General features: G+C 46.5%; 1 long non-coding RNA gene across 1 annotated transcript; it reads left to right on the top strand.

The window, feature by feature from the left end:
- Positions 1 to 33,485: 33,485 nt before the first annotated feature.
- LOC139262050 (uncharacterized) lies at positions 33,486 to 53,153 on the top strand. The gene is made up of 4 exons (XR_011592870.1): positions 33,486 to 33,588; positions 50,600 to 50,744; positions 52,327 to 52,488; positions 52,603 to 53,153. It is a non-coding gene; the product is annotated as an uncharacterized lncRNA (long non-coding RNA).
- The last annotated feature ends 18,936 nt before the right edge of the window (positions 53,154 to 72,089 follow it).

Below are 72,089 nucleotides of genomic sequence, written 5' to 3'. Positions count from 1 at the left end.
AACTGAATGAGGAACAAACTCGACTGAATAGAAGAAACAGAGGATACCCAGGCGGGGCAGAGATCAAACACTGAGAAAATCGAATGCTGGACTCAATGTGCAAGTGCATCCGTGGATACAGATAGTGTCACATGTACTGGTTGTAGTGCAAGGGAACATACTGGTCATCTTGCTAGTCTTAACCTGTAAAAAGTGTAACCGACGTAAGAGGCAGGCGATAGCCCGAACAAAGTTAAAACATTGAATAAAGGGAATATAGACAGTCCGGCATAAAGGACTTATCTAGTATAACCTTGATGGGAAAGCCAACAGGTAGATCCTGCAGCTCGGCAAGTAGTGCTACCCAAGCGAAAGGACAACCCTGGAAGCTCACCCATGAGGAAGTAATTGGGAAATGGCCTACCTTGGGCATATAGCCAAGGGCCATTAGTGGGGATTGTAAGGGGGATAAAGTACATTTGAGTAAGAAGCATAAGGGAATTAGGAGGTTGTGAGGAATCAGGAGTTCTTCTGCCTTACGGTATGGATTGTAATATTGACCGGTTATGTATAACCCGCTTATGTATATAAAGCACGCTTACACACTCGCTTACATTGGGCTAGTAAGAGGGGAATAGCGAAACCTGATGGGTAATGAACCGTGGTGTGAACTTTAGTATAAGATTTACATTTTGAATATGTAAATCCACCAAGGGCAACAGTCTGGAACATAAGGCTAGTTTTTCCACTTTTGTGCTTGTCATCCAAAAATGGGCGTTATTTCTGGCATGGGCGGTAAAAACGTTTTCAGATTGTCGACTTCTCACCCATTCTCAAAGCACCTAGTCTCCATTTTTTTAAATGGCCGTTACCGCAAGCGATATGAAATGGGTGGTAGCGCTAAATCTCGCTGACCTGCCGTAAAGTGTCGCCGTCCTTAGCAACGACATGGCAACGCTCTATTCCCGCGATTCAGGAGCTCAAGGGTCATCATGACATGCGCAGAAGAGGAGACAGAGAAAGAAGGAGCTCAGTGGAACTGAAGGCGTGTGTGGCTGTGGTGTGTGCGTGTTTGGCTGTTGTGAGAGGCACGAGGGAGGTTCACCAGCAGCAAAATGCCTACTAAGCACCAAGAACATAATTGGCACCGAGTCTTTGTCCAACAAAGAAGATATAACATGGAAGGGATGGGTAGAGGCCCTGGAGCCGTTAGCCAAGATCACTGGTGGCAGAGGGCTTCCATTGGTCCTGGAGCGAGGCACTGCACCCCAAGGTGCCTCACCCCCATTGCCAACCACACGAGAGCCAGGAGCAACATCTTGGCTCTGGCTCGGAGCACGTTCCCACCTCGGGACCGTCCTCTCCCGTATCAGTCCAAGCAGCGTTTTGAACATCATCCCCCGCGCCCCCCCCCCCACCCCCCAATGAAGCATCGCCTGAGGAGCTCCTCGGCCAGGCGGCTTGGAGTCGGGAGGGGAAGGGGAAGGGGTAGATGTGGGGAGGAGAAGCCGCGGGGGGGGGGAGGGGGGGGGGGCGTGGGGAAGGATTGGTTTTTTTTACAGAAATACTGATGATTTCAGACAAATGTTCGGTTTAAATGTTTTTTATTTAACAAAACCTTGTAGCGCATTAGTTCAGATAGCAGCACCGTTGCACGCTTATGATTCCTTATCAAAGGACATAATGACACTTAACTTCAATCATGGTGCTGCCCACCATTGATGTATCATCTGCACACCCAGCAGTGTTTCAGCCTTGTAAATAACACTAACGTTCTTTCAGGCAAAGCGATCATTGATGAGCTCCTGATGTAAGGCTCTTGCAGCTATCATGCCACCACAGGCCCTTTCATGTGATATACAGGGGCGTGGGGGCATGGCTTCAGCATCAGCCTGATTGGGCCAATGTCAGCGTCTGCCTCCTCATCCTCTCTGTGGTGAGGTGGACTGTCAGACTCATCAGGCAATTCTTGTCCCCTCCTGATAGCCAAGTTGTGCAGCATGGAGCGCACCACCACGAATTGAGCTACCTGCTCAGGATGGTATTGAAGCTCGCTTCCTGAGTGGTCCAGGCATCTAAAGCGCTACTTCAGCACTCCAATGGTTTTTTCCATGATATTGCGAGTTGCTCTGAAGCTCTTGTCGTATCACCTCTCGGCTTCGGTGTGGGTGTCATGCAGGGGTGCCAGGTGGCGAGGCCATATCCTTTGTCACCAAGCATCCAGCGTTGACCTTGTGGCTCATTGTTAAACAAGTCAGATACTGTGCTCTCACACAGGATGTGAGCATCATGGATACTGCCTGCAAATTTAGCATTCACTGCCAGTATAATTTGCTGGTGGTCGACAATGAGTTGGACATTCAGGGAGTGGAATCCTTTGTGGTTCCTGAAAACCTCTGCATCCTGAAAAGGTGCCTGCATTGCAATGTGCATACAGTCTATTGCTCTCTGCACCTTGGGGAAGTTGGCAATTCTGGAGAATCCTTGAGCCCTCTCACTCTGTGCCTCCCTGGTCATAGGGAAGCTGATCAAGTCCCTCCTGCATGCGTACAGGGCTTCAGTGACCTGTCTAATGCAGCAATGTGTGGCATGCTGAGAAAGTCCGCAAATGTCGCCAGCTGTGGCCTGAAAAGAACCCGAGGTGTAGAATGACAGTGCCGCGGTGACTTTGACCTCGACAGACAGTGCAGTACTGATGGTGCTGGCAGGCTGCAGATCTCCCCTATGAGCTGGCAAACCTCAGTGAAAACCTTTGTGGAAGCGCAGTCTCCGAAGGCAGGTGGTATCGGGCAAATCGAGGTAAGATTACTTCTCCCTGTACTTGTGGGGGGTGTAACGTCTGGTCCTTCTCCTCAGTCTGTCACATCTTACATTGGGCACATAATGCTGTAAGAGCTTACCTTCAGCGATCTCGAGTCTGCTGCATGTAATTGGTCATCAAGAGAGAGTGAGAAAGATCAGGCCCCCATTGCAGTAGCTCTCTGTTTACCACCGATTGGTCAGAAAGAATGAATGTCCCGATGAAGATACCTATTAAATTCCAATCGGTCACAGTATGGTCAAGATGTTTGTGGAGATGTTCACTTCAACTCCAACGGCCTCCAGAGAACATCCGAACTCCCCGGAGGTTGAAGCACAGCAGCCTTTTAAAGGATGCAGAACATGGCGTCCATAATGCTGTGATTAGTACCGGTTAGTTCCACTTTTTCTGGGTGTTTTTTGGGAGGAGCGATATTGTGGGCGATATGTGTGCGAGGTGGTGAAAGTGACGCCGAGCGATCTCTTGGCCGCTAGTTTCGGTAAATATGCTCTTTACAAGAAAAAAAAGTGGTCAGGCAGTATTATTGAATCTCGACGTTAAATCAATGCGGAAATTAACACTGTGATATTATGGGCGTTGATTTCGGCCATTCTGATGATTCCGCCCAAAAAAAGTGGGCAGGCGGTATTATTTTTTCCCGCCGTTAAGCACATGGGGAAAGTAATGCTCGGCAATAAGTTTCTGAAAAATGCCTGTCAGTTTCCATTTTGTGGCTAAATGGGCGATATCCGGGCATTATACGTCATTTCAACGGTAAAATAGGCGTTAAGTGGGCATTAGCATGCAAAAAAAAGTGGAGGTTCTAGCCCATAGACTGTAAACAGCATGTGACTCTCATGAAAAACTGTATTAGACTAATTTGGGACTCTCAGGAAGAGATAAGGAAGTCAGTATTTTGGAACAAATTTACTTCACACGTCATTAGGGACTATGGCAAAGTTCACATCACTGAATAGCATGATTGACATGTGATGAGAGATGGACAGGTGGGAAAGAACCACTCAGAGCTAGTCTGATAACAGTCAACAAATCAATGTTACTTCGCTGATAGCAGTAGACCAATCGATGGTTTTGTAGGAGGGTAGCACCCCTCGAAAAACTGTATAACTGTAATTGAAACCTCTTGTACTTTGAAGGTTCCACGTTTGAACTTTCCCTTGCATATGCTCGAAATAAACTAGTTGTTCCGAAGGTTTCATTTGACTGATTGCGTGGTCGTTATCAGGAGGACGAGGGCAGGTGTCGACTCCTTATATCAGGGAGTTCACCTCGAGGAAGAGAAGTCTTCCTTCAACCCAAACAATACCATTTAGTTTATATTGCTTCTCATCATTCTTCCTACCAAAATGAATCACTTCACATTTCTCTGCATTAAGTTTCATCTGCCATGTGTCTGTCCATTTCACCAGTCTGTCTATGTCCTCCTGAAGTCTGTTACTATCCTCCTCATTTCTTAGAATGGGCCGAAAATGGCGGTCGGAGACTTCCCGTGGGCAGATGTCTCCGACCGAAAAATATTTTACGAAAGTACCTGGTGGTACCGGAGGAACAAATACTTCCGGTCCAAAGCTTAGATGCGGAGCCCAGCGCAAAGGCCCACACATCCCAGGAATGTAAGCGCAACCTGGGATCATGTGGGTCTGGACCACCAATGAACATGGATTTTTCTCATTGATAATAATGGTGAGTTCCATTTGTATGAGATCCCAATGAGTATACCCCCCCAAAAAAACAACACAATAAATAAATAAAATACCTCACATATTTAAAATTAATTGAAATTGAATTAAATTAAATGTTTTATTTTTTTGAAAATCCTTTGCAACTGTTTCAATAGGGTTAAAAATAAACTTACCTTAATGGACAGGGTTTTTAACAAAGAAATGAATGATAAAATTAAATTTTTCTATCTTTTAAAACTCTTACGCTGATAAAAGCACGCCTTACGCCCGCTTTTACCAGGCGTAAGAGTTTTAAGGACATTCACTGGGCAAATAGTCCAAATCTCCACCCGCGAAGGCTCTTCTCTTGGATAGTTCTTGGTTTAGGCTGGATAGCTCCTGATCGGCTGGCGCGGACTAGTGGGCCAAAATGGCCTCCTTCCGTGCTGTAAAGTTCTATAATTCTATGATTCTATGAAAATAAATTTTGACAGTTCGCAAGTGCCGAATTTCGGCAAATGCACTTTGCACGCCTAAACCCAGAACCTGTGCGGGCTCTTCGGGCACGTGTACACATCGTACGAGGCTGCAATTTCAGGGCCTATGGGCCCAAGTTTCCCTAAAGAAAAATAATGGCGCTCACTTACATAAGAGCATAAGAACATAAGAAATAGGAACAGAAGTAGGGCATACGGCCCCTCGAGCATGCTCCGCCATTTAATACGATCATGGCTGATCCGATTATGGACTCAGGTCCACTTCCCTGCCCGCTGTCCATAAACCCTTATTCCCTTATCGTTTAAGAAACTGTCTATTTCTGTCTTAAATTTATTCAATGCCCCAGCTTCCACAGCTCTTTGAGGCAGCAAATTCCACAGATTTATAATCCTCCGAGGAAATTTCTCCTCATCTCAGTTTTAAAGGGACGCCCCTTATTCTATGATTATGCCCTCTAGTTCTAGTCTCCCCTACCAGTAGAAACATCCTCTCTGTATCCACCCCGTCAAGCCCCCTCATAACCTTATATGTTTCAATAAGATCACCTCTCATTCTTCTGAATTCCAATGAGTAGAGGCCCAACCTACTCAACCTTTCCTCAAAAGTCAACCCTCTCACCTCCAGAATCAACCATGTGAACCTTCACTGAACTGCCTCAAAAACAACTATATCCTTTCGTAAATATGGAAACCAAAACTGCATGCAGTATTCCAGGTGTAGCCTCACCAATACCCTGCTTTTATACTCTATCCACTTTGCAATAAAGGCCAAGATTCCATTGGCCTTCCTGATCACTTGCTGTACCTGCATACTAACCTTTTGTGTTTCATGCACAAGTACCCCCAGGTTCCGCTGTACTGCAGCACATTGCAATCTTTCTCCATTTAAATAATAACTTGCTCTTTGATTTTTTTTTCTGCCAAAGTGCATGACCTCACACTTTCCAACATTATACTCTATCTGCCAATTTTTTGCCCACTCACTTCAACTATGTTCTTTTGCAGATTTTTTGTGTCCTCCTCACACATTGCTTTTCCTCCCATCTTTGTATCATCAGCAAACTTGGCTACGTCACGCTCAGTCCCTTCCTCCAAGTCGTTAATATAGATTGTAACTAGTTGGGGTCACAGCACTGATCCCTGCGGCACCCCACTGGCTACTGATTGCCAATCCGAGAATGAACTATTTATCCTGACTCTCTATTTTCTGTTCGTTAGCCAATCCTCTATCCATGCTACCTATTACCCCCAACCCCATGAACTTTTATCTTGTGCAGTAACCTTTTATGTAGCACCTTGTCAAATGCCTTCTGGAAGTCCAAATATACCACATCCACTGGTTCCCCTTTATCCATCCTGTTTGTTATATCCTCAAAGAATTCTAGCAAACTTGTCATACATGACTTCACCTTCATAAATCCATGCTGACTCTGCCTGACCGAATTTTGCTTTTCCAAATGTCCTGCTACTGCTTCTTTAGCGCCCACCCAAATATGATAAAAACTTTATCACGGATGCCCGTTTTCTTTCAGCCCCTCAGCGCTGAAAATAAAAATGCAGAGTTTTCTCACCAAATGCACACCCTCTGGCACCAGCACTACCCGATCTGAACTCACAGGGCAGAGCCTCCAAAGTGCGCCTAAATCCATACAGCACATGCACTGGAAAAAAAAACGGGCATCAAATCACGCATGCACTGTAAGAATTCAGCGAAAACACTTTTTGGTCATTACTTCTATATTCACTGTACAGCAGAAGAGCTGGCTGGGGCAGGTCTAAACATGTTTAACTTAAATACACATCAGCTGGGTGGGAATGAGAATGGCTGAAAGTAGGAACATCATGGTTGATAGGTGTAAGGGGGTAAAAAGTACACTTGAGTAAGAACCATAAGGGAATTAGGAGGTTCTGAGGAATCGGGAGTTCCTCTGTCTTACGGTGTGGATTGTAATATTGACCGATTATGTAAAACTCGCTTATACACTCGCTTACATTGGGTTAAGAAGAGGGAGGCAGCAATGCATGATGGTTAAGGAACCATCATAAGTAGCCAACACTGCATTGACCCTTAGCATAGAAAATAGATGATGAAAACATACACTCAGTACTGAATAACAAGGGCAGTGGAGAATCAACAGCCTAGAAAGATAACATACCCTGGGAAGCAAGGTCAATCAACACGTCATGAGAAACAGGCAAAGTTGAACACATTCCAGAAGGGTGACACCATGGGAGATGGACAAGTGGGGGAGAAGCACTCAATGCCAGTCTGAGCAGTAGGCCAATCAGTGGTTTTGTAGGAGGGTCACACAAATCGAAAAATCGTATAACTGTGCTTTTAGAACTCTTGTACTTTGAAGTGTTCATCGGAACATGTCCCGAGCATGTTCGAATAAACTGGTTAACCGAGGTTACGTCTGCGTGATTCCGTGGTCGCTATACAATACGGGCAGGAGTCGAGTCCTTATTTCAGGGAGTCCACCTTGAGGAAGAGAAGCCTTCTTTATACCCCAACAATTGGTGCAGCGAGCGGGGTACAGACCCTCCAACCCGGATGATGTGGCAGCTAGCAATGGCAGTGTGTGTGTTTATCACCTGCAGAGCTGTAGCATTGACTGGGAAGGAGGTAATCTGTATAAAGAACTAGAAGAAGGTGTAAGGGGGGGAAAAGTACACTTGAGTAAGAAGCATAAGGGAATTAGGAGGTTCTGAGGAATCAGGAGTTCTTCTGTCTTACGGTATGGATTGTAATTGACCGGTTATGTATAACCCGCTTACATATGTAAAGCACATTTATACACTCGCTTACATTGGGCTAATAAGAAGGGAATAGCGAAGCATGATGGGTAATGAACCATCTGAAATAGCCAACACTGCACTGACCTTTAGCACAGAAAATAAAAAATGAGAACACTCATTCAGTACAGAGAACAAGGACACAAAGGTTTGGGAACATTAGACTAGTTCTTTCGGGAAGCGACAAGGAAGCCAATGTTTTGGAACAAGAATTATTTCACACATCATAGGGACTATGGCAAAGTTCACATCACTAAACAACATGATTGACATGTGATTAGAGATAGACAGGTGGGAAAGAACCACTCAGAGCTAGTCTGATAACAGTCAACAAATCAATGTAACTTCGTTGAGAGCAGTAGACCAATCGATGGTTTTGTAGGAGGGTAGCACCCTTTGAAAAACTGTATAACTGTAATTGAAACCTCTTGTACTTTGAAGGTTCCACGTTTGAACTTTCCCTTGCATATGCTCAAAATAAACTAGTTGTACCGAAGGTTTCATTTGACTGATTCCGTGGTCATTATCAGGAGGGCGAGGGTGAGGTGTCGACTCCTTATATCAGGGAGTCCACCTTGAAGAGAAGTCTTCCTTCTACCCCAACAATTGGTGCTGCGAGCAGGGTGTAGACCCTCTGACCTGGATGATGTGGCAGCTAGCAATGGCAGCGAGAATGTTTTTTGTACCACCTGCAGCTGTAGCATTGACGGGGAAGGAGGGTTATCTGTATAAAGAACTAGAAGGGGGTAGAACAAAGTTACAGTGAACCACGGAAGGATGAAAACCAAGGTATGGGAAAGGTGTATTGCCTGAATAAGAAGGAATACAACCTAAAGGGGTCTAGAAAAATGACCACGGGATAGGTGTAGTGCCTGAACAAGAAGGAATACAACCTAAAAGGGGAGTGGGACCCCAGGATGTTTAGGAAAAACTGGCCAGTGGGATAAAATGAAGACCAAGGGGGGGGTCTCTGAGATATGGACCAAAAGGGTCCCGGGTATAAATGATAGCAGGAAAGATCAAGAAATTAGGGAGGCAAGCAGTATTGTTAGTCCGGCCGGACATTTTAGGGGTCCAAGGGAAACAGTACATGGAATCTGGTATGGGGGTAAACGTACCCAGGCGAGAAATGGCATGCATTAAGTTGCTGAAAAAACATAGGGTAAGCTGTATTGATTGAAAATTTGGTGTGAATGTCTGTTTTTAAGTAAAAGTGTTCGCGTGGAAGCTTTCTTGACTGTTGAATGAGTTGCTGGACAAAACATAGTATAAGCTGTATTAAATTCACAAAGGACAGCTTGTTTATCAAGAGATAAAACTTGCAACCTTGAAGCTAGAAAGGAACCATTGAACGTTTAATTGGGGAAAAAGTGTTTGCAATTTCTTATGTAGTTTAAATTAACAAATTCATGGAGACACAAGCCCCCTGTGTAAAATGTTTGTTAGATACAAAAACTAATTTGAAGAAAGGAGATTTAAATAGAAAAAGATGTAACTTACTGGATGCTAGTTGATATCGGCTGTGAAAAAGATATTGGTTTAATTGGAGGGTAATTAACCAATGAAAACCGAACTTTCTTTATAGCCAAAGTGAAATTTCAGTTTTGTTTCAAAGTGTGAATATTGTAAAAGAGATAAAAGACATTATGTTGATAATGATTTTAAATTAAGAGAAAGTTTCACTGTAGTAAAGGAGATTTAAATTTCAGGTTTGAAAACCTTTTTAAAATGGATGCCGTTTTCGGATATCGGGAAAGGTTTAAAAAAAAAGAATTACGCAAAGTCACGTAATGACACAGGCATTCTTACAAACCTGCAAAGGAGTTAAACCTTTCCACTGACAGTTGCTTTATTTAGCTCATCAAACAACTTTAGTATCGCTGCATGGAATTTAAAAAATACTGGACATTATTAATTTGGGTTTCTTTAATAAAAGAAATGAAAAGGCAAGGATGGCAGGCAGAAGACTCACCTGACAGACAGAGGAAACGGTGGGATAGTCAGAAGAAGAATCAAACGGAGCAAGCCAAAGCAATAATACTTGCCTGCTACAGAGGACAGATAAAAGAAATAGATGCTCAAACAAAACAAATTCAAGAGTCAGAAGCTAAGATAAATAAGCTGGAAGAGATAAAAGACAGGACCGGACAGATAGTGCAGTGTGCAGCCGTAACAGGATCACCTACGGCACCAGCAATAGAGCCGCTGTACCCCTCGGTGAGTAAGTGTAGTCCACAAACCCAACCTAACAGTAAACCAGACCGGGATAAATTGACCGATGACGAGTGCAGGGTAGATTGGCCCCTGGCACATGATAATGGCTACCTAAGCGACGCCTATACGCACCACTGCGATTCCCACCAACGGACGCAGACCAACCCAAATTACCATACAGGAGGTACCCCTCAACCCACAGGAGATACAAATATTATTGAATGAATTACCAACCCCTAAAGCAAACAGTAGGAATACCGAATTCTGACAAAAGGTGGAAGAGATGCTAGATGCCCATAACCTAACCTTAGCAGACATTCACAATCTGGTAAAAGCCAAAACGGGTCCGATAAATTGGCACAAAACGACATAAGAGGTACAAAATGGGAAATGGCACAATAGGGGAAGAGCTGATCTGCAAAAAATGCAAAAATTCCTCAAGCACGGGATGGAAGGGTGTTGGGGACCAATTACAACAAATTGGAGTAGGATACTGAATGTGACTCAAAAGGTAGGGGAATATGGGGAATGAAAGTGGGTTGAATGCAAAGACCACTCCAGGGTGAAAGACCCCGACAAAAATAATTAAGTTAGGATTTAAGGTAGGGAATGACTACGATGAAACTTTGGAATGGGCAGAACATGTAGAAGAGTTAAAGTTAGAAACAAAGGGAGGAGATAGCAAAAATAGCAGCAGCGACGGTAGCAGCAGAGATGAAGGGGGAGGAGACACACCCCCGCGCAGCTCCCCTGATAATGTTTTAGCTGCAATCAGGAAAGCCACTTCAGTAGGGATTGCCCGCAGAAGAGGAAAGATTACAGAAATTCTAGAGGGAAATTTTACAATTGTGGTAAACCTGGACACTTGTCCAAAGATTGCTGGAATAAGGGAGGAGGCGCAGGAAGGCGAGGTCCCCAACAAGCAAAGAAGGAAGAACCCTTTTGCAGTATGTGGATGATATCCTTATTGCCTCCAGTACAGAACAACAACACGTACTAGCTTTAACTACAGTGCTAGGAGTTCCAGAGCGCAGGATTAAAAATCAATCCAAGGAAGGTGCAGGTGGGAAGGAGTGAAGTAACATATCTAGGATACATAATATCACAAGGGGAGAGACAGATGCCTGAGGACAGAAAGGAAGCAATCCGATCAATGCCCAGGCCAGCAATCGTGAAATGGTGCAGGTACAACTACTGCAGAAATTTTATGCCGAGATGGCCCAACCTATACAGAACATGGACAAAGGGGGGAAACCCTCCCAAGAGCCTATAAACTGGGGTCCTGTTCAGGAAATAAGATTGTACGGTTAAAATAAGCTCTCACAAGTGCTCCAACCCTGGGATTACCCGACCAAAATAGGCCCTTCCACTTCTATATCCACCACAGTAATGATCATTACATGGGGACAGGCATAGGCCAGTGGCATAGTAATGTCAGGACACATACTCAGCATACCTTAGTAGAATTGCTTAACACAGGAAGGCTAAAACTGGTATACAATGCGCGAAGGGCTAGGTGGGAAGCAATGCTCTTACCCCTCAATGGGACGGTAACAATAAAAGACAACTGTAACGACCCTGCAGGATGGATCATTGCGCAGGGAAAGGAGCATCAGTGTAGCCCGACAGGAGAAGACGAGGGAAGTAGTCAGGCTTGAGGAGGCAGACATGGATCTATATGTAGACGGGTCTCGGCGCTATATCAACAGGACACCACGGACGGGATAGGCCGGAGTAGATAGCAGCGGACAGGTTAAAGCAAAGGACAGTTAGAAGGGGGCTCATCAGCTCGAGTGGTTGAATTGGTGGCTCTCACCGAGGCTCTGAGGATGGCAAAGGGAAAAAGAGTAAACATCTATACAGACAGTCGGTATGATTTTGGAGTAGTGTATGATTATATGATAGCCTGGAGTAGACGGGGATACATGACTTCAGGAGGAGGGACAATAAAACATGAGGATATTGTTAAGAAATTAGTGGAAGCCTCCCTCCTACCCCAAGAGTGTGCGATGGGCAGACGAGGCAGCCAAGCGAGTGGCAGAGACAGGTACACTGGCTGGGGAGACCCAGATCAGAGCATGTACAATCGGGCCTGAGGAAGTAAACATGCTTAAGATACAGGGAGAAGCCACTGCACAGGAAAAGGGGAGGTAGAAGCAAAGAGGAGCCCAACAAGGGACTGACAGGGTATGGAGGAAAGATGGGAATTTATACCACGGGTATGCCCTTACAGGTAGAACCAACATGATAAGCTCAATGTCCAGATGCTGGTGGTGAAAGGGAATGGGTAGAGATATAGAGAACCAATGTAGCTGTTGCCTGACATGCACAAAATACAACCCGGGGGAGAAAGTAAAGGTCAGAATGAGACACCAGCCCCGGCAGGAAGGGCCCTGGGAAAACTTAGATAGATTTTACTGGACGGTTACCCAGCAACTAGGGGAAGATATACTGTCTAGTTATACCCCAATGGGGAATGTCACTACAGCTGGACTCAGATCAAGGTCCACACTTCACAGGGAAGACATGAAACAGGCCTGCGCTTTATTTGAGATCAGGCAAAAATGAACAGAACCCAAAAAGCAGCCCTAGCTAAGGCAATGAGACTGCCAGAAGTTTTGGTTTCAGGAAGCGAGGACCTAGGACCATATAAAGACAGGATATGGAGGTTTGTGATGGAACTCTGTAAGCAGTTACATGATTTAAAGACACAGGCTAGAGATCAGCAAGTAATCAAGGACTTCAAGAATGACACTAAAGAACAGAAGGTCCAAATACCCCAAAGGGACCAATCAGGTAATGATAAGTGATATGTCCTTACGATATAAATTCACACGAGGCCCATACTTGAGAGAAGGTCACTCTGTGAACAGTAACCTTTATTACCAAGACCTCAAGTGATGAAGGTGGGTGGAGCTTCCCATTTTATACCTGAAAGTCCAGGTTAGGAGTGTCTCCCACAAGTTCACCCCCTTGTGGTCAATGTTCTCAAGGTGTACAACTTAGGTCAGCTTATACATGGGTTACAATGACAGTTGAATACATGACATCACCTCCCCGCCAAAGTCTTATTGGGATCACAGGTTAAGTCTCTCTGGTGGTTTATACTCCCTTGTAGAGCGCCTGAGTTGGGGTTCCGGTTGTTGGGCGCTGGCCTGAGTGTCTGTTGTTTGCGGTGCCTCAGGCCTGTCCAGACTGCTCACACTGACTAGGCTCTCCTCCACTTGGTTCCAGTGTTCGGTCACCTGTGGTGGAGCAAACTCTACGTCGTATTCTTCCTCTGCTTCTTCTATGGGGTTGCTGAACCTCCTTTTAGTTTGATCGACGTGTTTGCGGCAGATTTGTCCATTGGTAAGTTTAACTACCAAAACCCTATTCCCCTCTTTGGCAATCACAGTGCCTGCAAGCCATTTGGGCCCTGCAGCGTAATTAAGGACAAAAACAGGGTCATTGACATCAATACATCGAGCCCTCGCATTCCTGTCATAGTAGTCGCCTGCTCTCAACAATTTATTTCATAGTCGGATGTATAAGGGATAACCTGGATTTGAGAGTTCTTTTAATTAGCAGCTCTGCGGCAGGAACCCGTGACCGAGTGTGGTCGGGATCTACTGGCCAACAGGAGGCATGATAAGCGGCTTTGTAGGGAACCCACTTGGATTCTGAGCAGCCCCTGTTTGATTATCTGCACTGCTCGTTCCGCCTGGCCATTTGAGGCCGGCTTGAACGGTGCCGTTATGACATGGTTGAGTCCATTGCCATGAAGTCCTGGAATTCAGTGCATGTGAAGGACAGGCCATTATCACTGATCAAGACATCCGGTAAGACCATGGGCGGCGAACATTGCCCGTAGACTTTCTACCGTGGCAGAGGATGTGCTTGAATTTCAAAATGGCACACTCAATCCATTTGGAGTAGGCATCTACTACAACCAAAAACATTTTTCCCATGAAAGGACCTGCATAGTCCACATGGATGTGTGACCATGGCTTGGCGGGCCAGGACCAGGGGCTAAGGGGGGCTTCCCTGGATGCGTTGCCCAGCTGAGCACACGTGTTGCACCTGTGAACACAAAATTCCAGGTCTGCATCTATCCCTGGCCATGAAACCTGTGACCTGGCAATTGCCTTCATCATGACAATGCCCGGGTGCTCATTGTGAAGTTCTCTGATAAACACCTCTCTGCCCCTCTGGGGCATGACTACTCGGTTTCCCCACAGTAGGCAATCGGCCTGAATCGAGAGTTCATCCTTGCGCCTGTGAAAAGGTTTAAATTTCTCAGGGCATGCCACGTACGTGGCTGCCCAGTCCCCATTCAGGACAGATTTCTTAACTAAAGACAGTAGCGGGTCTTTATTTGTCCAGACGTTAATCTGACGGGCTGTCACAGGTGAGCCTTCGCTTTCGAAAGCTTCAACAGCCATGACCATCTCAGCATCGTGCTCAGTTGCCCCCTCAGTGGTTTCTAGTGGGAGCCTGCTGAGTGCATCGGTGCAGTTTTCAGTGCCCGGTCTGTGCCGAATTGTGTAGTCATAGGTGGCTAACATAAGTGCCCACCTCTGTATGCAGGCCAATGCTTTCGCATTTATGGCCTTGTTGTCAGCCAAAAGGGACGTCAGGGGTTTGTGATCTGTCTCCAGCTCAAATTTCCTGCCAAACAGGTACTGGTGTATTTTTTTTAAACTGCATGTACACATGCTAGCTCTTCCTTTTCTACCATCCCGTAGCCCCTTTCTGCCTGTGACAGACTTCTGGAGGCATAAGCTACCGGCTGTAACTGACCATTGGCATTCACATGCTGCAACACACACCCGACCCCCCATAGGATGACACATCGCACGTTAGAACAAGTTTCTTACACGGGTCATATAACATTAACAGTTTGTTGGAGCATAACAAGTTGCGTGCTCTATCAAAAGCCCTTTCCAGGCTGTCCCCACAGACCCAATCGCGACCTTTGCGTAGGAGCACGTGTAGCGGCTCTAATAGCGTGCTCAATTTGTGAAGAAAGTTACCAAAATAGTTCAGGAGCCCTAGGAACGAACGCAACTCCGTCGTGTTACGTGGTTTGGGTGCTCTCTGGATCACTTCCATTTTGGACGCAGTGGGTCTGATCCCATCTGCTGCTACCCTCCTCCCCAGGAATTCTACCTCTGGAGCTAAGAAGACACACTTCACCTTTTTCAGTCGCAGCCCTACCTGGTCCAGTCTGCGTAGCACCTCCTCCAGGTTGTGGAGGTGTTCTTAAGTATCGCGACCCGTGATGAGGATGTCATCTTGAAAAACTACTGTCCTTGGAATTGACTTGAGGAGGCTTTCCATATTTCGCTGAAAGATCGCGGCGGCCGAACGAATCCTGCTACACAAACAACCCCTTGTGTGTCGTGATGGTGGTCAGCTTCTTCGACTCACTCGCCAGCTCCTGGGTCATGTAAGCTGAGGTCAAGTCCAATTTTGAAAAAAGTTTGCCACCGGATAGCATCGCAAAGAGGTCCTCCACTCTCGGTAGCGGGTATTGGTCTTGGAGTGACACCCGATTGATGGTGGCCTTGTAATCGCCACATATCCTGACCGACCCATCCGCCTTGAGCACCGGCATGATCGGGCTTGCCCAGTCACTGAATTCTACTGGCGAGATGATGCCTTCCCTCAGCAGGCGGTCCAATTCGCATTCTATCTTTTCCCGCATCACGTACGGCACCGCTCTGGCCTTGTGGTGTACTGGCCTAGCGTCCGGGTTTATGTGAATCACTACCTTGGTCCCCATGAAAGTGCCGATGCCGGGTTGAAATAATGAGTCAAATTTGTCCAGGACCTGTGAGCATGATACTCGCTCCACAGAAGAAATTGCATTGACATCACCCCATTTCCAGTTCATGACGGCAAGCCAATTCCTCCCCAGTAGTGCTGGACCATCCCCTGGGACAATCCAGAGTGACAACCTGTTCTCCGAATCTTTGTGGGTCACGACTACTGTGGTGCTGCCTAACACCGGAATGATCTCCTTTGTATATGTCCGTAGCTGTGCGTCAATCGGCAATAATTTTGGCCTCCTGGTCTTGGACACCCACAACTTTTCGAACTGTTTGATACTCATCAGGGACTGGGTGGCCCCCGTATCTAGCTCCATTAATACTGGGATGCCATTGAGGAGCACTTTCATCATTATCGGTGGCGTACTGGTATATGAACTGTATTTGTGCTCCACATGAACTCGATGAACATCAGCTTCCAGAGATTTCCCCCAGTATTCATTTGGCCTCATCAGGCTTACATCGGGCCTGTCCTCCTCGTACATCAACCTGGCTGCAAGCTTCCTGCACATACACGCCAAGTGACCGCTGACGTTGCAGTTTCTGCAGGTATATTGCTGATACCTGCAAGCTCTGGCTGGGTGTTTGCCTCCACACCTCCAGCATGAGCTGGAGGCCCCGTTGTTGGAAACAAAAGATCCATTACCAGTCAATTGTCTCTGACTGTCTCTGTAACTGTACTTAAGCGCACCATTAACAGGTGTTGATGGCCCCATTACTGGCCGCATTGTCCATTGCGATGGCATGAATCGCCGTTCAGCTAGCCATTGTCTCTGTTGAATTCCCCCTTTGGGTTCGACTACATGCTGGGGCATATCCGATTGCCCTTGTCTGCCTAGAGAACTGTGTGCCGCGTTAACAATGTTGACTCCCCTGGTCATTTGCCGCATTTGAGCCAAGATTTTTGTCATACATCATTCTGGTCTCTTCCTCCCCTGAGATAAACATCTGGGCTATCAGAGCCGCCGCGTCAAAGGTCAAGTCTTTGGTCTCAATCAGTTTCCTGAAAACCCCAGTGTGCCCGATGCCCTCAATAAAAAAGTCTCGCAGCATCTCCGCTCTGCATGCATCTGGGAACTTACATCGGCTTGCCAGTTGCCGGAGATCTGCCAGGAAGTCAGGAATGCTTTTCCCTTCTTGCCGCCGGTGCGTGTAAAACCAGTGTCTCGCCATGTGCATGCTGCTCGCCGGCTTAAGGTGTTCCCCGATCAACTTACTGAGCTCTTCTAACGTCTTGTTCGCCGGCTTCTCTGGCGCTAGAAGGTCCTTCATCAGGGAGTACATTCTGGATCCACAAACCGTCAGGAGATGAGCTCTGTGTTTGTCGGCCGAATCCTGTCCCAACCATTCCTTAGTGACAAAACTTTTCTGTAGTCTCTCAATAAAGTCGTCCCAATCATCACCAACACAGTACATCTCTTCTGTGCTGCTAGTGGTCTTGCTTGCGTGGTTTAACTCCCAGTTTCTCATCGCCAATGATATGTCCTTACTATACAGTATAAATGCACACGAGGCCCATACTTAAGAGAAAGTCACACTGTGACCAGTTACCTTTATTACCAAGAACTCAAGAGACAGATGGTGGGTGGAGCTTCCCCTTTTATACCTGAAAGTCCAGGTTAGAAGTGTCTCCCACAAGTTCACCCCCTTGTGGTCAATGTTCTCAAGGTGTACAACTTAGGTCAGCTTATACATGGGTAACAATGATAGTTGAATACATGACAATGAGGATGGTAAGGGACATGTGCGCCTGCGTAGTTATAAGGGGTATTGGCAAGTGGAAACACTGGACCCAGTTAATAAAGCATGGTCACTAACTAACCGGTGACGACTGGGAAATATCATTTTTTGCATGACTCTGGTACTCGTGGGAACAACGGGGGGTTATTCAGCCTCTTATCAAGGACAACAGGCTGAGGGAAGGCAAGGCATGTATTACAGGGACTCGGGCGACATTAGTTGTGATAAAGAATCAAAGACGCTGATGGAGACGGACAGAGCAACAGTAGACTTAAATAACAGGCATACAACAACGTAATGAGGAAACGAAACATTGGGGATGGGCCAGTAATACGGAACCAATAATTAGTATGAATAAGACTGCGGTGTGTTTTATAACCAGGAGGGGGGGGACAAAGATGGTAATGGAGGGTTATTTCCCAAGATAGACCCACCAACACAGCCCCACCCACTACTTTAGCAACAGTGAGCATTACCAGGGCTTCAACCACCACAACCCCAGCGCCACCAATGTGTCCAACTATGAACGCTGGGGCAAAAGGGGGATTGATAAGGCAGACCAAGGATAAGATACACTTTGAGGTACGTCTGCGATTAATTACTGTATTCCTAAATTTAACAGACTTAACCATCCCCAGCCATAATCTTATTGAATGGTGGTGCAGGCTCGAAGGGCCGAATGGCCTACTCCTGCACTTATTTTCTATGTTTCTTTGTTTCCTGCAGGTCAAACTATAAGCCTGTATTAAAAACATGACCCTGCGAGCACTTGAAGGCCCTCAATCAAAAACCATGAAGTTTAATATGGAAAGAGGGTTAGGTAAAAAGCAGGACCGGGGAAAAAGAGGGATACTAGAAATGGTAGCCGCGGGATACACGACGGGATACGGGATGGGAGTTGCGACGGTAAACACTATAGACGTGCACACGATAGGTGATCGAGTCGACGCCCTAACATAAACCTTATGCATCCAGGAGTCTGTCTAAGAGAGAACCTACAGCATGATTGAAAAAGAAGCGTTGGCGTGTGTCTATGAGGTAAAGAAAATGCAGCAATATCTGTTTGGGCTATAATTCGAATTGGAAACTATCATGTATTTTACATTATTATATATAACTGTATCCTAACATTCTATACATGACTGTAATAAGATATGACCTGTAACCACCAGCATACCTTACCACCAGGGGTGCACTTGCAAGAGACAGGTATATAAGGAGAGGTCTCAGGCAAGTGCAGCATTCCAGAGCTGTGAAATAAAGGTGCAGGTCCAGAGTGACCTTGACTTCACTACATGCCTCGTGTGAATCTGTACTGAGGGGACAGGACTTTACACTTACAGGGATTGTTGGAGAGGAATGAGGATAATGAGAAGGTACAGGCACAACTGCGGAATGGCGCGGAAAGGGAATTATTACAAGTGGCCCACACATTGCAAGACCACGCCAGAACTATAAATTTGATAAATAGAGCAGAAAGAAACTTGAGCAGAATCATACAGACAGAAATAGTATACGCAGAATATGGAGCTTGGTTACTCATTGCTATACATCATAACACCTAGAACAACTTCAAAATGGAAAGGTGCCGGATTGGATAACCTTGATGTAGTTAGCAACTGGACCTTGGACAAAAAGATGACTCATGCCTGTGAGGTGCAGAGAAACAGTCACGCTTGGGTCCCAAAGGTCAGATGTGTAAACGGACATTTGAATATTATAGGTTTTGTATTATCTATACCACAGTATAATGTGACAAAGGGAGATCCCCCTATACCAAACAAATAATATAGAGGATATAAGAAATCAAACCCACGTGCGGTACCATGACCTATTCAGATGTAAGTAAGGGGAAAAACAGTACTAAGAGTCTCAGCATAACTGATTGTTATAAAAATAAACAAGTTGTTTTATGTCGAGATCCACTATGGATGATCAAAGATAACTGTGGATATGACCAGGTGGACAGGGGCATCGTGAGTATCACCTCCCAGTACGGGACTACGAAAATACCGTGCTCCACGAGGAAATGGGGAATGGTGTGTGAGCACCATGGCGACTGAGATGACGGTGACAAATACCTCATGCGCCATCATGAATACTGACTTCTGCTTTACCCCGCTTGACGAGACAAACATAAATGGATATGTTATGAACTCTGAACTAAAAGAAGAAACCATCAATGGGACAATGATAGACACGATCTAAGAATGGAATGAGAAGGCCATCGGGACGCAAGGAAATCCAATACTCGAATTGAATGAGGAATAAACTCGACTGAATAGAAGAAACAGAGGATACCCCAGGTGGAGCAGATTTCGAAGACTGAGAAAATGGAATGCTGGACTCAATGTGCAAGTGCATCCGTGGATACGGATAGTGTCATTTGTACTGGTTGTAGTGCAAGGGAACATACTGGTCATCTTGCTAGTATTAACCTGTAAAAAGTATAACCGACATAAGAGGCAGGCAATAGCCCGAACAATGCTTAAAACATTGAATAAAGGGAATATAGACAGTCTGACAGAAAGGATTTATCTAGTATAACCTTGATGGGAAAGCCAACAGGTGGGTCCTGCAGTTCGGGAAGTAATGCTACCCAAGCGAAAGGACAACCCTGGAAGCTCATCCATGAAGTAATTGGGAAATGGCCTACCTTGGGCATATAGCCAAGGGCCATTAGTGGGGATTGTAAGGGGGATAAAAGTACATTTGAGTAAGAAGCATAAGGGAATTAGGAGGTTCTGAGGAATCAGGAGTTCTTCTGTCTTACAGTATGGATTGTAATTGACCGGTTATGTATAACCCACTTACATATGTAAAGCACACTTATACACTCGCTTACATTGGGCTGGTAAGAAAGGAAAAGTAAAGCCTGATGGGTAAAGAATCATCTGAAATAGCCAACACTGCATTGACCCTTAGCACAGAAAATAAAAGATGAGAACACTCATTCAGTACAAAGAACAAGGGCACAAAGGTTTGGGAACATTACACTAGTTCTTTCAGAAAGAGATAAGGAAGCCAGTGTTTTGGAACAAGAGTTACTTCACACGTCATAAGGACTATGGCAAAGTTCACATCACTGAACAACATGATTGACATGTGATTAGAGATGGACAGGTGGGAAAGAACCACTCCGCTGATAAGAGTCAACAAATCAATGTAACTTCGCTGATAGCAGTAGACCAATCGATGGTTTGTAGGAGGGTAGCACCCCTCGAAAAACTGTATTACTGTAATTGAAATGGTTATATATGTGGACTTCAATTTACTCTGTCACAGCCACCAGAGGGGCTCATTCCCCGGAGTCCCAAGGATCCCATAATCCCTTGGGAGCACAGGTATTTAAGAAGTCTTCACAGGTTGAAGAGGCACTCTGGAGGCCTGCAATAAAAGACTACGGTCGCACTTTACTTTGAGCTCATAGTGTTCAGTCTGACTCATTCTCCATACACTACAACTGGCGAAGAGATACAGATAGCGAACCCAAAGATGCAGAGAACAGTGGGCATCCTGGAGAAATTTTCGGGAGAGATGTGATTGGGAAACTTTTGTGGAGTGACTCGACCAATACTTCGTGGCAAATGAGCTAGATGGGGAAGAGAGAGCTGCCAAACGAATGGCGATCATCCTCACCATCTGTGGGGCACCAACGTATGGCCTCATCAAGAATCTGCTCACTCCAGCGAAACCCATGGAGAAATCATACGATGATTTGTGTACACTGGTCCGAGAGCATTTGAACCCGAAGGAAAGCGCTCTGATGGCGAGGTACCAGTTCTACACCTACAAAAGCTCTGAAGGCCAGGAAGTGGCGAGTTATGTCGCCGAGCTAAGATGCCTTGCAGGACATTGTGAATTTGAAAGACATTTGGACCACATGCTCAGAGACTTTTTCGTACTTGGCATTGGCCACGAAATCATACTTCGCAAACTTTTGACTGTAGAGACCCCAACTTTGGGTAAGACCATAACGATAGCCCAGGTGTTCATTGCCACCAGTGACAATACGAAGCAAATCTCTCAGCACACAAGTCCTGCTACAAGTACTGTGAACAAAGTGATGTTTTTTAGAATCGTAACGTACAGGGCAGGTCATACATACCTACAGCTACACGTCCGCAGATGTCTCAGAGTCCACCATCAAAGGAGATGAATGCAAGGCCATTAACACCTTGTTGGCACTGCGGGGGGTAATCATCATTTCCATTCATGCCGATTCAAAGGATACATTTGCAAGGGCTGTGGAACAATGAGACACCTCCAACAAGTGTGCAGGTGAGCTGCTAAGCCTGTTAAACTTGCAAACCACCAGGTTGCAGAGGAGGATCATGGCGAAACAGAACCTCAGATACAGGGGGCAGAGGTACATGGGATACACACATTCACCACGAATTGTCCCCCGATAACGATTTGTGTACACTGGTCCGAGAGCATTTGAACCCGAAGGAAAGCGTTCTGATGGCGAAGTACCAGTTCTACACCTACAAAAGCTCTGAAGGCCAGGAAGTGGCGAGTTATGTCGCCGAGCTAAGACGCCTTGCAGGACATTGCGAATTTGAAGGACATTTGGAGCACATGCTCAGAGACTTTTTCGTACTTGACATTGACCACGAAACCATACTTCGCAAACTTTTGACTGTAGAGACCCCAACCTTGAGTAAGGCCATAACGACAGCACAGGTGTCTCCCGGTGTCAATGGAGCTGGACATGGGCGCAAGCCAGTCCATCGTGGGCAAAATGACTTTCGAAAGGTTGTGGTGCAACAAGGCCTCAAGGCCAGTCTTAACTCCAGTTCGCACAAAACTAAGAACTTGCACAAAAGAACTGATTCCTGTAATTGGCAGTGCCACCGTAAAAGTCTCCTACGATGGAATGGTGCACAAGCTACCACTCTGGGTAGTACCAGGCGATGGTCCCACGCTGCTCGGCAGGAGCTGGCTGGGAAAGATACACTGGAACTGGGACGACATCCGAGCGCTATTGTCTACTGACAACACTTCATGTGCCCAGGTCTTAAACAAATTTCCTTCGCTCTTCGAACCAGGCATCGGGAAATTCCAAGGAGCAAAAGTGCAGATCCACCTAATTCCGGGGGCGCGACCCATCCATCACAAGGCGAGAGCAGTACCGTACATGATGAGAGAAAGGGTAGAGATCGAGCTAGACCGGCTACAAAAAGAGGGCATCATCTCATCGATCGAGTTCAGCGAGTGGGCCAGTCCTCAAGGGAGATAGCACGGTCGAAATCTGTGGCGATTACAAAATAACTATCAATCGTTTCTCCCTGCAGGGCCAATACCCACTACCAAAAGCCAACAACCTCTTTACAATGCTGGCGGGAGGAAAGATGTTCATGAAGCTTGATCTGACTTAAGCCCACATGACGCAGGAACTGGAGGAATCATCGAAAGTCCTCACCTGCATCAACACGCACAAAGAGGACTTTTTGTTTATAACAGATGTCTGTTTCGAATCCGATCAGCAGCGCCGATATTCCAGAGAAACATGGAAAGTTTACTGAAGTTGGTTCCGCACACCGTTGTCTTCCAGGACGACATCGGAACACAGTCGAGCATCTGCAGAACCTGGAGGAGGTTCTTAGTCGACTCAACCGTGTGGGGCTCAGGTTAAAACGCTCGAAGTGCGTTTTCCTGGTGCCTGAAGTGCAGTTCCTGAGAAGGAGGATTGCGGCGGACAGCACCAGGCCCACAAACGCAAAGACGGAGGTAATCGAGAATGCACCGAGGCCACAGAACATGACGGAGCTGCGGTCGTTTCTGAGACTCTTGAACTACTTTGGTAACTTCTTACAGGGTCTCAGCACCCTGCTAAAACCACTACATGTCTTACTCCGAAAAGGGGGCGAATGGGTTTCGGGCAAAAGCCAAGAAAATGCCTTTGTAAAAGCGAGAAATTTGTTTTGCTCAAACAAATTGCTTGTGTTGTATGATCCATGTAAGCGTTTGGAACGAGCATGTGATGCGTCGTCATATGGTGTCGGGTGTGCAATAAGCTAATGATTTTGGGAAACTGCAACCGGTTGCTTATGAATCCAGGAGTCTGTCTAAGGCTGAGAGAACCTACAGCATGATTGAAAAAGAAGCGTTAGCGTGTGTCTATGGAGTAAAGAAAATGCAGCAATACCTGTTTGGGCTATAATTCGAATTGGAAACTGACCATAAGCCACATTTATCCCTGTTTTCCGAGAGTAAAGGGATAAATACCAACGCATCGGCCCGCATCCAGAGATAGGCGCTCACGTTGTCTGCATACAACTATGCCATCCGCCACAGGCCAGGCACAGAAAACTGCGCTGATGCTCTCAGCAGGCTGCCATTGCCCACCACGGGGGTGGAAATGGCGCAGCCCGCAGATCTAGCCATGGTTATGGAAGCATTTGAGAGTGAGCAATCACCCATCACTGCCCGGCAGATCAAAACCTGGACAAGCCAGGACCCCTTATTATCTCTAGTCAAAAGCTGTGTGTTTCACGGGAGCTGGTCAAGTGTCCCAGTGGAAATGCAGGAAGAGATAGCCGTTCCAGCGGCGCAATGTGAAATGTCCATTCAGGCAGACTGCCTTCTGTGGGGCAATCAAGTAGTGGTCCCCAAGAAGGGCAGAAACACCTTCATCAATGACCTCCACAGTACCTACCCAGGCATCGTAATGATGAAAGTGATAGCCAGATCCCATGTGTGGTGGTCCGGTATCGATGCGTACTTAGAGTCCTGCATTCACAGATGTAATATATGTTCGCAGTTGAGCAATGTACCCAGGGAGGCGCCACTAAGTTTATGGTCTTGGCCCTCAAAACCGTGGTCTAGGGTACACATCGACTATGCAGGCCTGTTCTTGGGTAAAATGTTCCTTGTGGTTGTAGACGCGAACTCCAAGTGGATTGAATGTGAGATAATGTCGGCTAGCACGTCCGCTGCCACTACTGAAAACCTGCGGGTCATGTTTGCCACACACGGCTTACCCGATGTCCTGGTGAGTGACAACAGGCCATGTTTTACCAGTGCTGAGTTCAAAGACTTCATGACCCGTAACGGGATCAAACATGCCACATCTGCCCCGTTTAAACCAGCGTCCCATGGTCAGGCAGAGAGAGCAGTGCAAACCATCAAGCAAGGCTTGAAGAGGGCAACTGAAGGCTCATTGCAGACTCGCCTATCCCGAGTCCTGCTTAGCTACCGCACAAGACCCAACTCACTCACTGGGATCCCACCTGCTGAACTGCACTTAAGACAAGGCTCTCGTTAGTTCACCCTGATCTGCATGAACAGGTAGAGAGAAGGCGGCTTCAACAAAGTGCATACCATGATAGCGCAAATGTGTCACACAAGATTGAAATCAATGATACTGTATTTGTATTAAATTATGGACAAGGTCCCAAGTGGTTTCCCGGCACTGTCGTGGCCAAAGAGGGGAGCAGGGTGTTTCGGGTCAAACTTTCAAATGGACTCATTCACCAGAAACGCTTGGACCAAATCAAACTCAGATTCACAGACTATCCTGAGCAACCCACCTTGGACCCTACCGTTTTGATCCCCCAACATACACACCAGTGGCAACCGACACCACGGTTGACCACGAAGCAGAACCCATCATCCACAGCAGCCCAGCAGGACCCAACACACCAGGCAGCCCAGCAAGACCAGCTGCCCAGCGAGGGCCCAACAAATGATTCAACAACACCAGCTTTCACACCAAGACGATAAACCAGGGCAAGAAGGGCCCCAGATCGACTCACATTGTAAATAGTTACCCTATTGACTTTTGGGGGGAATGTTGTCATATGTGGACTTGTATTTACTCTGTACAGCCACCAAAGGGCACATTCCCCGGAGTCCCAAGGGATGCCATAATCCCTTGGGAGCACAGGTATTTAAGAAGGCTTCACAGGTTGGAGAGGCACTCTGGAGACCTGCAATAAAAGACTAAGGTCACACTTTACTTTGAGCTCACTGTGTTCAGTCTGACTCTTTCCCCATACACTACAGAAACCTCTTGTACTTTGAAGGTTCCACGTTTCAACTTTCCCTTGCATGTGCTTGAAATAAACTAGTTGTACTGAAGGTTTCGTTTGACTGATTCCATGGTCGTTATTAGGAGGGCGAGGGCGAGGTGTCGACTCCTTAAATCAGGGAGTCCACCTCGAGAGAGAAGTCTTCCTTCTACCCCAACAGGGGTAATCTGTATGACTAAGTTATAGCGAACCATGGAAGAACGAAAACCGAGGTAGTGGGGGTGGGACCCCAGGATGTTTAGAAGAAACTGGCCAGTGGGATGAAATGAAGACCAAGGGAGGGGGGATCTCTGAGCTATGGACCAAAAGGATCCTGGGTATAAATATGCTAGCAGGAAAGACGAAAAATAAAACCGACACTTAAGTTGCGGAGGAACCAGATTAGGGAGGCAAGCAGTATTGTTAGTCCGGCCGGACGTTAGAGGGCTTGGAAACAGTACATGGAATCTGGTAGAGGGATAAACGTACTCTGATGAGAAATGGCATGCAAGGATAAATTGCTGAAAAAACATAAGATAAACTGTATTGAATGAAAGGTTGGTGTGAATGTCTGTCTTTAAGTGAAAGTGTTTGTGTGGAAGCTACAGTGCTAAAAGAAAAGCAAATGCTCAAAGGACGGGTTGCTTATCAAAAAATAAAACTGCAACTTTAGAAGCTACAGCTGCTAAAAGAAAAACAAATTTGACGTTTAATTGGAAAAAAAGTGTTTGCGATTGTTTTATGTAGTTTAAATTAACAATTTCTCGGAGACACAAACCCTCTGTGTAAAATGTTTGTTAGATACAAAAACTAATTTGAAGGAGAAAATGGAAAATGACGTAACTTACTGGATGTGATATTGGCTGTGAAAAAGATATTGATTTAATTGGAGGGTAATTAACCAATGAAAGCCGGACTTTCATTGTGGCCACAGTAAAATTCCGGTTTTGTTTCAAAGTGTGAATATTGGAAAAGAGATAAAAGACACTCTATGTTGATAATGATTTTAAATTACGAGAAAGTTTCATTGCAGTAAGGAGATTTAAATTTCGGGTTTGAAAACCTTTTTAAAATGTTGCCGTATTCGGATATCGGGAAAGGTTTAAAAAAAGAATTACGCGAAGTCACGTAGTGACGTCAGGCCTTCTTGCAAACCTGCAAAGGAGTTAACCCTTTCCACTGACAGCTGTTTATTTAGCTCACCAAACAACTTTAGCATCGCTGTGTGAAATTAAAAAAATACTGGACATTATTCATTTGAGTTTCTTAATTGGAAGTGAATATTTTCCCACGTGCCAGAAGAAATATAAAATTGTAACGGTTATAAAGAATTTTTTTTAAATGTGTAAGCTTTAATATGGAAAGAGTGAAGTAACATATCGAGAATACATAATAACACAAGGGAAGAGACAGATGCCTGAGGAGAGAAAGGAAGCAATCCGATGAATGCCCAGGCCAGGAACTGTGAAAGGGGTCAGGCAGGTACTAGGGCAGGGAGTGCAGAAATTTTATGCCGAGATGGCCCAACCTATACAGAACCTGGTCAAAGGGGGGAAACCCTCCCAAGAGCCTGTAAACTGGGGTCCTGGTCAGGAAATTACAGTTGTAAGGTTAAAATAAGCTCTCAAGTGCTCCAGCCCTGGGATTACCCGACCAGAATTTATACCTACTGTAAGGTCCTTACTCTACAGCCTGAAACCACACAAGGCACATTCTGGGGACAAGGTCACTCTGTGACCTGCTCTCTTTATTTACAGGACTCCAAAAACAATGACCCTGCGTGGGACCTCCCTTTTCATACCTGTGTGACCAGATAAGGAGTGTCTCCCACAAGTTCACCCCTTGTGGTCAAGGTGTGCATCAAGGTTGAGTGTATACAGTAATACAGTGGTGTTACATTGTGGTTACATACATGACATCACCTTCCCCTCCCCCCCCCCCCCAAAATCTTATTGGGATCATAGGTTTAGTCTTTCAGGTGGTCTACACTCCCTCATGGAGCGCCGCAGTTGGAGCTCTGGTTGTTGGATACTGACGTGAGTATCCGTCACCTGTGGTGATTCCGGCCTGTCCAGGCTGACCACAGGGACTGTGCATTCTTCTGATTGCTCTTGTTGCTCGTTCATTGGTGGTGCTGTGAAATCCATCTCACGGTCTTCTTCAGGTTCCTCCGTGTCGGTGCTGAATCGTTTTTTTACTTGGTCCAGATGCTTACAGCATATCTGATCATTGTTGAGTTTTACCATGATGACCCTATTCCCCACTTTGTCAATCACAGTGCCCTCAAGCCATTTGGGCTCCATGGCGTGATTGAGGACGAATACAGGATCATTTATTTCTATACATCTCCCTCTCGAATTACGGTCATGGTACTCATTTTGTGACTTGCGCTTGCCCTCAACTATGTCGGTCAGGACTGGGTGAATGAGGGACAACCGAGTTTTGAGTGTCCGTTTCATTAGTAGCTCTGCAGGCGGGGCCCCCGTGAGCGAGTGTAGTCGGGATCTATAGGCCAGCAGGAGGTGCGACAGGCGGCATTGTAGGGAGGGTCCTTGGATCCTGAGCAATGATTTGGACCGCATGTTCCGCCTGGCCATTGGAGGCCAGCTTGAACAGTGCAGTCCTGATGTGGTTGATGCCATTGCCCAACATAAACTCTTGGAATTCATAGCTTGTGAAACATGGGCCGTTATCACTAACCAGGATGTCCGGCAAGCCAAGGTTTGCAAAGATCGTACATAGGCTTTCCACAGTGGTGGATGACGTGCATGAATTCAGAATGATGCACTTGATTCATTTCGAGTACGCATCTACCACAATAAGGACATCTTACCCATGAACGGGCCCGCGTAGTCAACATGAATGCGTGCACCTGCGAACACAATGTTCCAGGTCTGAATCAATTCCAGGCCACCAAACCTGTGACCAGGCAATGGCCTTCATCAGCACAATGCCTGGGTGCTCGCTGTGGAGCTCCCTGATGAATGCCTCCCTGCCCTTCTGAGGCATAACTACCCGGCTGCCCTATAGTAGGCAGTCAGCTTGGATGGAGAGCTCATCCATCCGTCTGTGGAATGGTCTGACCTCCTCAGGGCATGCTCCGTGTGCGGGCGCCCAATCCCCAGTCAGGACACATTTCTTAATCAAGGATAGGAGGGGATCTCTGTTTGTCCAGATTTTGATCTGGTGGGCTGTGATGGGGGAGCCTGCGCTGTCAAAGACATCGACAGCCATGACCATCTCAGCACTTTGCTCCATTGCCCCCTCAGTGGTGGCCAGTGGAAGCCTGCTGAGCCCGTCAGCGCAATTTTCAGTGCCAGGCCGGTGCCGGATGGAGTAGTCATAAGCAGCCAGCATGAGAGCCCATCGCTGTATGCGAGCTGATGCATTGGCATTGATAGCCTTGCTGTCTGACAACAGGGATGTTAGTGGCTTGTGGTCCGTTTCTAATTCAAACTTCCTACCAAAGAGGTACTGATGCATTTTCTTTACACCATAGACACATGCAAGCGCTTCTTTCTCGATCATCCCATGATTGATGGACATTTCGTGGTGAAGGTGCATACCCCGTACACTTCTGCCTCCTTGGTTTGAGCCTCTAGTTCAGTTTGATCCGCCATGGATCGGTCTTCCTCTACAACGTGGTGGTTTGCAGCTCGTCTGCACATTCGCTGGAGGTGTCCCATTGTTCCACAGCCTTTGCACGCATAGTGTTTGAAGCGGCATTGATGGGCTCGATGATCACCTCCGCAGCGCCAACAAGGTGTTAACTGCCTTGCATTAATGCTTGATGGCGGACTCCATCATCTGAGGTCGTGCAGCTGCAGGCGTGTACGTTCTGCCATTTGCATTCCTGCCTGAAAATGACTTTACTTTCTGTACAGTGCTTGCCGAAACATCTTTGTGCTGCGAAATTTGTTTGGTGTTATCGCTGGCAGACATAAATGCCTGGGCTATCATAATGGCTTTGCTCAGGTTCGGTGTTTCAATAGTCAATAGTTTGCAAAGGATAACCTCATGGCCAATGCCAAGTACAAAAAGGTCTCTTAGCATTTGCTCCATGAATCCATCAAATTCGCAATGTTCTGCAAGGCGCCTTAGTTTGGCGACATAGCTCGCCACTTCCTGGCCTTCAGACCGTTGACATGTGTAAAATCGATACCTTGCCATCAGAATGCTCTCCTTCGGATTTAGGTGCTCCCGGACCAGCGTACACAGTTCTTCATACGATTTGGTTGTTGGTTTCACCGGAGCAAGAAGATTCTTCATGAGGCCATAGTTGTTGCCTCACAGACAGTGAGGAGAATCGCCCTTCATTTGGCAGCATTCACACTCCCTTCCAGCTCGTTGGCCATGAAGTATTGGTCGAGTCGCTCCACGAAGGCCTCCCAATCGTCCCCTTCTGAGAATTTCTCCAGGATACCAACAGTTCCCTGCATTTTCGCATGATGGTTCGTTATCTCGTCGCCAGTTGTTATATCCAGAATGAAGTAATGTGATTGAGCACTGTAGACGTGAGTAAGTGTGACCTTAGTCTCTTTATTCCAACTCCAGAGTGTTGGTACAACATTGGAGGCCTGCTTATATACAGTGCTCCCAAGGGATGCTGGGATCCCTTGGGACTCCAACAGATATACCCTCTGGTGGCAGTAGAATGCTGGTTACATAGGGTTGCATACATAACAGGAACAATGGACCCAGTTGGAAAACATAGCCACTAACTAACAGGGAAATATTATTATTTTTTTTTTTTAAAACAGGATTCTGGTGCCCTTGGGAACAATGTTGGGTAACTCGGACCAAGGACAACAGGCTGAGGGACTCGGGCGACATTAGCTGTGATAAAGAACCAAAAATGCTGACAGTGATGGACGGAGCAATAGTGGACTTAAATTGTGGCGTCGGAATAACGGGCATAAAACAACGTAACGAGGAAGCGAAACGACATTGGGGATGGGCCAGTAATACGGGACCAATAATTAGTGTGAATAAGACCACAGTGTATTTTATAACCAGGAGGGGGGGACAAAGATACTGCATCCGGGGGAAGGGACTGCAGATTTCACTCAACATCTATGAATGGTGGTGGAGGGTTACCTCCCGAGATAGACCCACCACAACACGGCCCCACCCACTACTTTAGCAACAGTGAGCACTACCAGGGCCCCGACCACCACACCCCCAGTGCCACAAACGTGTCCAAATGGAACGCTGGGGCAAAAGGGGGATTGGTAATAAGGCAGACCAAGGATAAGATACACTTCGGGGTACGTCAGCGAATAATTACTGTATTCCTAAATTTAACAGACTTAATCATCCCCAGCTTCTGCAGGTCAAACACCGTAAGCAGGTAGAAAAACCTGACCCTGCGAGCACTTGAAGGCCCTAAATCAAAAACCATGAAGTTTAATGTGGAAAGAGGGTCAGGTAAAAAGCGGGACCGGGGAAAAAGAGGGATACTAGAAATGGTAGGCGTGGGATACGCGGCGGGATACACGGCGGGAGTTGTGATGGTAAACACTATAGATCCGCACACAATAGATGATTGAGTCGATGCCCTAACACGAACCTTACAGGGATTGTTGGAGAGAGATGAGGATAATGAGAAGGTACAGGCACAACTGTGGAATGGCGCGGAAAGGGAATTATTACAAGTGGCCCACACGTTGCGAGACCACGCCAGAACTATAAATTCGATAAATAGAGCGGAAAGAAACTTGAGTAGAATCATCCGTCAGAAATAGTATGCGCAGGATACGGAGCTTGGTTACTCATTGCTATACAACATAACCTAGAACAACTTCAAAATGGAAAAGTGCCAGATTGGATAACACTTTGATGTATTTACCAACTGGACCTTGGACAAGAACATGACTCATGCCTGTGAGGTGCGGATAAACAGTCATGCTTGGGTCCCAAAGGTCAGATGTGTAACCAGACATTTAAATATAATAGGTTTTCTACTATCTATACCACAGTATGATGTGACAAAAGGAGATCCCCTATACCAAACAAATAATATAGAGTATGACAATCCAGAATTGTAATTGAAGAGAACAACAGTACTAAGAGTCTCTGCATAGATGATTGTTATAAAAATAACCAAATTGTTTTATGATGAGATCCACTACGAATGATCAAAGGTGACTGTGGAGATGACCAAGTGGACGGGTGCACCATGAGTATCACCCCCGAGTATGGGACTATGAAACTACCACTGCTCCATGAGAAAATGGGGAATGGTGTGTGAGCACCACGGCGACTGAGATGACAGTCACAAATACCTCATGCGCTATCATGAATACTGACTTCTGCTTTACCCCGCTTGACGAGACACACATAAATGGATACGTTATAAGCTCTGAACTGAAAGAAGAAACCATCAATGGGACAATGATAGACACTATCTGAGAAAGGCATGAGAAGGCCATCGGGCCGCAAGGAAAACGCGACTGAATTGGACACGATGAAATAGATTATTCGAAGCAACATAGAGAAGACCCCAGGTGGAGGAAAGATAGAAGAAACAGAGGATACCCAAGGCGGGGCAGAGTTCAAACACTGAGAAAATGGAATGCTGGACTCAATGTGCAAGTGCATCAGTGGATACGGATGGTGTCACATGTACTGGTTGTAGTGCAAGGGAACATACTGGTCATCTTGCTAGTATTAGCCTATTAAAAATGTAACCGAAGAAAGAGACAGGCAATAGCCTGAAATATAGTTAAAACATTGAATAAAGGGAATATAGACAGTCCGGCAAAAAGGATTTATCTAGTATAACCTTGATGGGAAAGCCAACAGGTGGGTCCTGCAGTTCGGGAAGTAATGCTATCCAAACAAAAGGACAACCCTGGAAGGTCACCCATGAGGAATTCATTGGGAAATGGCCTACCTTGGGCATATAGCCAAGGGCCATTAGTGGGGATTGTAAGGGGGTTAAAAAGTACACTTGAGTAAGAAGCATAAGGAAATTAGGAGGTTCTGAGGAATCGGGAGTTCCTCTGTCTTACGTTATGGATTATAATATTGATTAGGTAAACTCGCTTATGTATATAAAGCACGCTTATACAGTCGCTTACATTGGGTTAAGAAGAGGGAGGCAGCAACGTCTGATGGTTAAGGAACCATCATAAGTAGCCAACACTGCACTGACCCTTAGCATAGAAAATAGAAGATGAAAACATACACTCAGTACTGAATAACAAGGGCAGTGGAGAATCAAGAGCTTAGAAAGATAACATACCCTGAGAAACAAGGTCAATCAACACGTCATGCGAAACTGAGGCAAAGTTGAACACATTCCAGAAGGGTGACAACCATGGGAGATGGACAGGTGGGGGCAAGCACTCAGTGCCAGTCTGAGCAGTAGGCCAATCAGTGGTTTTGTAGGAGGGTCGCACAAATCGAAAAATCGTATAACTGTGCTTGTAGAACTCTTGTACTTTGAAGTGTTTATCGGAACATGTCCCGAACATGTTCAAATAAACCAGTTAACTGAGGTTTCGTCTGCGTGATTCCGTGGTCACTATATAATACGGGCAAGTATCGATTCCTTATATCAGGGAGTCCACTTTGAGGAAGAGAAGTCTTCTTTTTACCCCAACAATGGGCACCTTTCGTCATTGAATGGGACATTAAGTAAAGTGGCCGGGGTTTCAGGCCATCGAAAGACAAAGGAGAGCTATTTGACCACAGACAAGTCAGAGCCACACATCGAGGCACAGGCAAGTTGACAAATGAACAGGAACAGACTTGAGTTTGCTTTTCAGTTGCACAGCCTCAGGCAGGAAGGACAGTTGGATTTTTGGCGTGAAAAGGAGCATTTTTGCAAGTATGAGAGAAGCAATTTTTGCTGCCATCTCGCTCTCACTCTCCCCTCTTCTATGCCTGCTTGCAACGCACAAGGACTAAGCACTCCGTCTGGGACGGAGAGAAAAAACACCAGAGAGCCTTGCTACTTCAACTGGGAAGCTGACCTTTAAACTGGGCTTGAAGACAAGAAGATACACCTCATCAGGAGAAGCAACGAGTAAGCTGGAGGGGTAATTGGTGAGCATTTATATCAGCCCACGCATCTTTAAACCACCGCATTGTGAGAAAGGGTGTCGCGTGTCCCAACCAAGCCTTAGGGGTTTTAGTAGGGAAGTTTTTGCAAGGATCATAAGCGTACGCACACTCTGTTGGATAGATTTCAGTGGTGCAATTTTGAATCTGAGCAAGGGTGGTTTAGACGTGGGTACTTCACGTTAGGGGCCTGTTTAGATAGGCCAGACTGTGTGTTGTACTGTGTTTGTTTGTATTACACTACCAGGGTGTGCAGGTCTCTGGTCGTCTTGGTTAACCCTTGTCACTGGACCAAGACCTAGCTCTGTCAAGCCCGTGTGGTGGCTGGTTGTGCAACGGCCACCACACATTAAAAAAATCCATGCACTGCATCTTCCACCCTTCAAGATGTAGTTCAGGACCTTGAATATTAGGTCCTACATTGAAAACACCTGTGAACTCATCCTTTTTTGGCGTGGAAGCAAGTCATCCTCGTTTCGAGGTACTGCCTATAATGATTATTGTGTTCCTAACACAGATGAGGCTGGACACTGGGAGGTTAAAGTAACAGTGACCTCAGTATTTAAAAAGAAACTCCAGAGTGAGGAACAAGCCTTAGGGGCCAGCTTAGATACAGTGCTCCCAAGGGATGCTGGGATCCCTTGGGACTTCCGGGGATGAGCTCCCTGGTGGCGGAACATGGGAGTGCATGCTTTACAGATACACAGCATCAATCCCCCCGCAAAGTCAAAGTGAAAATTATTTACAAGGTGAGGCGGTCGGGAGCCTTTCTTTTCCTGGTGGACCGCCTCGGTACAAATGTTTGTTCTGGTGTGTTGGCTGTGCCCTCGCTGGGCTGGCATGTTGTTGGCCCTGCAGGGCTGCTGGGTGAGCCTGGCCTTGCTGGGCTGTTGGGTGTGATGGATTCAATTTCCTGGTCCGGCGTGGTGTCGTTGATCCTTTAGGTGTGTGTTCTGGGCTCGAAAAAGGTGGTGTCTGCTGTGGGTTGTTCAGGGCAGTCTGTGAACTGCAGCCTCGTTTGGTCCAGGTGCTTTCGGCAAATTTGTCCATTGTCTAGTTTGACGTCAAACACCCTACTCCCTTCTTTAGCTGTCACCGTGCCCGCGATCCACTTGGGACCATGTCCATAGTTGAGCACATACACAGGGTCATTCAGATCATTTTTCCTGTGACACAGTGGCACGACCATCGTTTACATTTTGTTGCTGCCGCCTGCTCTCTACCTGATCATGCAGGTTGGGGTGAACCAGCGAGAGTCTGGTTTTAAGTGTCCTTTTCATGAGTAGCTCAGCCGGGGGCACCCCTGTGAGCGAGTGGGGTCTCGTGCGGTAGCTGAGCAGTACTCGGGACAGGCGGGTTTGGAGTGAGCCTTCTGTGACTCGTTTAAGGTTCTGTTTGATTGTTTGTACTGCCCGCTCTGCCTGCCCATTGGAGGCTGGTTTAAACGGGGCCGAGGCGACATGTTTGATCCCATTGCGGGTCATGAATTCTTTAAATTCGGCACTGGTGAAACATGACCCGTTGTCACTGACCAGTATGTCAGGCAGGCCGTGGGTGGCAAACATAGCCCTCAGGCTTTCAATGGTGGCGGTGGCGGTGCTTCCTGACATTATTTCACATTCGATCCATTTTGAAAAAGCATCCACCACCACCAGGAACATTTTACCGAGAAACGGGCCCACATAGTCGACATGGATCCTTGACCATGGTCTGGAGGGCCAGGACCACAAACTTAGTGGTGCCTCTCTGGGCGCGTTGCTCAACTGAGCACATACACTGCATTGTCGTACACAGGAATCGAAATTAGAGTCGATACCGGGCCACCACACGTGGGATCTGGCTATCACTTTCATCATTACTATACCCGGGTGTGTGCTGTGGAGATCCGAGATGAACATCTCCCTGCCCTTTTTTGGTAGCACCACGCGGTTACCCCAGAACGGGCAGTCTGCCTGAATGGACAGCTCGTCCTTTCGCTGCTGGAATGGCTTGATTGGCTCTTGCATTTCAACGGGGATGCTGGCCCAGCTCCCATGCAGTTCACAGATTTTTACTAGGGACAGCAGAGGATCTAGATCCAAGTCCTAATCTGGTGGGCCGTGACAGGTGACTTATCATTTTCAAACGCTTCCATGACCATTAACAAGTCTGCGGGCTGTGCCACCATCAACAAGTTTGCAGGCTGCGCTATTTCCACCCCCGTGATGGGCAATGATAGCCGACTGAGAGCATCCGCACAGTTCTCGATGCCTGGCCTGTGGCGGATGGTATAGTTATACGCTGATAGCGCGAGTGCCCACCTTTGTATGCGGGCTGAGGCATTAGTATTTATCCCCTTGTTTTCAGCGAACAGTAATGTGAGGGGCTTGTGATCAGTTTCCAGCTCAAATTTGAGGCCAAACAGGTACTGATGCATTTTCTTTACCCCGAACACACACGCTAATGCCTCTTTCTCAATCATGCTGTAGGCCCTCTTGGCCTTGGACAAGCTCCTGGAAGCATAGGCAACAGGTTGCAACTTCCCCGCAACGTTAGCTTGTTGTAATACACACCCGACTCCATACGACGACGCGTCACATGCTAGCACAAGTCTTTTACACGGGTTATACAATACAAGCAGCTTGTTGGTGCATAAAATGTTTCTGGCTTTCTCAAAAGCAATTACTTGTTTTTTCCCCATACCCAGTTCTCACCCTTTACGCAATAACACATGTAGGGGCTCTAAAAGGGTACTTAACCCCAGTAGGAAGTTACCAAAATAGTTGAGGAGTCCCAGGAACGACCGCAGTTCCGTGACATTCTGTGACTTGGGTGCATTCCTGATAGCCTCTGTCTTGGCGTCTGTGGGTCGAATGCCATCCGCCGCGATCTTTCCCCCCAAAAACTCCACTTCTGTTGCCTGAAGACGCATTTCGATCTCTTCAGCCGCAGCCCTACGCGATCCAGTCGCTGGAGGACCTCCTCCAGGTTTTGTAGGTGCTCGGCTGTGTCCCGACCAGTGAACAATATGTCATCCTGAAAGATCACCGTGTGTGGTACCAACTTGAGTAGGCTCTCCATGTTTCTCTGGAAGATCGCTGCAGCCGACCGAATTCCAAATGGGCACCTGTTGTCGATAAACAGTCCCTTGTGCGTGTTGATGCAGGTGAGGCTCTTCGAAGATTCCTCCAGCTCCTGCGTCATGTAGGCCGAAGTCAGGTCGAGCTTGGTGAACGTCTTGCCTCCTGCCAGCATCGCAAATAGGTCGTCTGCCTTAGGTAGCGGGTATTGGTCCTGTAGCGAGAAACGATTAATAGTTACTTTATAATCGCTGCAAATCCTGACCGTGCCATCACTTTTGAGTACTGGAACAATCGGGCTAGCCCACTCGCTGAACTCCACTGGGGAGATGATGCCCTCGCGTTGCAGCCTGTCCAGTTCGATTTCCACTCTCTCCCTCATCATGTGAGGTACCGCTCGCGCCTTGTGGTGAATGGGTCGTGCCTCTGAGACCAAGTGGATCCGCAATTTCGCCCTGGAAAAGTTTCCAATGCCTGGCTCAAAAAGGGAAGAAAATTTGTAAAGAACCTGAGTATATGAGGCCTCATCGACATGTGATAGCGCTCGGGTGTCATCCCAGTTCCAGTGGATTTTGCCCAGCCAGCTCCTTCCAAGCAGTGTGGGGCCATCGCCCAGGACAATCCCAGAGTGACAGTTCGTGCACCGTGCTCTCGTAGGTGACCTTGACCATGGCGCTGCCCAGGACAGTGATAAGCTCTTTGGTGTATGTTCTCAGTTTCGTGTGGATGGGGCTCAGGGCTGGTCTGAATGCCTTGTTGCACCACAGTCTCTCAAACATCTTTTTACTCATGATGGATTGGCTAGCGCCAGTGTCCAGTTCCATGGCTATGGGTAAGCCATTCAATTTTACGTTTAGCATTATAGGTGGACATTTCATCGAAAATTTGTGCACCCCGTGTACTTCAGCGCCTGCCTCCTCTCTCTGAGGCTCGAAATTGCTTTGATCCACCATAGACTGATCTTCCTCTGCCACGTGGTGGTTAGCAGGTTTTGCAGAGCTTGCAGCTCGTTGGAGGTGTCCCATTGTTCCACAGCTCTTGCAAACATACCCTTTGAAGTGGCATGAATAGGCTGAATGGAAGCCTCCACAATGCCAACAAGGTGTGAATTGCCTTGCATTCATCCTTTGTTGGGGACTCTGAGTCATCTGAGGCCTGCTGGCAGTTGCAGACTCGTGGGTTCTGCCCCGTACAATTCTGCTCGCAAACACAGTTCCAGTTAATTTATGAAAATTGCTAGCACTTGTGTGCTGAGAGATTTGTTTGGTGTTATCACTGGTGGACATAAACGCCTGTGCTATCGCAATGGCCTTACTGAGGGTCGATGTCTCTACAGTCAAAAGTTTTTGTAGGATGGTCTCATGGCCAATGCCCAGTACAAAAAAGTCTCTGAGCATTTGCTCCAGGTAGTCATCAAACTCACATTGTCCTGCAAGTTGCCTTAGCTTGGCGACGTAGCTCGCCACGTCCTGACCTTCAGATCGCTGGCACGTGTAGAACCAATACCTTGCCATCAGCATGCTCTCCCTCGGGTTAAGATGCTCCCGAACCAGTGTACACAGCTCCTCATACAACTTATCTGTGGGTTTCACCGGAGCCAGAAGATTCTTCATGAGGCTGTAGGTCTGTGCCCCGCAGTGTGAGGAGGACCGCTCTCCTTTTTGCAGCGCTTCCTTCTCCGTCCAGCTCATTGGCTGCAAAGTAGTGGTCTAGCCGTTCGACATAGGCTTTCCAGTCCTCACCCTCCGAGTACTTCTCCAGGATGCCCACAGTTTGCTGCATCTTTGCGTTGGATTCGTATTCTCGTCGCCAGTTATTGTGTTCCAAACACAGATGAGACTGCACACAGGGAGGTTAAAGTAACAGTGACCTCAGTCTTTAATAAGACACTCCAGAGTCAGGAACAGGCCTTAGGGGCCGACTTATCTTCAGTGCTCCCAAGGGATGCTGGGATCCCTTGGGACTTCAGGGGATGAGCTCCCTGGTGGCGGAACATGGGAGTGCATGCTTTACAGATACACAACAATGATGATGGGTGTTTTTACTGGGTACAGGTGTGTTTTAACTTGAATAAAAACATTGTGATGATGGAGACCAAAAAGATCTGCCTATGACTGTATATTACTGTTCACCGTTATAATTCCAGTGCTAGAACTATTGTAAGAGGGGTGATTCGAAACCACCAGGGGCAAAACCAGTTACAGAATCTGGCGATCATGAAGGATCCCTTGGTTTGAGTGAACAAACAGTCATGGTTCACCACCCCGCAGCTGCAGAATATGATCTCGGAGGTGCCCAAGTTAATGAAAGAAGGGGACCCCTCAGTTCACTTCACCGAGGTGGACCAGGTTCGGGGGATTAATTGGTGTAGTGAGGCCGAGGCTCACAAACTGTTGCTGTTTTCCCTGGATGGCAAACTGTATCAGGCCCTGTCCGCCGGGGACAGGGGACCACGGCCAGCTTAAAGGAGGAAATCCTGAGAGCCATGGATCACACCCAGGGTAGTCCATTCTCTAGGGTAGAGAGGACACTGCAACTGGCAGGGGAAGCACCTCAGGCATTCCCGGACAGACTCTGGCCCTTGTACCAAATGGCCACGGGCGGGGTGTTCAATAGTACACAGTTGCAGGGGGAGCCGAGAAACCATTGGCTCAGGACCCTCGTGGCAAACTGCTTGCCACGAATAAGGGTAAAAGCGGAGGCCTGGTTTGATTCTGAGAACCTCGCGAATATGGAGGCCGGAGTGCTCCGTCACATGAGCCTGGCCTTTAAAATCAGCTCAGAGGAGGAGGTCAAACCAAGGAAGGGAAGGGTACATGAAGTGATGGCCAATGAGGCTAGTAAAAAGGAATGGCGTCAGGAAGGGGTTAGCACAGGGAAGGCTAGGACGTGTTTTGGGTGTGGAAAGATGGGACACTGGAGAAGAGACCGAGGAGGGGGCAAGGCAAAAGGGATCCTCCAGTGCCTAAGACAAAACCTGTCGAGGCAAAGGGACCGACCGCAGAACAATTTGATGTTCTGGTGGCCACCCTTCGGACAGTTTTTGTGCCAGAGCAGGGAAGGGTAGACGCTGCCGTGAGCAGGGAAATCCCGACCGCTCCGATAATCCCACCACCCTGACTAGCATGCATCCAGCCTGGGTACCTGTGTTCGCTCTCGGACGATGAGTGAAATGGACCATGCGTGAGGATGGGGGTGGAGAAGGTAGAATGGAAGCACTTGGTGGACACCGGAGCTTCGAGCACGGTGATCCATGCGAGTAACCCGACCGATTCACCCTGATCCAGCAAGGTTCCGTTCAGTCTCGTGGGATTTACTGGGAACGAGCAAGCGGGAGCGATGTCCAGGCCATTAGCCATAGATTTAGGATCCCTCCACACCAGGTGGGAATGAATCGGAATAAAGTGGGAACATCCAGGGTCAGGAGTCCTAGGGGCCAACTTTATGTTAGCCCACAGGTTTATAGTGGATTTGAGGAATCACTGCCTTTGGGGAGCAATGGGTTCCGATAAGGAGAAAGAAGTTGTAGTGATTCCAAGGAAAGGGGAAGGAAAAGGCAACATGAAGCCAACGGGGAGTTACGACCAGGAGCAATTGGTCAATACTACCCCAGCCGAGTACCAGGGGTACGTGCGGAACAACCTCTCATCGTTCGCCACACACAAGCACGACTGTGATAGGGTGACGGGGGTGGAAGTCCAAGTACAGGAAGACCCCATGTCACGGCCACAGAAGCAGTACAGTTTCCCCAGCGAGGCAGAGGCCGATTTGGAGACAGCACTGTGATCCCTGGTAGCACAGGAAGTGCTGAGGCCCATAGCCACACACATGAACTCACCACTTTGGTCGGTTAGGAAACCGGATGAGTCATGGAGAGGCAGAGCGGTCTATCGGTGCTCAACAAAAACATCCCAGCTTGCACGCCCACAGTGGTGGCCGTAGCTGATCTGATAGGGAGTATTCCAGCAACCGCAACCACATTTACGGTGCTGGACATTTCGAACGGGTTTTGGTCGATTCTCCTGAAATGGGAAGACAAGTTTGCCTTCACTTTTAAAGGACAGCAGGGCACATGGACATGCCTTCCCGAGGGATTTTATAACAGCTCCTCCATATTCCACCAGTGTATGGCAGACGCCTTAACGGGTTTCAGCAAACACCAGCAGTTGGTGCAGTATGTGAACGATTTGCTTTTGTTCTCCGATGAGGGGGAGGAGCATGGTCCGCTGCTGGCTGAGCTGCTGAGAGAGACAGAATTCAAGGTCAATCCTAAGAAAGCTCAGATCGGTCAGAGGGAAGTAAAATTCCTCGGGCTGATCGTGAGGGCTTGGGAAAGGGCTATAGACGAAGCCAAAACAGAAGGCAGTGCAGAAGTTACCAGTCCCCATGACGGAGGTGAGATCCTTCCTGGGGCTCACGAGCTACTGCAGGGATTTTATTGAGGATTATGTCGCCATGGCAGCCCCTCTGCTTCGGCTCTTCCGCAAGGGAGTGGGATGAGGAGTGGGATGAGGACAGCACGGCAGCGTTAAATCGCCTCAAGGGAGACCTGCAGACAGCACCCGCATTAGGGGCGATTAATGGTGGGGAGGACTTCTTTTTGGAAATAGCAGCCAGCAAAAACAGTTTGAGCGCGGTGCTGCTCCAGGAGCAAACTGAGGCCCCGTGGTGTATTCAGCAAGAATTCTCACGGATGCAGAACGGGAATATTCCAATTGCGAGAGGCATCTCCTAGCCCCGCATTGGGCTGTAAAGCGCTCACAGCTCTTTACGGGATCGTCCCTGAATGGTCTACTAACCCACCATACCCCCACTCAGATGTTATTAGATGGGAGGATAAAGGACGGCACGGTGAGTAGTGCTCGCATTACCCGCTGGACTTTATTGCTCTCACAAATGCATCTGAGAGTGCAAGGCCTGAGTGAGCCCAAGTTGGCCGCCAACATGATCTACCCAGGGATGACCCACAAGTGTACGGTGAAAGGGGTATGGGACGTGGACGTAGGATCCCGGGCCGGGTTACACCCAACGGGCCACGAGATCTACATCGACGGGTCTAGTTCAGTAGTGAACGGGGAGCGTTTCACCGGGTGCGGGATTTATGACCCCTACGGCTGGGATAGCAAGGGCCATTAAACTCCTGAGCACCCTGAGCGCCCAGCCCGTCGAACCATTGGCAGTGGTGTGCGTCGTTATCCACGCTGACGAGTTCCCGGCTCCGTGAACCATCTGCTCGGATTCCATGTTTACGTGCAACTCGTGTACCGAATACTTGGCCATCTGGGCTTGTCGCGGTTTCACATCCGGAGACGGGAAGCCCTTAGCAACAGCACCGTTGCTGAGAAAGGTCTTAGAGGCCACAGGGACCCCCGGGATGTCATTACATCCACAAAGTAAAGGCTCACTCTAAGACAGAGCCCGGAGGGGAAGGCAACCAAAGAACAGACGAGTTAGCAAAGGAGGGAGCCAGGGAAGGAGTTTTTTGGGATCCATACGGGTCCAGCCCAGTAGCAGCGATCCGGGACACAGGGGGGACACCAGGAAGTGCAGGGGTAGCATTGGCCGCGGACTTGAGGCAAGTCCAGGTACAGGATCCCGTCCTCAAGGTCGTCCTTCAGCAGCTGGCTAAGGGCGAGAAGGTAGAAGGTCCGTTCGGGGTAGCGGGCCTCATCGTAAAGGAGGGGATGCTCTTTAAGGGGGATCGGTGAATAGTTCCCGAAGTGCATCAGAGGGAATTTCTCCAGTTGGCCCGCGGGGGCCCAGGAGCGGGACACCCAGGGCTGGAGACGACCTGGCAAAGGGTAGAACAGGCAGGGTGGTGGCCGTAACTGAGGGAAAATGCCCGCGATTTTTGCGCAGACTGTCTGGTGTGCGCGGCGAACAACCCCGATTGTAGGAAGATTCCCTTGGCGCACACGGGAAGGGTAGAAGGACCATGGCAGTCGATACTGGTCGATTACATTGGGCCATTGCCCACCACAAAGTGGGGGGGGTTACAAGTACTGTTTGGTCCTATTAGACGTGTTCTCCAAGTGGGTGGATGCCTTCGCTTGCCAATCAGCCACGACGTTAGTGACGGCAAGGATTTTGGTAAAGGAAGTGTTCTCCAGGTGGGGACTGCAACAGATCGCGGAATCCAACTGAGGGAGCCATTTCACGGGGCAAGTCATGCAGGCCACCTTGAAGGTTCTGGGGATAGAAGGGAAGGAAACAGGACCGTCCCCAAAAAGGTGGGATGAGGTCCTGCGTTAGTTTTGATGGGGGTCTGGGCCAGCCTCTCCAGGAGCACAGGGCACTCCCCGCATGAGGTCATGAACGGGAGGGTCATGCGCACGCCCACCCATGTTCTGGCACCGGTTCTCACCGAAGGTCAAGTGAGAGAAGTAAACCGGGATAAGTTTGTCAAGAATCTGTACGAGAGGTTGAAGCAGATTCATTGGCAGCTAGTAACATGGGGAAGCAGCACCGGAGTAATTTGTTGCTGCTCGAGCCCCAGAGAACACATGAGTGGAAGATAGGGGACCAGGTGATGGTCCAAAACTACGCTCACGTAGGAACGTTTGAGTCACTGTATATGGTACCTTGCAGTATAGTGGATAAGGCAAGCCCCATGGTTTACACGGATAAACTTCCAAGGCACACAAAGCGGTTCCACGTGAACCAGTGTAAGTTGTTTAACCCGGGGGAAAGAGTTAGGAAAGGAAAGAAACACCAAGGCGCTGTAAACAGCATGGTGGGCGCGGGTCTTCCTCCCATAGTTTGGGACAGCGAGAACCCCGTGGTGGGGGCTGTAAGAAGGAGCAGCAGGATCCCACAGCCAAGGGCACGGTGGACGCCTCCTTACACACCAAGCAGGAGCCGTAAAAGTCCCAGGCAAGAGGTGCCCTAGCGGGGCCACCCGGCGGCACGGGTGGTATTGTACATAGTTTTCTTTTAAAGTGTTTTGGTTAGTTGTAATGAAGCCAGACCTGTGGAGGTGGACCCTCTCACAGCAAGGTACTTGTTAGTTTTGTTTTGCAGGAAGTCGAGGACAGAATGAAGACAGCCCTGAGTCTGATTTGGATGTTGGCCAGAACGGGGCACAGCAGGAGACGAGACACCGAGTTGTCCTTCCTCTATGGATGTACTGGGGGGAACAGACCCACCAAGACACAGGGGTGCAGGACAGGGGACATGGATGGGATGGCAGCCTATTTCCATGAAGGAAGGTGGCCAGGGTGGCTGGGGTCGAATTAGACGAGATACTCCAGCCACACATACAGGGAGGCTTCCATACCATGTCCCAGGCATAGGGTTAGGGTGACCGAGGGCAAGCACGAATGCTGGAAGTGCAAGGGACATGTTCCCCTGGGACGGTGGTGGTGGCTCAGGAAATGGAGTCAGGACACGGGGAACCAGACAGCGGACTGGGAGAGACTAAGGAACGATACGTACTGACAGAATACGGGGACACAAGGGGGAGTGGAAGTGTGCTGGGACAAATGGTGAAAGGAGGTCATCGCGGAGTTGGAGACAGATGCTAAAACAGTTATTGAATTAATACGGGAGGATAGGAATGCCTCGGCACAGGCAGCCATGAATGAAGTGTTGTACGGTGCCTGGTTGCTAGGCGAGGAACGCAGTAATTTGGAGGACCTCGGCAAGGTCGCATCCCATCGTGGGTCAGCAACCGGCACCTCGCAGCGCTCAGCCCGTATCATAATTCAATGAGTCCGTGTCATCTTGGTTTAGCTTCCGAAGCCTACCCAGTCCTAGTGGATTGCGGTTGGGTCAACCACTCGATTATGGGGATTGTGTTGCGTATGCCGGTGATGGGCAGTACACCACATCCAGCGCCGGTATACAGGGTGGAGAACATTGGCGTCTTACTGGAGGGGGTGCACGTACGGTACCATGGGGCCCCACCATTTGCAATAAAGTGGGGGCACGCCATGACCGGCACTGACTTCAAGGGGTGCCAGAGCAGGGGCGCACACATCATATTGTGCCCCCAGCATTTGAACTCGTTCGATCAGCCAGAGTGCAGGTTTGAATCAGAGAGTGCAGAGCCTATTAATTTGAACCATGGAGGTGATGGCCTGGAGCCACAATCCACCTCTGGTAGCATATGCGGGAAACGGGACATACTGCGTCACGACGAGCGTGGACCAGTATCGGGTGCATCGCGACACTTGGTGTCCGGTCACTGACACAACTTTCTGTTTCAAACCCCACACCAAAGTTCAAGTAGCCCAAGAGCACATCCTTCCAATCCCAGAGCCATCCACGGTACACATCACGGTGAACAACACAATCCATAATCTGCAGCAGTACATCACACAGTTTGGGTATCAGATTCTTTTTCTGCTCAAACACCTCAACATTAATAAATAATAATAATAAATAATAAATAATAAATAAAGAGAACAGAGAGTCGTGATCAATGGTTAATTCTCTGGTTGGCAACCAGTAACTAGTGGGGTGCCACAGGGATCAGTGCTGGGACCCCAACTATTTATAATCTATATTAACGACTTGGAAGAAGATACTGAGTGTAACGTAGCCAAGTTTCCTGACGATACAAAGATGGGAGGAAAAGCAATGTGAGGAGGACACAAAATATCTGCAAAAGGACATAGACAAGCTAAGTGAGTGGACAAAAATTTGGCAGATGGAGTATAATGTTGGAAAGTGTGAGGTCATGCATTTTGGCAGAAAAAAAATCAAAGAAGTTATTATTTAAATGGAGAAAGATTGCAAAGTGCTGCAGTACGAGTGGGACCTGGGGGTACTTGTGCATGCAACACAAAGGTTAGTATGCAGGTATAGCAAGTGATCAGGAAGGTCAATGGTATCTTGGCCTTTATTGCAAAGGGGATGGAGTATAAAAGCGGGGAAGTCTTGCTACAGCTATATAAGGTATTGGTGAGGCCACACCTGGAATACTGCGTGCAGTACTGGTTTCTATATTTACAAAAGGATATACTTGCTTTGGAGACAGTTCAGAGAAGGTTCACTGTGGTGATTCCAGGGATGAGGGAGTTGACTTTTGAGGAAAGGTTGAGTATGTTGTGTTAAGCTCATAATAAAATAACTGAGTACTGTAGACATGAGTAAGTGTGACCTTAGCTCCTTTATTCAAACTCCAGAGTGCTGGTACAGTGTGGGAGGCCTGCTTATATACAGTGTTCCCAAGGGATGCTGGGATCCCTTGGGACTCCAACAGATATGTCCTCTGGTGGCGGTATGATACAGGTTACCTAGGGTTGCATACATAACAGGTTGGGCCTCTACTCATTGGAATTCAGAAGAATGAGAAGTGATCTTATCGAAACGTATAAGATTATGAGGGGGCTTGACAAGGTGGATGCAGAGAGGATGTTTCCACTGATGGGGGAGACTAGAACTAGTGGGCATGATCTTAGAATACGGGGCTGTTCATTTAAAACTGAGATGAGGAGCAATTTCTTCTCTAAGGGTTTGTAAATCTGTGGAATTTGCTGCCTCAGAGAGTTGTGGATTCTGGGACATTGAATAAATTTAAGACAGAAATAGATAAGGAGAGAATGGGTTATGGAGAGCGGGCGGGAAAGTGGAGCTGAGTCCATGATCAGATCAGCCATGATCTTATTAAATGGCAGAGCAGGCTCGAGGGGTCGTATGTTCCTATTTCTTATGTTCTTATATTCTTAAAAGCCGTTGAGCTCTTGCAGAAACATTATTTTACATTGGAACAGACAAACCAGAAAATAGGGGAGGAAATTAAAGGGATAAATTCCACGCCCTGGTGGGACCTTGGTTTGAATGTGGAAGTTCCTCCACGGGTCCAGATTTGTTCGCAGGCTCTTGTAATTATACAGGGCTAGATTTTCCACTTCACATCGGCCAGTTATGACCCATATATGGCCCAAAACGGACTTCTATCGCCCATTTTGAACAAAAAGTGGAAACTAGGCCCAAAATATCGCCCGAAAAACAGGTGCCTAAGTTTCCACTTTGATCGCCGAGAAGATCGCCGAAATTATAGCCCACACAAGGCCCATCCCAAGTTTCAGCACCTAACTAGCACTTCGCTGGGCCGATGTAAGGTCCAAAACAGTGCTGAGAAATAGTTGCTTTTTCTGGACCTCAGAGAAGGAAAATGGGCACTACGGACTTCAATGGAAGGGTAGAGGATTAGTTGTGATTTAATTAGAGAGGTAGTTGTACTCAGAATATTGAGACAGGGAATATAAATAGGTATTATTACGTTATTTTTATTAAATAGGTTTTATATAGTATAATTTACTGAGAGCTGTAAGTTTTCATACAGTTATCATTACGTTTGGTTTTATATCATTAGGTTTTATATAATAGAATTTAATGAGGATGAGCGCTATAATTTTTCAGATAGGTATTATTGTTTTTAGTGAATAGGTTTTATATAATAGAATTTATTAGACGGTGTTACTAAAGTACTTGTATATTAATAGAATGCTCAGATATGGAATAACATCTATATAGTTGGTAACTAACTAAGAGAGAAGACACCACAATTTATTGAATTAAAGAAGTGTTTTTTTTATTAACAAAAACGCAAATAAAAATTGAAAAACTATCTCTCCAACCCCGCCACCCCCCCACATCAACCCACCCTTCCCTCAAATACAAAATCTTAGCAATTAACAATTAACCAATAACAACAAACAAAACTAACAAAACAGGAACAAGAACAACTAAACAAACTGTGAAAAAACGCACCCCTCCCTACCTGCGGCCACGTTTCCCTCCAGGTCCAGCTCCACCCCATGTTCACACCCCACTCGCCCATTTTGGTCTACGCAGACCAACACCAAGACATCGTGCAGACTGGGACAGCAAGATTTCCTGCCGTGGTAGAGGTGACAGAGCAGAAGCGGAAGCCTGTGTCCTCCGTACTCGCTTGCGTGTTAGGGATCTCGCTGTGAGCAGACACGACATCGTGAGGTGCAGCGCCGTGTTCAGCCAGCAATGCATGCCGTAGGGCATTGCTTACGGCTGTCTGCTGCCAAATAGCCTCCAAGGTCTCCCTTGCAGTCTGTGACTGCTCAGAAGACCAGTTCAAGAAGTTCGTGCAGAACTCGCTCCAGGATGCTGGAAACTGGCTCCAGTTCGCAGAGAACTGGCTCCAGTTCGCAAAGAATCCTGCGAACCCCTGGATAAGGTCGCGACCAATTGCGACCGTCTCCCTGCACAGGGAAATCAAGCTCTCTGTCTGGCCCTCCAAGATAGGCAATTGCTCGCCGCGCTGACCGGACCTCCGTGGGGTCAGCATTTGCAATATGACACGCCTTGGCATCGCCACCTGCACACCACTTAGTCCCGGTGCTTCTTCCATCTCAACCATAGGTTGTTCACTCCCCTCACAAAAAATCATTCTCCTTCTCCTCCTCCGCCATCTCACCCTCCTGTGAGCTGTTAGAACCAGGCTCTGCGAGTGGCACAGAACAGTGTTCAACGGACACTTCACCCGAGAAAGATGAATGAAATTTCTAAACAACTCATAACAATACATATCAATATATTTCAATATTTCAATATCAATAATTCCAATGTAATGCAAAACATTGCAATACTTTGCAAAACCACAAATGCACAAGGGTTCATCAGCGTTAACATGACCTCACTCATAGATCAGACTACATCTGAACTAATGAATTGTAATTGCATAACAAATGCGTAACTACGACATTTCGCGTATGTTATTAGTAATGTTTGATAATTTGCACATTCCGCATTACTCACCAGGCTCAAGGGTGGGCTCAGCCATGCCACGCGTCGTAACCGCTTTCATTCACATGCAGCCACCATAGTAAGTTGCATTGTAATATTTAAATATATTAATATTTTTTTTAAATTGTAATATTTAAAATATATTTAAAAGATATTTAAAGGTCATTTAAAATCATACGTACATATGTATTGTATACTTACTGTGTATAATTAGAATAATAATTATTCATATGCAATACGAAGGCCACCGCAAGCTCCTCATATGGATTGAGAATGTGCACTGCCACAGGGCCGCCACCCATCCTCCTTTGCTCCACATGGTTTAAACTTATATTTTTCTGCAAATGATAATTTAACATTGCATAGCATAAGCTACCTTTCCTGACAATAAACATTGAAGACTGATTTAAATGTTCCATTATTATGTAACCTCGTATTGCATATGAATAATTATTATTCTAATTATACACAGTAAGTATACAATACATATGTACGTATGATTTTAAATGACTTTTAAATATCTTTTAAATATATTTAAAATATTTATTTAAATATTACAGTGCAACTTACTATGGTGGCTGCATGTGAATAATTTTTTATATTATAACATGCAACTTAGTGTTAGGGTGAATAAATGTAATTGGTAATGTAATTTTTTTTCATTTAATGTAGTTTTTGAACTTCACATTATAAATAATTAAAATTGAGGAATTTTTTTGCAATTAATAAACATCAAGTAAATAATGCATAATAATTTATAAACACGAGTTGTTTATATGTTTTAAATACATAGTAGAATCAAACTTACTCTGGCAGCTGCCAGGAGGCTGTTCCACCTCTTGCGGCACTGGTCAGACGTCCGCACCTCATGGGATGCCGATGTCACCACATCGGCAATCTCCTGCCAGATCCGCCTGCAAGCACGGGGTGAAGGTTTCCCAAGGCCACCCCGTGTCAAATCCTCCCACCTTGTTGATACAACATGGACTAGTGCTTCATTAGCCTCCTCACTGAAGGCTTTGGCCCTTCTTTCACTTTCATTTGGATTTTGATTCGACATGGCCATTGCTGAAACATCTGTAATGATAACTGATAACAATCTACCGATGAACTCCTCTTTCCCGCTCTCACCAACCCTCCCTTTTCTTCTGAGCATGCGCGATGACCCATGAACTCTCCAAACGCGGCAAAAAAAATCGATCCAAAAAAAAACATCCCACACATGCGCACAATATCGTTGCTAGGGAAGTTTTTTTTTTGGACTTCCGTTTCACTTCCTCTTTTTTTGGGCGATCGTGAGATCACTGAGAAATCAGATCGCCCATTTGATATCGCTGTGGTAAAGTCGAGTGGAAAATTGCAAAAAAAATAATGGGCCTTATGCCGGCAATCAGCATGGGCGATACATCACACATCGCTGGAATAAGGCCCATTTTTTGGGGCCTTAGCCACCTAGTGGAAAGTCTAGCCCACAGTTTCTCATTGTGATGTATTTGTTGCGGCTGACTTGCAAAAGGCAAAACAAGGCGCTCTGAAGTCGGTGGGAGGCCTTGGTTAAAGGTTGAACCTGAATGTTTTTCTCTGTAAATATGTTATATGAATGTGTTTCGTGTTGTATTTTAAGGGATGTATTCGGGGTGTTTAAGCGTAAAGTATATAGGGTTGATTGGAGACCACGACGTGTTTTCACAAGCAGACGTTTAATATTCCAGAAGGATTCTTTAAATATCATAGGGGCGACTATAAGATTTCAATGCAAACACTTTTTGGACATTGCTACTATATTCTCTGTACAGCAGAAGGGCTGGCTGGGGCAGGTCCAAACATGTTTAACTTGAATACACATTAGCTGAGCGGGAATGAGAATGGCTGAAAGCAGGAACATCATGGTTGATGGGCGCCTTTTGTTATGGAATGGGAACCCATCAGTGAGACATTAAGTAAAGTGGCCGGGGTTTCAGGCCATCGAAAGACAAAGGAAAGCTATTTGACCACAAACTCATCGGAGCCACACATCGAGGTACAGCACAGACGACAAAGGAACAGGCACAGACTTGAGTTTGCTTTTCAGTTGCACAGCCTCAGGTGGGAAGGACAGTTGGATTTTTGGTACGAAAATTATCATTTTTGCAAGTATAAGAGAAGCAATTTTGGCTGCCATCTCACTCTCTTATTCCCCTCTTCTATGCCTGCTTGCAACGCACAAGGACTAAGCACTCCATCTGGGGTGGAGAGAAGAAACACCAGAGAGCCTTGCTACTTCAACTGGGAAGCTGACCTTTAGATTGGACTTGAAGACCCACAAGATACACCTCATCGGGAGAAGCAGCGAGTAAGCCAGAGGGTTAATTGGTGAGCATTTATCCCAGCCCACGCATCTTTAAACCACTGCATAGTGTGAAAGGGTGTCGTGTGTCCCAACCAAGCCTTAGGGGTTTTAGTTGGGAGGTTTTTGCAAGGATCATAAGCATACACACATTCTGTTGGATAGATTTCAGTGGTGCAATTTTGAATCTGAGCAGGGGTGGTTTAGACATAGATACTTAGTGTTAGGGGTCATTTAGACAGGCCAGACTGTGTGTTGTACTGTGTTTGCTTGTATTACACTACCAGAGTGTTTTTTTACTGGGTGCAGGTATGTTTTAACTTGAATAAAAGCATTGAGATGGTAAGACTGAGAAGATCTATCTATGACTGTATATTATTGTTCACGACTATAATTCCAGTGTCTAGAACTATTGTTAAGAGGGATGATTCAAAATCACCAGGGGCAAAATCACTTACAGGGCGCCGTGCAGGTGCAAAAATTTTTTTTTAAATTTTAAACCCACTGCGCATGTGCAGTACAAAGAATTTTTAAAAAAACAGCACGTGTGGGGACTGTGTGGACCACCATTGAGAATCCATTGGTGACAGAGGTGGATTTGCAGGTAGGAAATACAGCTCTGATCACGAGATGGCTGCAATGGAAGGGCGCAGAGAAGGCGAAAGGGCCAGAGACAGAGAAGGGGAAACCGTAAGGATGAAGAGATTTCTTGTGGAAGAAATTGAACCCCTGCTAAACTTAATCGAGAGTAGATGGGGAGTTCGAGAACAAGGGAAGCTTCAGTAAAAATAAGCTTAAACCGTCTGCACTCGCAAAAGTTTGGGACCAGGTTGCAGTCGAGTTTAATGGAATGTCCATGACCCCGAGAACTGGTGCGCAGCTGAAAAAGAAGTGGCAGGACCTCGGACAAGCAGTGACTGTAAGTAATACATTTATTTGGGCTTTAAAATATAATGTAAGTTTATGTATACTTATTCACTGCAATAACATCTTTATTGCGTGCAGTTTTGGTTTCCATATTTACGAAAGGATATACTTGCTTTGGAGGCAGTTCAGAGAAGGTTCACTAGGTTGATTTCGGGAATGAGGGGGTTGACTTATGAGGAAAGGTTGAGTAGGTTGGGCCTCTACTCATTGGAATTCAGAAGAATGAGAGGTGATCTTATCGAAATGTATAAGATTATCAGGGGGCTCGACAAGGTGGATGCAGAGAGGACGTTTCCACTGATGGGGGAGATTAGAACTAGAGGTCACGATCTTAGAATAAAGGGCTGCCCATTTAAAAGAGAGATGAGGAGAAATTTCTTCTCTGAGGGTTGTAAATGTGTGGAATTCGCTCCCTCAGAGAGCTGTGGAAGCTGGGACATTGAATAAATTTAAGACAGAAATAGACAGTTTCTTAAATGATAAGTGGATAAGGGGTTATGGGGAGCGGGCGGGGAAGTGAAGCTGAGTCCATGATCAAATCAGTCATCTTATTGAATGGCGGAGCAGGCTCGAGGGGCAGTATGGCCTACTCCTGTTCCTATTTCTTATGTTCTTATGTAAATGTGTGCATGTGTGTTCAGAAGGACCCTCTCTTAAAAAGTTCCATTTTCATCTTTGCAGAAGATGGTGTCATCGATCAACCGAGAATGGTCATAAATGGAGGAGGTCCGCCAAATAGGCTGCAACTAACAGCCATAGAGCAGAGGATAGCATCAATGATTAAATGACACAGAAGATGACCAACAATCAACGCGGAAGCAGGGCCCAGTTTTCCATTCAAGGGTAAGCCCTGCAAATTGCATAGTCTGGGTTGGCTAAATGTTACGTACTGTGTGTGCTTCCTACACTTCTCCTTCCTCAATGCTGCTAACCAAGCATCTATCTTTTGTTTCGCAGAGGTTGAGCATCAGGAGGAGACAGAAAGTGCACCTGAAGTTGAAGGAGAGAATGTTCAAGAAAATGGCACATCAGATATTCCAACTCAGGAGAATGATGGGCAGCAAGTCATAGATGATGAGATTATTAACCTGGACTTGGAGGTGCTAAACCCCATGAGGATTCCAAGTCCTTTCAAGAGTGAATCAAACGAGAGGAGTTTTCTCGGTGTGACGGCTGAGGCTGCGGGTACAAGTGTGTCGCAGCAAGCCACACTTGAGAGACATCGTAGGAGGGCGAACTCCAGACCTAATGCAGAAACACCGGATTCTGAGAACATAGGACATCTATGTACACAGTAGGTACACAATAATAAGACATCAAATTTGTATGGTTGTTTGCATTTGACTGAAGAGGATTGTCCTTAGGGCTGCCAGTGACAGAAGCATGTTCACAGTAGCCCATCTGAAGGAAGAGTGAAACTTGGTTGCGCTATTACGTCAGTAGGAAGGGATTTGTGTACGGAAAATGCACCACTATTGCTACACTTAGAAAAACTCTGTTCAACGCTGCAGCACCACTAGAACTCATGGGTGTTAATATCATACACTATAAATCACGGGTGTTAATATCATAAACTAGAACACACGGGTGTTAATATATACTTGAATTCATGAATATTAGTATCATACACTTAAATTTATGGTAATATCATATACTAGAACTCATAGGTGTTAATATCATATACTAGAACTCACAGGTGTTAATATCAAACTAGAACTCACAGGTGTTAATATCATAAACTAGAAGTCATGGGTGTTAATATCATATGAGAACTCACGGGTGTTAATATCATATACTTCCTCTGACTGCAACCCACTTCCTGGTCAGCCTCTGAGGTTGAACCGCACCATTCATAGCTAGGGAATTTGAATATAGGAGCAGGGAAGTCTTACTGCAGTTGTACAGGACCTTAGTGAGGCCTCACCTGGAATATTGTGTTCAGTTTTGGTCCCCTAATCTGAGGAAGGACGATTTTGCTATTGAGAGAGTGCAGCGAAGGTTCACCAGACTGATTCCCGGGATGGCAGGACTGACATATAAGGAGAGACTGGATTGACTGGGCCAGTATTCACTGGAGTTTAGAAGGACGAGAGGGGATCTCATAGAAACATATAAAATTCTGACGGGTTTAGACAGGTTAGATGCAGGAAGAATGTTCCCGGTGTTGGGGAAGTCCAGAACCAGTGGACATAGTCTAAGGATAAGGGGTAAGCCTTTAGGACTGAGATGAGGAGAAACTTCTTCACTCAGAGAGTTGTTAACCTGTGGAATTCCCTACCGCAGAGAGTTGTTGATGCCAGTTCATTGGATATATTCAGGGGGGAGTTAGATATGGCTCTTATGGCTAAAGGGATCAAGGGATATGAGGTTCTGAGGTGAATGATCAGCCATGATCTTATTGAATGGTGGTGCAGGCTCGATGGGCCGAATGGCCTACTCCTGCACTTATTTTCTATGTTTCTATGTTTCTATCTTGTGGGGATGAGCGGAGAGAACATCCAACAATCTCGATTGCTCCTGGAAGCCTTTGGTGGGGTGATGGCAGAGTAGGGGGGACTGTCATTACAGGTTGAAAGACTTTCGGGATGGTTCAATGAAGTAGTATCGGCAATAGGTGATCTCACTCAGGCTGTCCTTAATGCGAGGAGTGCTATCCATTCTGTACCAAATTCAAGAGTTGATATTGAGGTTGACTACAAAGAGGAACCCGGGCATTCCACTATGTTACATTTTGGCTCTGTCTCTGTTGTAGCCCAGCAACAAGAAACGCTGTGCTGGAAAAGGAACAGATTACACCTGGGGGTACGGGGGGGGAAGGAAGCAGAAGTCTGCAACTACGGGCACATGCAGGCGTAACGGCATCTACTGGGGCAGGAGTGGCGCACAGCGCTAAGGAGGAGGATAGATGTCTTTTGTGTTTTGGTTGCTTTAGTTGATTGTTCTTTGTAAAGTTTGCCACAGTCTTGAATAAAGTTTTTAAAGTTATGAAGGTTTAAGGAAAGTAAAGTAACGCTAATTACAACTGTGCTGTACAAATGTTTAATAAACATTTTAATTTTGGACTTTTTAAACCTGACTCCTGCACTTCATTTTTTAATGCTGCACTAATAAATATTACAGGATAACCAGACTGAACATGTAAAATGGCCTCATCCCTTGCAACCTATTGGTTTAAATGATACAGGGGCAGGTTCCAGTGCTAAGGTGTTCATGGATCCTGCTTTGTTCTGGTCTCTGATGCATGCAACATAGAAAATAGGTGCAGGAGTAGGCCATTCGGCCCTTCGAGCCTGCACCATCATTCAATAAGATCATGGCTGGTCATTCCCTCAGTACCCCAACGAAGAACCATGGTGCATATATCAGTGACCTTCACCCAGTCTAGATCCATGAACAACTTAGTCTTATTGTCCACCTAAGCACTCCAACACACCCAAACTCCAGTTAAACATTCAAGATTTGTGGTGGGAAGGTTTAACATAATGTAATGTCCACCCAAGCACTCCAATACTCCATAAAAACATAAAAAATAATCCCACCACAAATCTGTTAATACAATGTAATGTTCCACCTTTATTAGAAATCACTGCTGCTTCCCTATGAACCTGGAGTGTCTTGCAGTGTCCTTTGTGTGCAGACCTTCGGCCTGGGATAGCAGCAGACCACATGGGTGGAGGACCTTCAGCCAGGGGCTAGCAGCAGCTGCAGTCGACATCGAGAAAGGGTAGAAGGCTACCCTTATTGTGCAGTGAAGAGAAGACTGCTTTGAAAACCTGGTGAATGTCTACGAAGATTCTGGAAACTGTTGGATTACCTTGGTTGGAACTTTCTTAGAAGATTTTTGGACCCAGAGACATAACACTGGAAACATTTTTTTTAAATTTTCTTCAATAGTATGGCCTGATTATACACAATATCGAAGGAGCAGCATTTTTAGTAAGTTTAGATTTGACATTATTTTTTTTACTCAGAGTTGCTCCTGTTGAATTTTTAATTTTGCTAAAACTTAAATTAAGAGTCAGGGAGTCCATTCGGCCAGGGATAGGAGCGGGCCAGCATGGATTTCTGTAAGTGAAGGGAAGGGTTTTTCCTACGGTGCTTGGAGGGTCTGTACACCAGTTCTAAAGCTGTATTTCGGGAGGAAAGGTGGCCCTATACCCAGAAATGGCGCGGAAGCCTTCTTTTCAGGTACACCAGCGCCAGAATGTTTGGCGCCAAACATTCTGGCATTGGTAGTAGATGCCGGCGCACTAACATTGGCGAATCTTTAAACTGATCTTCAACGCCAAAAAAGTCACTGGGCACCGAAAAAACGGCACCCAGTGCTGGGGAAAATTCATGTCAACTGTAAACGTTGAAATTATGCCCTGTATACCCAAGTCCAGGTCATTAATTTATATCAAAAAGATGAGTGGTTCTAATAACAATCCCTGGGGAACATCACTGTGTACTTTCCTACAGTCTGAAAAACAACCATTCACCACTACTCTTTGCTTTCTGCTCCTTAGCCCATTTCATATCCACACTGCAACTGGCTCTTTAATCTCATGAGCTTCAATTTTGCTAACAAGTCTATAGCATACCAAGTTATACCATACACCTGAATTTTGCTAACAATCCTCTTGTGAGACACCTTATCGAACATCTTTTGGAAATCCATATACCCTGCATCTACTGCATTCCATGTTAAAGTTGTCAAATATGACTTGCATTTAACAAATCCATGCTGGTGGTCATTTCTAAATGCTTGCTAGTTTTATCTTGTACTATGGATTGTGTGTGTATGTCAACAGCTGGCATTAGACTACCTAATCTATAGTTATCCAGTTTATCTTTCTTGAGCAAGGGTATCACATTAGCTACACTTCAGTCCCATGGCATGATACAGTTTGCTTATTTGAGGAATGAAAAATTGTGGCCAGAAACAAAACAAATACATCCTTAAAAAGCTCATTACAACATCACAATAATGTCCAGGGTGAAGAATTCAGCGACCATTGCAGTAAAATGTACATGTACACGTCCAATGAGTGAGAACAAAATCGGGCTTGTTTGTGACGTGCCCAGTACTGTTGATTGAACTCAGTTCCGAAGCTCAGGCATAAAATGGCCAACTGAGTGAGCTATTCAGATTTGCGGATGCTACAATAAAATCGATCAGACACTGGAAGGATAAACTTTGATGACCCAAATGGCTTTTTCTCATTCCTAACTTTTCTTATGTTCATGCCCCAACACAAATTATTGCCTTCAGGAGAGAGGGGCAGAAAGGGGACAAAAAAATTATACTTAATCAAAGTATCACTGTGTGCATTTCCCATACAACAAAATGTATTGCTACACTCTGGCCAAAGAATTGAGAAAAAGCTAATATTTAAAATGGAGAAAGATGTGCGAGTGGTGTAATGAAAAGAATGACTTCACTATTCGTTTAAGATTTAATTTCCCTCTCTGACCTTTGCATAATATGCCTTTCTGACAAATGCTTTTAAATGCATGGCATTTTCATCTTGGCACTTTATTAATTTTATATTAATATCACAAATAACATTCTGGCTGTTCATTCCAATTAGTTCCAGCTCAATCTCGGCCTTGCTCTTTTCAAGATATTTGGATGCAGTTGCCACTGTCATTCAAATTAAAAGCAGACTCCATGGCCAATAGGCTAAGATAAATAATGCAACTTGGAAAACTCAGAGACTGAAAGTATAGAAAGCAGTTCACAATGGAGAAGACGAGACTTTATGTTCACAAGAACTGTGCGATGTTCATATCGACCAATGCTATCATAGCTAAACATTTCTGTGACAGATAGGTTGATGAGAACGAGCTTCAGTAGATTACTCAGTCCAGCACCTATCTCCTCACTGATGTTGTTCAGGTCCGACCTAGTTTGGTATAAAGTTACAACTGCACACAAACTGCAAATCTCCCATTATGTTATGAAATGCTGTAGTTCCTTTCCTTGCCACATGTGGGTGCTCCAAGTAAACATATCAGAGTGTAACAACACAAACCCATCACCTACATCAATGGAAGAAATTCTCAAAGACCGAGGGGGCAATTTTAATCTCAAAAAATGGGTGGGGTCACGTGGAAGGTTAAAGAATTCAAGATTGCGGGACATTTTTGTATGCTATGTCCTGCCCAAAGAAATGGTTGGTTTATTAGCAAAGGTTTAACAATCACATTACCAATTCATCCACCAGGCTCACAACCACTTACCTCATCGTGGATCCCCTGAACCCAACTGGTTGGGGGTTTTATTGAGTCTTGTGAGCAGCATGTGACTGGCTAAGCCACTCCCAACTCAACAGCTTTACAATTCTGTGCAACACTTTGCAACGTTATAAGCTTTACAACACTTGCATACCTTACACTGCTTTCCCTTCTTTTAGAAGCGAGGTATTTATACAATATTTCAAAAGTTTACTTATGATTACAATTTTACAAATTCGACTGCTGAGCCTGAGTATCTTGCTGTAAGCTTTTAGCTTCCTCATGTTCCAATCTCCATTTCTTTGCAATTGGCTGGCTGTGCCAGTTTTCTATATTCTTATTTGACTCTGGAGACCATCTTGGGGAATTTCTGGTTTCAGGGCATGTAGCCCAGGATTTCTTGAGTTTCCTTGGAACCTTTACATCCATCTTAGTGTTAGCTTTCTTCCTAAGACCTTGATATTCCCAGTTATCAATATCCTATCTAGTTGGTTTGCATTTCCTCGATGTTCGCTTCAGCTCAACCCCAACTCCACCTTACGCCAGCCCTCCCCCGATGGAAGATAGTCTCTTCGAGATTGTCCCATACCTGCAGAACTGCCTTTAATCGTCTGCATCTGGATTGGTGAGGATATGGACGTTGTGACCATTGTGTCCAATGAAGTACTTGGACTTGCCAACTCACTCTGATCATCGTCCAAGTCAGGCTCATAATTAACTACTCATGGTACCGAAGGTGCCTCACTTGCTAGTAATATTTGATCCACGTAAACCTTCCTGATGTATTCACCAATTTTGATCAAGTACTGCTTCGTGCAACATACCCAAATAATTGTACCGATGTCCCATTTGCATGGACTTTCCTTTTCGATGGATTGAGAACTTTGATCACCCTTCTGAAAGCACCGCTCTTTCGTACCGGAATGATAACATTTCTGCGCTGATTGTGCCTTCTCTACCTTATCAGGCAAGTTTGGTTGCAATAAATTGAGACGTGTCCTCAGCCTACACTACATCAATAATTTGGCTACATCAATAATGTACCCTGCTGTAGAATGAGGCGTAGCTCTGTACTTGAAAAGAAAATTCGCTAATCTATGTTTCATGCTCACCGACGATCCAGTCTGTAGAACTTGTTTCCACAAAGCCTCCTTGACAATCCTGACCGACCTTTCAGCTGTACCATTCGAATCAGGCTAATATGGTGCTACCAATGTGTGTTTGATACCGGTGTGTCTGGCAAAATTCGCAAAATGCATGGACTGAAATTGCGGCCCATTATCTGACACCATTTCTTCGGCAGACCATAGCATGCAAAAATGTTCCACAATTCATCCAATGTAGGCTCTATAGTTGTAGATGACCCCATATGCTGTAGCTCCAGCAATTTCGAATGGCTATCGACTAAAACCAGAAAATTAGCACTGCTCCTCTCGCAAAAATCAATATGTATTCTTTGGAGTGATGTCGTTGGCCAAGTCCAAGTTTGCAGGGACGTTTTAGCTGGCATGCTCCTGCAGTCTTGACAGATAGAAGTATTAGTAAGTAAGTGCACTGTCTTTATCCAATCAAGACCAATAAACAAAACTTTGGGCCACCGCTTTCATGCCTACGATGCCAATATGCTCACCGTGAAGTTCTGTCAAGAATTTGGCTCATAGTGCACTGGGAATGATTACTCTCAGATCCCATTTTAGACATCCCTGTTCACATGATAATTCGTGCCAATGTTGATAAAATGGCTTTATCCCCTCATCTAAATGTGTTTGATCTTCAGAGCTCCTCTCAGGGTGTGCTCATAGGCCCACTGTAACATGGCATCTTTCTGTGTGTGCTCTGCAATAACGGGGGCGGTGACCAGAAAGTCCTCATCAATGACATCTAGAGTTGACTGTTCACGACCAAGTTCAGAGTTTTCATGAGGCAATCTTGAAAGGGTATCCACCACTGCATTCTGCTTCAACGTACATTACTCAATTTTGTAATCATACTGAGAGAATAAAATAGCCCATCTTTGCATCCTGGAAGTCATCATTGATTGAATTGCCGTCTTTGGGCCGAGGATAGCTAGTAACGGTTTGTGTTCAGTTACTAGCGTGAATTGCCACTCTAAAAGAAACTGGTGAAACTTTTTAATATCAAATATAATTGCCAAAGCCTCTTTCTCAATCTGGGCAAAACTTTGTTCGGCTTTTGTTGACCGTACGCAGTGCAGAGGCAACCAGTTTTCCCTGCCCAACATTCATAACATGGCTGATCACTGCTCCCAATCCATTCCCAGAGGCATCACATGCTAGTCTTAGCATGTGTCATATTCATTCTGTTGCTCTTTGTCCCATATCCAACGCACCCCTTTCTTTAATAAATAATAGAATGGAGCGAGCACCGTTGATAGTCCAGGAAAAAAAAGAGAGTATTATATTGGACCATTCCTAAAAATGATTGTAATTCAGTAAAATATTTTGGTTCCAGAGCCATCATGATGGCTTGCACTTTCTCCTTAACTGCTTGGAGACCATTTTCATCAACCTGCAATCCTAGATAAACCACCTCATGCTGTATGAATGCACATTTACCCCTCTTCAGCTTCAGATTATGGTCTGAATACTTCTTCTAAGATTTCTAGGTTTTCCCTCGCTGTGCCGGTGGCTAGAAACACATCATCTTTATTGCACAGTGATTCATTCCCTGTAAGATCTGATCCACGGTAGCCTGAAATATCTTTGGTGAGGACTTAATACCATAGGGCAGCTTAGTGTATGAATATAAACCTGTATGTGTGTTAATTGTTGACAAGGATAGTCAGCAATATCTGACAATGAGTTGAGCATAGGCTTGGGAGAGATCCAGTTTTGTGAAGACTTTGGCTCCTGTCAGTTCTGCATACAGTTCCTGTGATGTCAGTAAAGGGTATTGTTCGTCATCAACTGCTTGATTCAGAGTAATTTTATAATCGCCACAGAGCCGTAACGTTTTGTCCATTTTCGGAACTACAACTAACGGGGTGGCCCAGTCACTCACATCAATCTTCACTCAAACTCCGTTTTTCTCCAACTTAGACCTGTGATTTTAATGCATATGGTATTGGCCTTGCTCTATAAAAAATAGGTTTGACATCCGATCTAATCCGAATATGTGCATTGTATCCCTTGATACCCTCGTACGAGTCCTCAAACATGTTAGCATATTTCTCCAGTAGAGTAGCTAGCCGAGACTTAACCATTTCTGTACCACAGACGCTGTACCAATCCAAATGAAGCACGCTTAGCCAATCTTTGCCCACAAGTGTCGTCCGATTGATGTATTTCGCTATAATAGTTGATATTGCTTGTTGCTCCTGGTATTGTACTATACACTCCACTTGTCCAAGCTTCTACAGTTATTCCCCTGAATATGTTTTCAGTCCTGCTGAACTCGCATTTAGTTTTATGCCCCTGAAATTCTTGAAATACACATCCTGGCTGATTATTGAGCCATCAGCTGCAGTATCTATTGTCATATTAATCCATCGATTATTAATCAGTACTATCGTTCTGAAATCCTGACAAGGAATGCACTGCCTTGCCTGTCACTGTATATACACCAAAACCTACGCTGTTCTGATTGGTTTCCACCCAGTGAAGTCTTTGATCATCATTGGGCCTGTCCTTGGATTTACATGCGGATGCAATGTGTCCCCTTACTTGGCACCGGTAGCATCTTGCCCACTTGAACCGACACCGATGTGCAGTATGGTTGCCATTACACCATTGACATCTATTCTCCTTGGTTTCATAACTCTCCCTCTGACCAGGGCTCATAATCTTCTGCATTTCTGCATCACTGTGAACTGCCGATACTGGGTGAAATTCCTTAATATTTTTCTCTGTCATCTCCATGGAGGTGACTATCTTGCAAGCTTTCTCAAAAGATCATCCATACCTAACAATTTTGATTGGATGTGTTCATCTGTTAGTCCACATACAAATTTATCTCGAAGAGCCCCATCTAGGAATCCTCCAAAATTGCAGTGTAGAGATAATTTTCTTATGGCAACAATGTATTCACCAATGGTTTCATCAGGTCTTTGGTTTCTCATTGCGAACTAAAATGATTCTTCAATATTTGTAGTATGTCTGAGAATGAAGCACCCTTAATCTTTCTCAGGGTTAACAAATTCATTAAGATACCATAATTCTCTGCACCAATCATGACTGACAGAATAGCTTTCATCTTCTCGAGCACTGCTTGATTCCTTATTTGTGAATTTACTACACCTACTGGGACTTCATTGACATCAGTAGCACTAAAAAAAACATTAGTAATCTTTCACTGCAGGATCTAAATGATTCCTTATTCTTGTCAAAGGCTCCCAAGTTATTGATATAACTCGTTGTCACATCCATATTGCCTTCTTAGCTTAATAGCCGTTAATCACTCTCAATAATCTTGAATTGGTTTTCAATTAAAATAAATGGCTTTCCACAAGCTCTTTTTGTCACTTCAACCCTGTTCAGTACTCTCCAAAAAAAATGGTACTACCAGCCTCTCATTTGGAAATCACGCTGCCGGTATATCTCTTTACTGTGCTCCACTTGCATTTGCCTTCTCATTAAAGGAAACTACTTTAAGCCAAGTTTCCCCTTTGGTAAGGGCACTAGAACCCACAAATTAACAAATAAACTTTAAGGGAACCTTAACAAATCAAATTAAAATTCTGTTTCCTGCTGAAATTATGTACTCCAGTCCCTCCAGTGCCCACCTGTCGCGGAAGGCTGTGACCATACCAGTATACATCACGCGCTCCATCTCCCTGGCTCGAACGTAGCTGCGGAAGAGAGGCAGGCAGTCAAGCCAAACAACCCCCTCGACTACCCGCTGCCTGGACCTGTTAATGGCCATCTTGATCAGGCCCAAGAGCAGTCCAACGAGGAGGCCCACCGACCTGCCCGCTCCCCTCCATATCAGATACCCAAAGATCCACTCGACTAAGGCCTCTGATCTCCCCATGACCTCCCCTGCCCCCCTTTCCTGATGCCTCCAATCACCTTCCCGGCCACCCCCCACCCCTCCAGCCCTGATGCTCCTCCGGCCCCTAACAACCCCGACGCTCCTCCAGTGTCCCACCTGTAGGCCCGATTGTCCGCCAGCTTCCAGCCACACTCCCCCTGTCCCAACAATGTTCCTCTGGTCCCCCCAGCATCCCCTGAATGCCAGCCACACCCTCCAATGCACCTCCATCTCCTGATCATCCTCCGGCCCGATTCACCCATCCAATCCTCCTCCCATAGAAACAGCTGTATATTTCCAAGTCAGGCTGGTGTTTGACTTGGAGCGGAGCTTGGAGGTGGTGGCGCTCCCATGCGCCTACTTCCCTTGTCCTTCTAGGTGGTGGAGATTGCGGATTTGGAAGGTGGTAGATGGTACACACTGCAATCACGGTGCGCCGGTGGTGGAGGGAGTGAATGTTTAAGCTGGTGGATGGGCTGCCAATCAAGCGGGCTGCTTTGTCCTGGATGTTATTCAGCTTCTTGAGTGTTGTTGGAGCTGCACTCATCCAGGCAAGTGGAGAGAATTCCATTTCACTCCTGACTTGTGCCTTGTAGATGATGGAAAGGCTTTGGGGAGTCAGGAGGTGAGACACTCACTGCAGAATACTCAGCCTCTGACCATCTCTTGTAGCCACAGTATTTATGTGGCTGGTCCAATTAAGTTTTTGGTTAATGGTGACACCCCAGGATGTTGAAAGGGAGGGATTCAATGATGATAATGCCATTGAATGTCAAAGGGTCGTGGTTATACTCTCTTGTTGGACATGGTCATTTCCTGGCACTCGTGTGCATGAATGTTATTTGCCACTTATCAGTGCAAGCCTGAATGTTGACCAGGTCTTGCTGCATGCGGGCACACACTGCTTCATTTTCTGAGGAGATGCGAATGGAACTGAACACTGTGCAATCATCAGCGAACATCCCCACTTCTGACCTTATGATGGAGGGAAGGTCATTGGTGAGACAGCTGAAGATGGTTTGCCATAGGACACTGCCTGAGGAACTCCTGCAGCAATGTCTAGGGGCTGAGATGACTGACCTCCAACAACCTCAACCACCCTCCTTTGTGCTGGGTATGACTCTAGTCAGTGGAGAGTTTTCCCCCTGATTCCCATTGACTTCAATTTTACGAGGCTTTCTTGATGCCACACTCGGTCAAATGCTGACTTGATGTCGAAGGCAGTCACTCTCACCTCACCTCTGGAATTCAGCTCTTTTGTCTACGTTTGGCTTTAATGAGGTCTGGAGCCAAGTGATCCTGGCTGAACCCAAACTGAGCATCGGTGAACAGGTCATTGGTGAGTAAGTGCCGCTTGATAGCACTGTCGACGACACCTTCCATCACTTTGCTGATGATTGAGAGTAGAGTGATAGGGAAGTAGTTGGCCAGATTGGATTTGTCCAGCTAAAACTTGCCTTCTAGTACATCATAAATAATATATTTGTAGTATATTGGGAATGGTAGCATAGCAGTTAAGTTACGGGACTAATAATCCAGAGGCCTGGACTAATTATACGGAGAGTTCAAATTCCAGCACAGCAGCTGGGGAATTTAAATTCAGGTAATTAAATTATTCTGGAATAAAAAGCTAGTGTCAGTAATGGTGACCATGAAACTACTTATTGTCGTAAAAACCCATCTGGTTCACTGATGTCCTTTAGGGAAGGTCATCCAGTCATGAATGGTGGTGGGCAATTAAACAACTAATGGGAGGAGGCAGCTCCATGAATATCACCATCCTCAATGATGGTGGAGCCCAGCACGCAAGTGCAAAAGACAAAGGGCTAGAACCTCCACGTTTTTTGCCTGCTTAACGGCCACTTAATCATTGAAATGACATATAACGCCCAGACATTGCCCATTTTGGCACAAAGTGGAAACTGACGGGCTTTTTTTTTTTAAGGAGACTTATCACCGAGCGTTATTTTCCCAATGGACTGAACGCAGAGAAAAAATATTACCGTCCGTTCACTTTTTTTGGGCGGCATCAGCAGAATGGGCGATTTCAACACCCATATTATCGCCCAGCGTTACTTTCCTCACGGACTTAATGCCGAGATTCAATAATAACGCCTGGCAACTGTTTTTTGTCATAAAGAGCATATTTACCCAAACTAGTGGTCATGGAGATCGCCCACCATCAATTTCACCACCTCCCACACATATCGCCCAGAATATCGCCCGCTCAAAAAACCGCCCACAAAAAGTGGAACTAACCGGGACGGATGGCAGCTGTGTGGCTGGCATTCATTAAATCCCACTCTTACATGAGGAGCTGATATCGGAAAGATTTGCCTGAGAGGGCGCTGATATGAGTGACAACGCTGACACACTGCTTTGTGTGTGTGCAGCTAAGACATCAATGGTGCCCATCACCTTGGTGCCAGTTAAAGTTTATATCGATTGATGTTAAGTTGCATTTAACCCTTTGACGGTAAAGAATCACCAGTGTGTAATGGTCTAGCTATCTGAGACAATGCGCAACAAGGTTATGTTCAACAGCAAAAGTTTAATACCAACATTGGTCTGAAATCTTAAGTAATACAGCAATAACACCCAACCCCCACCCACATCCCACTTTTTCCACCATTGACATAAATCACATGGTCACTATGTCCAGCAACACAGAATACAAAGGCAAAGCAGGAGCAGGGCCCAGCCCCCATACATTGCAACAAATTGCATACACCCAGATGGAAATATAACACAGCCATCACCTACGCACATGCACCTCACTTTCCATCCCCCCTCCCCTTCTTCTCCCCACCTCTATCCCTTCCCCTCCTCGCTTCATGGGGCCTGGCCGAGAAGCTCCTCAGGCGGTGCCTCATTGGGGGGGATAAAGGCAGATGCGGTGGTTAGACGGGTACAGGAGCCAGGGGTGGCGGGGGGGGGGGTTGCCGAGGTGGCAACATTCTCTGATGCAGAAGCAGGATCTTGGTCCTTGCTCGCATCTGTCATTCGCAATGGTGGTGCTGAACCTAGGGGTGGAGTGCCGTGCTCTGGGATCACTGGGAGGGCTGTGGCAGCAGTGTTCCTGGCTATCACATCCAGGGACTCCGCCATGCGCGGAATGTACTCTGACATGGTGGCCTGATGTCGGGATATGCCCCCCCAAAGCTTCGATGAACTGTTCACCAATGTCTACAATCCTCCTGGACAACTGAACCATCTGTCTGCTGTCATATCGCGCTCCTGGAACAGATCTGCCGCATCCACGTGGCCTCCGCAGGGTCGGCGCCATCCTGGGGACAAATGGGGTGCCCTGTGGAGAGGTGCTTGGGGCCTGCATCTCCAGAGTGGAGGCGGGAATGACCGGAGGACAAATAAATGGCCTTGGGGTTGAATGGGTTCTGGAGTGCGCCAATGCAGGTTCTTCGAAGGCCACACTCTCATCCGTCGAGAACAGACCCAGCGGATTGACGGGCAACAATTGGAGCTCCTCAGCACCAAATGTAGTAGGATCGTCCACCAACTCCTGCCCCGCGCCATCACCTTCTGGCCTCTGTGGCCTTGCCTGGGGCCTCGCAGCAGACACAAATGGGGTTGTTAGAGGAGAAGCGGGTGCTCGAGTGACAAGGTGAGTCCAGCGCGACACACAGCATATGCACAACAAAAGCACCACTGCTTTCAAAATCATCACAGACATCACATTTCATGACCGTTGTGCATTGCAATGATTTTCATTAGGCCAGCATTATTTCTATGACACTTTTAGAAATCATCTATCATACATGATTGTTCAGATACGAGTTGGTGTGACATGTATAGACTTTGCATGATGCAATGGTGTAAGCTTTACTCACATCACTTCAGGGTCTGCAGATGTGTCTGTGGCTGTCCGGGGATGCTTTCCCATGAGTGCGAGCACTCGCTCCTCCATCTCTGATGTTGCTGGAGACTGGTGGACACCCACCCGTTTGCCTCTGCACGGACCTCATCGTCGATAGCTTCTTCTGTAAAAGTGGACAGGATGACATGGCATGAGATCTACGAGGGCACGGTGCATGAACTGCCACTCTGGATTGTCCCGGGCGATGGCCCCACCTGCTTGGAAGGAGATGGCTGGGCAAAATCCACTGAAACTGGGACTGACATCCGAGTGCGATCACATGTCGATCAGGCCTCATGTACCCAGGTTCTTAACAAATTTCCTTTCCTTTTTGAGCAAGGCATTGGAAACTTTTCCGGGGCGAAGGTGCGGATCCACTTGGTCCCAGAGGCATGACCCATTCACCACAAGGCGCTAGCGGTACCTCACATGATGAGCGAGAGTGGAAATCGAGCTGGACAAGCTACAACGCGAGGGCATCATCTCCCCAGTGGAATGTAGTGAGTGGGCCAATACTCAAAAGTGATGGCACGGTCAGGATTTGCGGAGATTATAAACTATTAATCGTTTCTTGCTACAGGACCAATACTCGCTACCTAAGACAGATGACCTATTTGCGATGCTGGCAGGAGGCAAGACGTTCACCAAGCTCGACCTGACTTCAGCCTACATGACGCAGGAGCTGGAGGATTCTTCGAAGGGCCTCACCTGCATCAACACGCACAAAGGACTGTTCATCTACAACAGATGCCCGTTTGGAATTCAGGCGACTGCAGCGATCTTCCAGAGAAACATAGAGAGCCGACTCAAGTCGGTACCACACACAGTAGTCTTTCAGGACAAAATATTGGTTACGGGTTGGGACACCACTGAGCGCCTGCAAAACCTGGAGGAGGTCTTCCAGCGTAGGGCTGCGGCTGAAGAGGTCAAAACGCGTCTTCATGGCAACAGAAGTGGAGTTTTTAGGGAGAAAGATTGCGGCGGACGGCATTCGGCCCACAGACGCCAAGACAGAGGCTATCAGGAACGCACCCAGGCCACAGAACGTCACGGAGCTGCGGTCGTTCCTGGGACTCCAACTATTTTGGTAACTTCCTACCGGGTTTAAGCACCCTTTTAGAGCCCCTACATGTGTTATTGCGCAAAGGTGAGAACTGGGTATGGGGATAAAAACAAGTAATTGCTTTTGAGAATGCCAGAAACATTTTATGCTCCAACAAGCTGCTTGTATTGTATAACCCGTGTAAAAGACTTGTGCTAGCATGTGATGCGTCATCGTACGGAGTCAGGTGTGTATTACAACAAGCTAACGTTGCGGGGAAATTGCAACCTGTTGCCTATGCTTCCAGGAGCTTGTCTAAAGCCGAGAGCCCCTACAGTATGATTGAGAAAGAGGCATTAGCGTGTGTGTTCGGGGTAAAGAAAATGCATCAGTACCCGTTTGGCCTCAAATTTGAGGTGGAAACCGATCACAAGCCCCTCACATCCCTGTTCGCTGAAAACAAGGGGATAAATACTAATGCCTCAGCCCGCATACAAAGGTGGGCACTCGCACTATCAGCGTATAACTATACCATCTGCCACAGGCCAGGCACCGAGAACTGTGCGGATGCTCTGTCGGCTACTGTTGCCCACCACGGGGGTGGAAATGGCGCAGCCTGCAAACTTGTTGATGGTGGCGCAGCCCGCAGACTTGTTGATGGTCATGGAAGCATTTGAAAATTATAAACCACCTGTCACGGCCCGCCAGATTCGGACTTGGACCAGCCAAGATCCTCTGCTGTCCCTAGTAAAAAACTGTGTACTGCATGGGAGCTGGGCCAGCATCCCAGTTGAAATGCAAGAGTCAATCAAGCCGTTCCAGCGGCGAAAGGACGAGCTGTCCATTCAGGCAGACTGCCTGTTGTGGGGTAACCGCGTGGTGCTACCAAAAAAGGGCAGGGAGACGTTCATCTCGATCTCCACAGCACACACCCGGGTATAGTAATGATGAAAGTGATAGCCATATTCCACATGTGGTGGCTCGGTATCAACTCTGACTTCGAGTCCTATGTACGGCAATGCAGCGTATGTGCTCAGTTGAGCAACGCGCCCAGAGAGGCACCACTAAGTTTGTGGTCCTGGCCCTCCAGACCATGGTCGAGGATCCATGTCGACTATGTGGGCCCGTTTCTCGGTAAAATGTTCCTGGTGGTGGTGGATGTTTTTTCAAAATGGATTGAATGTGAAATAGTGTCTGGAAGCACCGCCACCGCCACCATTGAAAGCCTGAGGGTCATGTTTGCCACCCATGGCCTGCCTGACGTACTGGTCAGTGACAACGGGCCATGTTTCACCAGTGCCGAATTTAAAGAACTCATGACCCCCAATGGGATCAAACATGTCACCTCGGCCCCGTTTAAACCATCCTCCAATGGACAGGCAGAGCGGGCAGTACAAATCAAACAGAGCCTTAAAACGAGTCACAGAAGGCTCACTCCAAACCCGCATGTCCCGAGTACTGCTCAGCTACCGCACGAGAACCCACTCACTCACAGGGGTGCCCCCGGCTGTGCTACTCATGAAAAGGACACTTAAAACCAGACTTTCGCTGGTTCACCCCAACCTGCATGATCAGGTAGAGAGCAAGCGGCAGCAACAAAATGTAAACGATGGTTGTGCCACTGTGTCACGGGAAATTGATCTGAATGACCCTGTGTATGTGCTCAACTATGGACATGGTCCCAAGTGGATCGCGGGCACAGTGATAGCTAAAGAAGGGAATAGGGTGTTTGTAGTCAAACTAGACAATGGACAAATTTGCATAAAGCACCTGGACCAAACGAGGCTGCGGTTCACAGACTACCCAGCAGACACCACCTTTTTCGAGCCCACAACACACACCCAAAGGATCAACGACACCACGCCTGACCAGGAAATCGAACCCATCACGCCCAATAGCCCAGGCTCACCTAGCAGCCCTGCAAGGCCAACAACACGCCAGCCCAGCGAGGGGACAGCCAACACACCAGAACAGACATTTATACCGAGGCAATCCACCAGGGAAAGAATGGCTCCCGACCGCCTCACCTTGTAAATAGTTTTCACTTTGACTTTGGCAGGGGAGTGATGTTGTGTATATGTAAAGCATGCACTCCCATGTTCCGCCACCAGGGAGCTCATCCCCTGAAGTCCCAAGGGATCCCAGCATCCCTTGGGAGCACTGTATATAAGCCAGCCCCTAAGGCCTGTTCCTCGCTCTGGAGTATCTTATTAAAGACTGAGGTCACTGTTACTGTAACCTCCCTGTGTGCAGCCTCATCTGTGTTAGGAACACAATAGAATTAACTAGGGATAATCATATATTGGATCTGGTGTTTAGTATTGAGCCTGACCTCATATCAGGCCTCCATGTGGGGGAACATCTGGGCAACAGTGATCATAACATTATACGGTTCCAATTGGCGAGTAGAACTATAGTTACTGAGAACCTGCAACTCGTACCAGATTTCAGAAGAGCAAACTTCCCCAAAAATGGCAGATGATTTGGAACGGGTAAATTGGGTTTCCCTCCTCGGTGGTGATGAGACCGATGTTGAATATAAATGGAAAGTTTTTAAGAACAAGATTAAAATGTGGAAAACAAACATGTACCCAAAATCAAAAGACGGAAATGTGGTAAGAAAAAGCCAAGGAGGCTGACTGGCTATGTACAAATATAAATAAGATAAATATAAACAGAAATGTTTCTATTAATTAAAAACATTTAATACTCAACTAAACAGGGTTGAATGCAAGGAACGACTAAAGAAAACTAAGGCTGCTATTAGATTAGCAAAAAGGATAATTGAAAAAAGGATTGTATTCAACTGTGGTAGTTATGGGAAGAGCTTTTTTAGTTGTGAAGATTCAGAGAACTATCAAAGACTATGTTGGGCCACTGAACAGTGTTCAAGGATAGGCTACAAAAGACTCACTAGGAATGGCGGAAATATTAAATGAGTACTTTTGTATCAGTCTTCACCCTTGAAGATGATGCTCGACTATTAGAATTTAATACAATTTTTTTTAGTAACATTAACACAGATAAATTTATTGTTTTAGTAAGGATTAAGAACTTGAAAATAGATAGAGCAGCGGGGCCGGATGATATTCACTCAAGGGTCCTCCGGGAGACGGGACATGTGTTGTGCGAGCCCCTGGCCTGTATTTTTAATAGCTCACTGCATTCGAATGGTTCCTACGGATTGGAAGGAGGCTAACTAATGTAGTCCCCATTTTTAAAAGAGGTAACAAAACAGACCCGGGTAACTATAGCCCACCAGTTTAATATCAGGAATAGGTAAGATGCTTGAAGGAACCATAAGGGATGCAATATATGAATACTTGGATAGGGAAGGACATATTAGGGACACCCAACATGGCTTCATTAAAAAAAAAAGGTCATGCCTTACAAATCTAATTGTATTTTTTGAAGAAGTTACAAAATTGGTGGATGAGGGAAGCCCAGTAGACATTGTCTACTTAGATTTCCAAAAAGCTTTCGATAAGATACTGCATAAGAGGCTTCTCTAAGATCGGAGCCTCTGGTATTAGTGGTAATATATTGAGTTGGATTCAGAACTAGCTGGCAGGACGCAGGCAAAAAGTAATTATAGATGGATTTGAATCTGTTTGGAGACCAGTCACCAGTGGTGTCCCACAAGGATCGATGTTGGGACCATTGCTTTTTACTATTTTTATTCATGATCTGGATTTCGGGGTTGGAGGCACAATTTTCAAATTTGCAGATAATACCAAGATCTGTGTTAAAACTGTAGAAGATGCTCGTCTGCTTCTAGCAGATCGGGCTCAAGACTGGAAAATGATGCATAACTTAGATAATTGCAGTATTATGCAAGTGGGCAGGGCAAATGCTCAACATTCATACACACTTCAGGGAAAGGCAGTAAAGATGGTGGAGATAAAAAGAAATTTGGGCATTCTAGTGCATGCATCCTGAAAGGTACATGAGCAATGCCATGTAGCGATAGCTAGAGCCAATAGGGTGTTAGGGTGTCATCATCATCATCACAGGCGGTCCCTCGAAACGAGGATGACTTGCTTCCATGCCAAAAAAGGACGAGTTCACAGGTGTTTCAATGAAGGACCCGAACTCCATCCTTAAGGGTGGAAGATGCCGGCGCGTGAATTTTTTTAACGTGGGGTGGCCGTTGCACACCAGCCACCACACGTGCTTGACAGAGCTAGGTCTTGGTCCAGTGGCAAGGATTACGCAAGACGACTGGAGACCAGCGCTGCTGCACGGACTTAGTGCGCATACATATCACAGTGTGGGCTGGCCCGAACTGCCCCGAGCCCCTGGCCCCGAACTGACGCCTCC

This window comes from Pristiophorus japonicus, chromosome 4 (assembly GCF_044704955.1).
Source record: "Pristiophorus japonicus isolate sPriJap1 chromosome 4, sPriJap1.hap1, whole genome shotgun sequence".
NCBI lineage: Eukaryota > Metazoa > Chordata > Chondrichthyes > Pristiophoridae > Pristiophorus > Pristiophorus japonicus.
Note: the sequence above shows the minus strand (reverse complement) of the source record. Positions and strands in the feature narration are given on the sequence as shown.